The 72,089-nt window shown below is 45.1% G+C and overlaps 2 non-coding genes across 2 annotated transcripts; both read right to left on the bottom strand.

Annotated features, from left to right (window-relative positions):
- Positions 1-6,559: 6,559 nt before the first annotated feature.
- On the bottom strand, positions 6,560-6,641 carry trnas-gcu (transfer RNA serine (anticodon GCU)). Its single transcript has one exon. It is a non-coding gene; the product is annotated as a tRNA-Ser (tRNA).
- A 24,599-nt stretch (positions 6,642-31,240) lies between these two features.
- Positions 31,241-31,313, bottom strand: trnaf-gaa (transfer RNA phenylalanine (anticodon GAA)). The gene has a single exon. It is a non-coding gene; the product is annotated as a tRNA-Phe (tRNA).
- Positions 31,314-72,089: the final 40,776 nt, after the last annotated feature.

Here is a 72,089-nt window from a genome sequence, read left to right as displayed (position 1 = left end):
AACAATCTAAGTGCCTGAATCTCATCTTCAGGAGACCAATGGCCTCTTTGATGGTCGCTCGGGTTGACCCGCAGCAGGTGTTGTACCTCTCCTCTGAATCGTTGTGTGGGTTCCTCACAGACGTCAGTACTCATGTTCTCACTGGGTTGCCCTTGTCTCCAAGGATCCATCTCAGAAAGCGCATGGGGCCACGGAAAGTTTCTGGCACCTGGGAGTGCCTTGGTATGCAGGCGTTGTGGCTGCTTCCCGGGATTTGTGCACACACCTGTAGGATCCATTTGTGATGGTCACGGACCAGTTACACACTGAGCAAGTGGAAGCCCTTCCTGTTGAAGGCTGCTGGCTGGTCTGCAGGAGCCTTGATGGTCACATGGGTGCAGTCGATGACACCCTACATCTGGGGGAATCCAGCGATGGCCCCGAATCCTATAGCCCTCTCAGCGTGACTGTTTGGATCGATGTGCACATAGTCACCGGCCCTCCTGAACAGGACATTGGTGACCTCCTTGATGCACTGATTCACCACAGACTGTGAGATTCCACACATATCTCCAGTGGATCCCCGCAATGATCTGCTGGTGGAGAAGTTCAGTGGCACGGTGACCTTCAGTGACACTGGCATCAGGTGCCCACCAAGTCCCATGGGGCACAGCTGCATCATGGCAGAGAGATCAGTGACAACCTCCGTGGAGAGGCGCAGTCTGCGGAGACACTGTCACTCGGACATCTGCAGGTAGTTGAACCTCGGCTGACGTGTTCCTCTGCCTCCTTCTCCAGCCTCCTGTTCGAGGCTGGCCCTCCTGTGGGCCCCCAAGCTGCTGTGGTGTCCCTGCTGGTGCCTGCGTCTCCCTCCCTCCCTCTCTACTCCTCCTCCTCTTCAATGGGAGCCTCGAATCCAGGGTGAATGAGGCCCATGACAGGTTGCCCCTCCCTGAGTTCAAGGCCTTCACAGTAAACAACACCCAACCACATTTACCTCATTTGTCACCCTCAATGAGGTGGCACTGCCCCAATAACACCCTGGTGTGGCTCACCCTGCAGAGCTGGCACATTGGCCCCCACTCCTGACAGTGTTTCCCGATGCCCTTTCCCCCTCCACCCTTGCTGCCAAGTTACGCTGCCTCACCCGACAGCTTCCCAGTGAAGCCAACACTCAGCTCCCACCTCCCAGTCACCTCCTTTAACCAGGCGAGGCTCTGAAGCCCCAGGGCTCCCGTGTGCTATTAATTCAATTGGATCCAGTGAATAAAATTGCTGACAATTGGACTCATAAATACTTTAAATGCCTTCTTGAGTGTGGATGTGCGAAGTCTGCCCTCCATGTCAGCCGCCGACAGAAATATCCGGTCCGACGCCTTCCATCCCTATTTTATACACCCCCCTCCCCCTCCCCAGCCTCCATTCCCGCCTCCAACGGTCCCTTAAAATTCTGGCCCATGTCTCTAAGACTAATGGGAGTGAAACTACAGCTGCTCCTTGGACTGAACAGGGAGAGCTGCTCTCTCTGTGTTGAAAGTGAATGAATCTGCTCTTTACCTTGTCTTACTGGAACGTTCACTGTCTGGAAATGTCTGTTTGAAAATGTTTTCCTGTTATATTAATGGAGCAGAGGAGCAGATGTGAGGTGCTGTTCAACAGCGAGGTTTGGAAGTGGGTGAAGGGGTGGAGTGACGGTGGGAGTGAGAGGCGCAGTGAGTTGGCCATTCTCAATAGAGTGTCAGGAATGAAGGTCAGCGGAACAGACCAGGCAGGAAACACAGAAAGAGCGAGGAGAAGCTGGTGTGAAAAACAGAGATTAAACAACAGGCTTGTTCAGTTGGTTTGGGTCTGGTGTTTAGAATACCCGGAATCTGGGTTCACTTCACTTCCAACTCAGCAATTGTACCAACATTATGTTCATAAAACCATCGAATGATACCCAAAGAAGGAGTCAATTTGGTCCATTGTGTCAATGCTGTCTCTTTGGTTATGCTATCCAATTAGTTCTGATGCTCAGCTTTTTCCTGTAATCTGTACATTTTCCTTCCAGTATTTATCCCTATTGCTTTTCAAAGTTACTAATGAATCTGCTTTCAAGTCCTGATCAGACAGTGCATTCCAAATCACAACACATCACCGTATAAATCCCGACCTCATTTCGCCTCTGGTTCTTTTCTCAATCACCTGATAAATACATCCTCTGGTTACTGACCCTTTTGCCACTGGAAACAATTTCTCCTTATTTAACTTCTTGAAAACCTTCTTGATCATGTCACATACTAGACTGCCAGTAAAACTGAAGCCCATGTAATAAAAGGGACAATGACAGCATGGATATGAAATTAGCAGACTGATAGGAACATAGGAGCAGGAGGAGGCCATTCAGCCCGTCGAGCCAACCCCGCCATTCAATATGATGATGACTGATCATCCACTTCAATGTCTTTTTCCCCACACTATGTCCATATCTCTTATGTCATTTGCATTTAGAAATCTGTCAATCTCTGCTTTAAACATACTCAATGACTGAGCTTCCACAGCCCTCTGGGGTAGAGAATTCCAAAGATTCACAACCCTCTAAGTAAAGAAATTTCTCCTCGTCTCTGTCCTAAGTGGCTTTCCCCTTATGTTGAAATTGTGTCCCCTGGTTCTAGATTCCTCAACCGGAGGAAATAGCTTCATCTACCTGTCTGTCCCTTTAAATATATGGTAAGTTTCAATGAGATCACCTCTCATTCTTCGAAACTCTAGAGAATACAGTCCCAGTTTCCCCAAAATCTCTTCATCGGACAGTCCCGCCACCCCGGGAACAAGTCTGGTGAACCTTCGTTGTACTCCCTCTATGGCAATGATATCCTTCCTAAGGTAAGGGGACCAAAACTGCACACAGTATTCCAAAGTGCAGTCCAACCAAGGTTATATACAATTGAAGCAAGACTTCACTACTCCTGTACTCAAATCCTCTTGTGATAGAGTCTAACATGTCATTCGCCTTCCCAATTGCTTGCTGCACCTGCATGTTAGATTTCAGTCACTTACTGACAAGGACACCCAGGCCCCTTTGTCCATCTACACTTTCTAATCTCTTACCATTTAAGAAATGATCTGCACATCTGTTTCTCCTACCAAAGTGGACAACCTCACATCTTTGCACATTATATTCCATGTGCCACTTTCTTGTCCACTCACTATGTCTGTCCAAATCCCCCTGAAGCCGCTTTGCATCTTCCTCACAACACACATTCCCACCTAGTTTTGTGTCATCTGCGGACTTGGAAATAGTACATTTGGTCCCCACATCCGAATCATTGATATATATTGTGAACAGCTGGGTCACAGTGTGGTGGTGAACAGTTGTATTTCTGTCTGGAGGAAGGTTTACAGTGGGTTCCTCATGGTTCCTCATAACTTCAGTTATGTGCAGAGACTGGAAAAGCTGGGGTTGTTCTCCTTGGAGCAGAGCAAGTTCAGAACAACTTTGACAGAGTTAGAATCAAGGAATCAAATGGTTACAGGACAGAAGGAGACCATTCAGTCCATCATGTCCATGACAGCTCTTTGCAAGAGCAAATCAGCTAATTCCACTCCTCTGCCCTTTCATTGTAACCCTGCACATTTTCTCTATTCAGGTGTTTATCCAATTCCCTTTTGAAAGCCACGATTGAATCTGCCTCCAGCACACTCTCAGGCAGTGTATTCCAGATCCAAACCACTCGTTCTGTCCCACACCCCTGGTACCATTGCAGAAAATCTCTTCTGTTCATTTCATCCCTCATAAATAATTGAAATGAAATGTTTATTAGGAAATGCACAACATAAAAAGGAGAGAGAGATAAATGTTGAGCAAAATAGAAGTCAATGTTTGGAAGGTAAAAAGAGCAAAAGATGTAACTTTTATTCTGTATGAGTGAGAGGAATATATCACACTTTGGGGATTTTGTAAGAGGATTTATTGATAAACCTGGGATTTGAGAGGAAGCTGGTTCATGGTTTACCGAACAAATTCAGCCCCTGGGATGGAGCCAACAGCTGCACTGTCCAATAACAGACAGGACGGGGACACTGTCTCAGGCCTAGTGAGCTCAGTCGATGAAAGCATGAAACTCTGAATCTCAAGTTTTTGAGTTTGAGCCCCACGGTGGGTGTTTCTTATTTCCTTTTTAGGCTGATTTTACAGGCATTCTCCAGCTCTGAATTCCTCGGCAGAGAGTTCAAGGAGTGTTTGAAATGAGATTCAACAGCAGTATGAGAAAGTCTCTCCTTGATTCAGGACTCTTACCTCTCTGCAGCAACTCGCTGCTGAAGATTGAACTTTATCTCATTTCATTCTCAGCTCAGTTTCAGTGTGGATCACTGGGACTTCTGGCTGTCTCCCACTTCACAATCCATCAGTGCTGAGAAATCAATGGGGAATATTACTCACATGTTACAATGTTTTATAAATACTTGAATGTATTTCACACTGTGTCTAACAGTGTGAATCTCCCCTGGTATATCAGCTCACCAATACTTCAACAGAACATTCACATAATGTGAGCTCTGACATCTGTTCAGATCCCATTCCCAAGACCTGGAAAGTGGGATTGGGCTGGATCGCTCTTTTTCAGCTGGCACAGACACGATTGCTAAATGGTCTCATTCTGTGCCATAAATTTTCTCCATTTTCTATGTTCTATGAAGTGAGGTGCGATTGGGATGGGCAATTCCACCAGGGTTGTATTTTCTCCCAAAACAATGACACAAGGGCTACTTCACTTTTTTATTCATTCATTCATGCGATGTGGGCGTTGCTGGCCAGGCCAGCATTTACTGCCCATCCTTAATTGCCCTTGAGAAGGTGGTGGGGTGGGCTGCCTTCTTGAACCACCCTTGAGTGAGTGTGGCATCAAGGATCCCTAGCAAAATTGAAGTCACTGGGAATCAGGGGGAAAACTCTCCACTTGCTGGAGTCATACGTCGCACAAAACAAGATGGTTGTGGTTCGTGGAGGCCAATCATCTCAGCCCAGGACATTGCCTCAGGAGTTTCTCAGGGTAGTGTCCTAGACCCAAACATCCCAGCTGTTTCATTGACGACTTTCTCTTCAACATAAGTCAGAAGTGGGAATGTTAGATGATGACTCACAACTCTTCAGATACTGAAGCAGTCTGTGCCTGCAAGCAGCAAGACCTGAACAACATTCAGGCTTGAGCAGATAAGTGGCAAGAAACCTTCTGGCCACACAAGTGCCAAGCAGTGAACATCTCCAATGAGAGAGAAAAAAATCTACCTTTTGATATTCAGAAGCATTATCATCGTTAAATCCCCCATCATCAATATCTTGACCAGAAACGTAACTTGACCAGTCACATCTATGCTGTGGCTAGAAGCGCAGGTCAGAGATTACGAATTCTGCAGCAAGTATCTCACCTCCTGACACCCCAAATCCTGTCCACCATCTACAAGGCACAAGTCAGGAGTGTGATGGAATACATCCCACTCAACAACACTCAAGAAGCTCAACACCATCCAGGACAAAGCAGCGCACTTGATCGGCACCTAACCCGCCACCTTAAACAATCAATCCCTCCAGAACCAGTACACAGTGGCTGCAGTGTGTACCATCTCCATATGCACTGCAGCAACTCGCCAAGTATCCTTCAACAGCACCTTCCAAACTCGTGACCACTACCACCTCGAAGGACAAGGGCAGCAGATGCATGGGAACTCACTACCTGCAGGTTCCCCTCCAAGTCACTCACCATCCTGACTTGGAATGATATCGCCATTTATTCACTGTTGTTGGGTCACAATCCTGGAACTCCCTCCCCAACGGCAGTGTGGGTGTTCCTGCACCATATGGACTGCATCAGTTCAAGAAGGCAGCTCTCCACCACCTTCTCAACAGCAATAGGAATGGGTAATAAATGCTCGCCTTATCAGCGATACTCACACCCAAGAATGAATAAAAACCAAATCACTCTCCACAGATTCCCCACAATCTGGGCTTGGACATTTACTTCAGGAGCACAGAGCTTTATATCACTGCAACATGAGTTCCAATCTTCATATTCTGTTCACTTTTCACATTATTTTCTACCAGTCCACGAGCTTTTATTAATTCAGTATTCGGGTCTCTGCTCCTCCGCCGTTTCTAACATCTCACCTTTTACAAAAAAAACACTCTGATCTATCTTCGGTAGTCGATGACCCCTCATTTTAAACTCCATCTGCCAAAGCATTGCTCACTCACTTAATCTATCAAGAAGATTTGAAAATAAATTTCTTGCCAAAGGATAATTTTCTGCATCTGCTCCCTCGCCATTTGCTTTTCCCATTTGTCTTTCACTTGGTGCAAATCCAGAGAAAGTAATGATGGAAGGAAGGAGGGGAGGAAAAATCCTGCTCCGTTTCGTGATCCCTATTTGATCTTCATTCCAGTGCAGTTTGGGTGAAGAATTCCAATTGTCTGTCTCAATTTTAATAAAGTATAAACAATTCTGGAATCACTGTCTGGACATTGACAAGAACAGGTTTCGAGGCTGACTTTGCAAATCAGCTCACCCAACATAAATAATACACGAAACAGCTCATAAACTAGCGACAAGGATGGGATCCGAACCCACGTGTGCAAAGCACAATGGATCAGCAATCCATCGCCTTAACCTCTCGGCCACCTTGTCAGTTGCAGATGCATAATTGTCACCTTCAGCACAGCTTCTGGCTGTGCAGCCAGCTGTGGAATGATGGAAATATATCTTCTGTAAGTAAATGAAGTTGGGAATGGAGCGTTGTGAAACATTTCCAGACCATGTCCAACACGTTTCTACTCAGTGTGAAAACCCACCACGGAAAGATTGGAACATACAATCATTTCATCACATCATGATTAACATCACTCAGACACCTGAACCATTCGGTCACTGATGAAGTCATGATGACCAAATTTCTCATGAAATGAAAAATGAACTAACTGACTGGAAGAATTGCTTTAACCCCACATGATCAGCGAGGCACAGCATCAGGCCGACTTGTCGGGTGGTGTAAACAGATATCACTGCTTCTGATCTTCACCAGAACAGAGAGTGAGATGTAAAATTGATCATCAAACAGACTGTGAGAGAATACAACAGAATAAAACACATGGAGAGACACTGTGGAATAACAAATAGATTTGATTGGAATGTTGAAATTTTGATTGGAATGGATAAAACACCAGAAACAGCAGATTAAATTGGGATTCTCATCATGATATTGATCTGGGACAGAAAAGAGAAACTGATGGAAAGAAGAGAAGGAAGAAAAGAAAGGATGGAACTGTTCAATCTTTTCAGTTTTTTCACTCGCCCATCAAAGCTGATAAAAAAAGTTGCAAATAACAGAGAATTTCACCAAAAAGGGAGATTAAATGTTGCTGAAACCTTGGATCGAAGGATGCCCCAAAAGATCACCTGTTTAACTGTCTCCTCACTGGGGGATTTCAATCAGTGAGCAATATTATTCTCTACTTTTTTTGTTAATTGGTCCCAGAACTGTCACTTGGAATTAATATCTGTGTTCCGACTCCTGAATAATAACATTGTGAGTTTGTCGATATTTTCTGGACACAGTTCCTGCTGAAAGAACTAAGAACTCTTTTCTAATTTGCACAATACTCTATGCACACTCATCAAGCCTGCTAAGCTAGCATCCTTGGTGCTGCTCTCTCTTCTCCCAAACTTCATCTCACGTGACTGTTCCATCATCACTCTGACAGTGGGAGGGGTTGATCCCACTATCTTCAGCATTAACCCTTTACATCCTTATACCACACTGTCTGTCCAAAAAAAATGGGTGGAGGGAACTTCCTTCATTTATCAAAACGCCAACAGCAGCACAGTGGCGCAATGGTTAGCACCGCAGCCTCACAGCTCCAGCGACCAGGATTCAGTTCTGGGTACTGCCTGTGTGGAGTTTGCAAGTTCTCCCAATGTCTGTGTGGGTTTCCGCCAGGTGCTCTGGTTTCCTCCCACCTCCAAAAGACTTGCAGGTTGATAGGTAAATTGGCCATTGTAAATTGTCCCTAGTGTAGGTACGTGGTTGGAGAATGGTGGGGATGCAGTAGAGAATATGGGATTAATGTAGGATTAGTATAAATGGGTGGTTGCTGGTTGGCATAGACTCGGTGGGCCGAAGGGGCTATATCTCTAAATAAGAAAAGTAAAATCAAAGCTCCCAGTCGTAAATCAACTCAAACCCATTAGAGAGATAGAGGGAGACTGTCAGAGAACTTCCTGCATCCAGTCCTGACCCTGTCACACTCAGCAGCTTCTCACCCAGACCCCACTCTCATCAACACTGAACATTGTTACCGAGACCCTTCAAATACTGTTTATAAAAGGGAGAAAAATTCAAACTTTATCACAGCTAGATTGAATAGAACAAAGTTTAATATCTTCTCGTCGTCACTCGGTAACCACATGAGACAGTCCTTAAATCAGTAGCATAAATTATCAGCTGTAAGAATGTTTGACATTGGGTTGAATCATTTCTGTGTGAGGAATGTTCCAGCATCATAAACCAGGGGAACGTGTTGACTGAGCTGTGTCTTCATCTCTTCTGGACAGTTCACCCTTCATTCTGCTCTGATTCACTTTCCCAAAGCGGATCTACAGATTCTCAAATCTGGAGACTGGGTTTTCTTATTTTGTTCCTTTTGATTTTTCTTGCTCCTGAATGATAATATATTCCAACCTCGGATCAAACTTGCCCTGTCTCCCAGTCTTGGTTAAAAGCGACAAATAACGGCAACAACATTCTGAAACATACAACACGGTCACATTCTGCTTCAGTGAGATTAATGCTGAGGCAGTTTCCGTGTCGAATGCGATTGTGAACAAATTTCTCTCAAGGAAATTGTGAGTGATCAAGTATTTGCACTGAATTTCTGTGCAAGAAGGGACAGTTTCAAACAGCCATTCCCAAATCACTTACTTCACAAAGACAAAGACTGTGCTGTCTTAACATGTGAATCAACTTCACAAACAAATTTGAACTCGAAGTTCAGGAGAAGACAGAGATGTGAATGATTGACAGTGTAATCTTTAAATCATAATTTTCCGTTTCTTCGTTGAAGTGAGGCTCAACCCTAAGCCACGAGAGATCGCGGAAAGCTACAAACTTGGATCCAGAAAACAGAAAAGTAGTGAAACAGTTGGTGAGTACATTGTGACACTGAAGAATTTATCACCACATTGCAACATTGGCACATTCTTAGACCGTACATTATGAGACAGATTTGTGCTTATATTGGTGGATGAGGAAAGATACTAAACACACAAAATCCCAATTTGAGCTAGTGTGTAAGATTGCTCTTTCCACGGAGATAGCATCAAAGAATGCTCGTGAATTTCATCCTATGCCAGTGACAGTAACACACTTCAGAGGAACTTAAACACACTGGTCAAATGGGCTTTCACACAACAGATAAAATTTTACACAGAGACTTGTGAAGTGATACAGTTTGGGAGGAAGAATGAGACAATGTACACCAATCTTTTTTGATCAAGGTTTGAAAAGGTTTCTAAGAGCAAACAGGACACTTGGCTTTATTAATAGAGGCATAGAGTAAAAGCAAATAAGTTATGCTAAACCTTTATAAAACACTGGGGCTGAATGGCCTACTCCTGTACCTCCACGGAAAGCTTCCACTCCAGGCTCGGACACCCTCTTCAGGATCACTCTCCATACATCCCGCCACTCCACACACGGATATCTCCCTCAGGATCAGATCACAGCTCCACAGTCCTGCCACATCCAGTCGTGAATGGTGGTGGATAATTTAATAACTAACAAGATGAGGAGGCTCCAAAAACATTCACATCCTCAATGATGGTGGTGCTGAGCACGTCAGTGCAAAAGATGAAGCTGAAGCATTTGCAACCATCTTCAGTCAGAAATATTAAGTGGATTTGATCTGTGCTAATTTCAGCTCGTCATGCTCGCTGGTGCCTTGGTCCTCTGGTGCTAATTTCAGAGTAAATCATGCAGCTTGACAATTGGAGCCAAAGAAAAAGACACAGGAGAGGTTGAAAGTTCCAAAACCTGGGATTGATCCAAGAACTGTTTAACTGTTAGTACAGCACGAACTCAACAAAGCTATTTCAACAACACGCTAAAGCCACCATTCTGTCACTGCTTTGGAAGACAATATATACATTAAAGTGTTTGTAAAAAGTTACAGAACACAACATGTGAGTAATATTCCCCATTGTTTTCTCAATACTGAGGGATTGTGAAGTGGGACACAGCCAGAAGTCCCACTGTGCCACACTGACCCTGAGCTATGAGTGAAATGAGATCAAGTTCAATCTTTAGCAGAGAGATTCTGGAGAGAGGTAAGAGTCCTGAATCAAGGAAAGACTTCCTGACACAATAAAAGCAAAATACTGCAGATGCTGGAAATCTGAAATAAAAACAAAAAGTGCTGGAAATACTCAATAGCTCTGGCAGCATCTGTGGTGAGAGAAACAGAGTTAACGTTTCTGGTCTGTGACCTTTCATCAGAACTGACACAGGTTAGAAAATAATTAGGTTTTAAACAAGTGAAGGGGAGGGGCATGTGGGAGAGAACAAAGGGGAAGGTGTTTGATAGTGCAGAGGGAAGGAGAGATTAAATAACAAAGCTGTCCTGGGACAAAGGCAAAGAGTGTGTTAATGCTTGTGGTTGCCTGACACCAGTCATGCTCTGATGTTATTGAACACAATGTTCAATTCACAAGGCTGTAGAGTGCCGAATCAAAAGGTCAGGTGCTGCTCCTCGAGCTTGGGTTGATTTTCACTGGAACACTGGAACAGGCCAAAGACAGAAATGTTGACATGAGAGCAGGGGAGAGTGTTGAAATGGCAAGCAACCCGAAGCTCAGGATCATGCTTTCGGCCTGAGCAGAGGTGTTCCATCTAATCTGCGTTTGGTCTCCCCAGTTTAGAGGAGACCGCATTGTGAGCAGTGAATACAGTATACATAATTGAAAGAAGTACAAGTAAATCGCTGCTTCACCTGAATGGAGTGTTTGGGGCTTTAGATAAAGAGCAGAGAGGAGGGAAAAGGGCAAGTATTATATCTCCTGCGATTGCATGGGAAGGTGCCTTGGGAAGGGGACGAGGTAGTGGGGGTAATGGAGGAGTGGACCAGGGTGTCGCGGAGGGAACAATCCCTTCGGAATGCTGACAGGGGAGGGGAGGATGCGTTTGGTGGTGGCATCACGCTGGAGGTGGCGGAAATGGTGGAGGATGATCCTTTAGATGTGGAGGAAGGTGGGGTGGAAAGTGAGGACAAGGGGAACCCTGTCGCAGATCTGGGAGGGAGGGGAAGGGGGAAGGCAGAGGTTGAGAGTCCTGTCAACTACACTGGGAGGGGGCGGGGTGGGAGTAGTTGAAATCTGGTGATGTTGTTGAATTTAATTTCAAACACTCCTTGAACTCTCTGCTGATGAAGACTGAAAAAGGGAAGAACAACCACACAACAAGGGTCTCAAATCCAAGGCCCTGAGATTAAAAGTCCCATGCTCTACCAACTGAGCTAACAAGACCTGATACAGTACTTCTACTCTGTCTGTTATTGTACGGATGCAGCTGTTGGCTCCACCCCAAGGGCGGGAATTTGTTCCACCAACTATGAAGCAGTTTCCTATCAATTCCCCAGATTATCAGTAAATCCACTTCCAGAAGCCCCAAAGTGTGATATATTCCTCTCACTCATCAATAATAAAACTGAAATCTTTTTACCTTCCAAATTCTGCCATCTATTTTGTCAGTATTTATTTCTCTCTCCTTTTTATTTAGTTCATGCATTTCTTCAGAATTTTTTTTTCAATTATATCTGAGGGAAGAAATGAACAGATCTGGCAGCTCAAAACTGGGCATCCATGAAGCACTGTGGGCCATCAGCAGCAGCAGAATTGTATTTAAACACAATATGTTACCTCATGGCCTGGCATATCCCTCACTCTACCATTACCATCAAGCCAAGGGAGCAATAGTGGTTCAATGAAGTGTGCAGGAAGGCATGTCAGGAGCAGCACCAAGCAGAGCTAAAAATGAGGTGTCAACCTGGTGAAGCTACAACACAGGATTACTTGCATGTCAAATAGCGGAAGCAGCATGCAATAGACAGAGCTGAGTGATCTCACAACCAACAGATCAGATCAAAGCTCTGCAGTCCTGCAACATCCAGTCCTGAATGGTGGTGGATAATTAAACAATTAACAGGAGGACGAGGCTCCACAAATATCCCCATCCTTAATGATAAGGGAGACCAGTATATCAGTGCAAAATACAAGGTTGAATCATTTGCAACCATCTTCAGCCAGAAGTGCCAAGTAGATGATCAATCTCGGCCTCCTCCTGAGGTCCCCAGCATCACAGGTGCCAATCTTCAGCTAAATCCACTTCACTCCACATGATATCAAGAAATGGCTGAAGGCTCTGGATACTGACAACATCCTGGCTGCAGTGCTGAAGACTTGTGCTCCAGAACTAGCCACGCCGCCCGCCAAGCTACAACACTGGCATCTACCCAGCAATGTGGAAAATTGCCCAGGTATGTTCTGTATACAAAAGGCAGGACAAATCCAACCCGGTCAATTCCTGCCCGATCAGCCTCCTCTTGATCATCAGTAAAGTGATGGAAGGTGTCGTTGACAGTGCTATCAAGCAGCACTTACACAGCCATAACCTACTCACCAATGCTCATTTTGGGTTCCGTCAGGGCCACTTAGTTCCTGACCTCATTATGGCCTTGGCCCAAATATGGACAGAAGAGCTGAATTCAGGAGGTGAGGTGAGGTGACAGTGACTGCTCTTGCCAAGGGCATCAAGGAGCCCTTGCAAAATTCAAGTCAATGGCAATCAAGGATAAAAATCTCCACTGGTTGGAGTCATACCTTGCGCAAAGGAATATGGTGCTGGATGTTGGTGGCCAATCATCTCAGTACCAGACATCGCTCAGGAGTTCCTCAGGGTAGTGTCCTCGGCCCCAACCGTCTTCAGTTGCTTCATCAAAGAACAAACAAAGAACAAAGAAAATTACAGCACAGGAACAGGCCCTTCGGCCCTCCAAGCCTGCGCCGATCCAGATCCTCTATCTAAACATGTCGCCTATTTTCTAAGGGTCTGTATCTCTTTTCTTCCTGCCCATTCATGTATCTGTCTAGAATCAATAAACTTCCTTCCATCATAAGGTCAGAAGTGGAAATGTTCACTGATGATTGCAAAATGTTCAGTTGCATTAGTAACTCCTCAGATACTGAAGCAGTCCGTGTCCACAAGTAGAGAGACCTGGGCAAGATTGGGCTTGGACGGATAAGTGGCAAGTAACATGCACGCCACAAAAATGCCAGGCAATGACCATTTCCAACAAGAGTGAATCTAACCATCTCCCCTTGGCAGTCAATGACATTACCATTGCTGAATCCTTCACAATCAACATCCGGGGGGTTACCAATGAGCAGAAACTGAATTGGATCAGTCATAAAAATACCGTAGCTACAAGAGCAGGTCAGAAGCTGGGAATTCTGCGGCAAGTAACTCACCACCTGTCCACCATCTACAAGGCACAAGTCAGGAGTGTGATGTAATACTCCCCACTTGCCTGGATGAGTGGAGCTCCAACAACACCAAAGAAACTCAACACCATCCAGGACAAAGCAGATCACTTGATCAGCACTCCATCCACTACTTTAAATATTCACTTCCTGCACCACCAGTGAACAGTGGCAGCAGTGTGTACCATCTACAAGATGCACTGCAGCAACTCACCAAGCCTCCTTCGACAGCACCTTCCAAACCCCCAATCTCGACCACCTAGAAGGACATTGGATGAATGGGAACACCACCATCTGCAAGCTCCCCTCCAAGTTACACACTGTCCTGACTGGGAACTATATCACCATTCCTTCACTGTCACTGGATCAAAATCGTGGAACTCCCTTCCCAACAGCACTGTGGGTTTACGTACAACACATGGACTGCAGCAGCTCCAAAAAGGCAGCTCACCACCACCTTCTCAAGGGCAATTAAGGATGGACAATAAAGGCTGCGTTTGCTGACAACGCAACCACTAGGTGGCACAACTCGCTTTCTCCCCCTGCTTTGCACCGGCCGCTTCCACCCTCCATAGTCGCTCGCTCCAGACCTCGCTGCTCCCCACCCTACTTCCCTGGCCGATTGTCTCCCGATCATGTCACCCCATTCTCCAGTCGTTCGCTCACTCCCCACCCCCCCTCCCCTCCAGCCACTAGCTCTAGGCTGCGCTGCTTCCCTTCTCTCGGCCACTTGCTCCCACGTTTGTCCAGTCTCCACGCGCCGCCCGAAGAAGCAAGGTGGGCTGCAAAGTGTGACGTAGGAGTGAGTAGTGAGTGGCCGAGAGGAGGGAAGTGGCATGGCCTAGAGCTAGCGGCTGGAGCGGGGGTTGGGGGGCAGAGAGCAAGCAGCCATAGAGCTGGATGACGCGAGTGGGGAACAATTGTCCAGGGGAGCATCGAGGTGGACAGCGAGCGGCTGAGGGGAGGAAGCGTCGAGGCCTGGAGCGAGTTGCCGAGGGGGGAGAGCTCCAGCCTCAAAGTCTCCTATTCAGCCGCTTCCTCCAGCTGAGTGAGTGGCTGGATACCTGATGACGCTTTAGCGCACATGTGCGAAGATGGACCAAGCGCGGATATGAGATGATGTTGGCGCTGCGCAATGACATCATCCGCCACATGTGCCACTTAATCCTGGCAAGATGTACCTGTGCCTATGCACAGCTTGGCACAGTCCGATGATGTCAGCGGGCCGCTCCATTGACAGGAATCACATTGTGCCAGCAGTGCCCACAACCCAGGAAAGAATAAAAAAGAGATTTACCACAATGGTAGCAGGGTGAGGGATTTCAGTTATGTGGAGAGATTGGAGAAGCTGGGGTTGTTCTCCTTGCAGCAGAGAAAATTCAGAAGAGATTTGACACATTTGTTCAAAATCATGAAGGTTTTCAATATTTTAAATAAGGAGAAACTGTTTCCAGTGGTAAAAGGGTCAGTAAGCAGAGGACACAGATATCAGGTGATTGGCAGAAGAACCAGAGGTGACATGAAGAACCATTGTTTACACAGCAATGTGTTGTGATAAAGAAAGAAAAGACTTGCATTTATATAGCACCTTTCAAGACCACTGGACATATCAAAGCACTTTGTAGACAATTAAATACTTTTGAAGTGTAATCACTGTTGTAATGTCAGAAATGCAGCAGCTAATACCCACAAACAGCAATGTGATAATGACCAACTGATCTGATTGAGGGGCAAATATTGATCACAACACCAGGGAGAATTGCTCTTCACTTGTTTGAAATTGCAGCATGGGATCTTTTACATTCACCCAAACATGCAGACCAGGTCTTGGTTTAACATCACACCTGAAAAGCAGCACCTTCAACACCCTCAGTGCTGCACTGGAGTGTCAGCTGTGAAATCTGAACCCAGAAGCTTGTGATTTCGAGGTGAGTGTGACCAACTGAGCCACAGCTTTTACCTGAGTCTCAGTCCTTCTACCAACAATTTCTATCGGGTCTGTCACGACCCCTCATGATTGTGAACACCTCTATCAAATCTCCTCTCTAAAGAGAACAACCCCAGCTTCTCCAATCTATCCACATAACTGAAATCCTAACCACATGTTGCAGAAATCGATTTTTCCTCAAGTTCCTTCTGGTTTTGTGAGTCACCTTAAATCTGTAACCTTCGGTTATTGACCTTTCAGCAGTTAGAAACAGTTCCTCAGTATTTACTCTACCTCAAACCTTCAAGGAAGCTCTGCAAAGTAACTGAAAATCAAGTTGTCAGAAGTGGGATTTAAACACATGCCTCCAGTGAAAGCTGCAACCTGAACAGAGAAGCTGAAACCGCTCAGTCACCTCAACTGTTGAGACCTTTTTGACCTCGTCCTCACTTCTGTATTTTGAAAGGTTCACTCATTTCAGGAACTTATTCAATGTTACTGGAATGCTCAGTGATTGGGATATTAACTCCCCCGGGTTTTCCTGAGCTTGTTCTCGGTGTATGGGGATGTTTATCCTGGGCTGTGGAATCTTGCATCCCTGTAATGGACATTAACCCACTGATTGAATCTGTATTCACTGCTTTCCACTGGTGCTGGGTAATTGCAGAGTGTGGGGCCGGAATGTTGCTGCTTGTCCCGGCCTCACTCACTCTGGGAAAGAGTGAATAATTGATGCGTCTGTTTCTGCATCTGAAATGTGACTTCGATCTGCTGTTATTAACCGAGGCAGCGCTGCAGAAGGATACGTTAATAATCTCTCACTAATCAACTGCAAACAGTCAGAATGTGTAACTTTGAGCAGCGCTTTCTGCACCGTCAGGGCTGGAAAGTTGAGGGAGGGAGAGACACTGTCAGTATCTGAGTGTATACAGCACTGTACAGAGAAAGAGCCAATATACCGGGGCTGAGACACAGTGCATCTTTTCACATTTAATCACAATAATATCCACAGTCAGGAGCTGAAAATGATGAAAAAACGAATAGCAAGAGCAAAATTAAGAAATGTAAGTAATTATAGATTAGCTGATCAGCTTTCACTGTGTTACCTGGTCGTCTACTGTTTTATATTCAATGCTGTCTCCACTGTGGCCAGGGAATGATTTCTTCTCAAAGGCTGAACATTAACAAAACTGCTTGTAATTTAAAATCTTTTAAAAGTAATTCCATGGAGCGAATGGGGCAAAGTCAAATAACTGCGTCAATTATAGGAGAGCTGGTTGGTGATGACGTGGATGTGTCTGCAGTGTGCAGGACCAGACTGTTTCTATAGATTCACGATGAATGTTCCATCTTTATTTATAACAGTAAAACTGATAGTGGACAATGGCTATTCTGGTTGCAGCAACCTGAAGATTTATCTCATTAACACCCTACTTTAGGGTAATTTAGAAAGAACAACATGCAGCTCTGTCAGTTAGTGTGTTTGTTTGTTAACCCACAATTTGATGGTTCAAGCACATAAATGGATGAGGCTTTATTAACTTAAACTCTTCTACATCTGCTATATTACTCTTGCTGTTGATTTTTCAAAGATAAGGTTAATCAAGTCTTTCTTTGTGAAATCCATGCTGACTGTGTTTTATTATTTTTCATTTCCATCTGTATTTTCTACTTTGGAGGATTACAGGATATTATCATTTTTTTTATTCATTCATGGGAGGTGGGTGTCGCTGGCTCGGCCAGCATTTATTATCCATCCCTAATTGCCTTGAGAAGGTGGTGCTGAGCTGCCTTCTTGAACCACTGCAGTCCATGTGCTGCTGTTATGAAGAGAGTTCCAGGATTTTGACCCAGCAACAGTGAAGGAACGGTGATACAGTTACAATTCAGGATGGTGTGTGGCTTGGAGGGGAACTTGCAGGTTGTGGTGTTCCCATGCATCTGTTGCCCTTGTCCTTCTAGGTGATAAAGGTCGCGGGTTTGGAAGGTGCTGTCTCAGGAGCCTTGGCACATTGCTGCAGTGCATCTTGTGGATGGTACACACTGCTGCCACTGTGTGCCAGTGATGGAGGGCATGAATGTTGTAAATGGGGTGCCAATCAAGCGGGCTGCTTTGTCCTGTTGAGTTTCTTGAGTATTGTTGGAGCTGCACCCAGCCAGACAAGTGGAGAGTATTCCATCATACCCCTGACTAATGTACAGGCTTTGGGGAGTCAGGAGGTGAGTTACTTGCCGCAGGATTCCTAGTCTCTGACCTGCTCTTGTAGCCATAATATTTATATGGCTACTGCAGTTCAGTTTCTGCTCAATGGTAACCCCCAGGTTGTTGAGAGTGGGGGATTCAGCGATGGTAATGCCATTGAATGTCAAAGGGAGATGGTTAGATTCTCTCTTGTTTGGGATGGTCATTGTCTGTCAGTTGTGTGGTGAGAATCATAGACATCTTTATTGTAGGGTACTCTATTGTACTGTTGAGTGACTACACTTTAAAAGTCCTTCCTTCATTGGCTGTAAAAGGGTTTGCAATGTCCTGTGGTCGTGAAATGCAAGTCTTGCTTTTTCCATTGTTATCAGTGTCATTGTGATCAAAAGATAGGATTCATGAGCACAAAGTTTAAATCAATTTTGATTAAAATAATGTACAAGCATCGATATTCTTGCACTATACTTAATAATCTCCATCTTCCTATCCGTACAGAGTACAATGTCTTTGACCCTGAAATTGATTCCACAATCGCAGTCCCTCAGACAATTTCAGCTCAGTTCTGATGAAAGGTCACAGATCTGAAACGTTAACTCTGTCTCTCTCTCCACAGATGCTGCCAGACCTGCTGAGTATTTCCAGCATTTTCTGTTTTTATTTCAGATTTCCAGTATCAGCAGTATTTTGCTTCTGTGTTACTTTGAAAGTTAAAACTGACCCACCTGTCTACAATTCACACTGGGGTCTCCCATGAAATGATTCTGTATAATGTTAATGTAATGAATACAGACTCCGAGCACAGAGCTTCCTGTGGGGAATTGGGGATATGAAAACCAGCAGACTCTGCAGGAATTTCCACTGGGAGCACAAATTCACAAAATCTACCTTTCATATATCGATTCATTTTGATTGTCCTTCTGGAAAATTATTTTGAAGCAATTTAAACATCAACCCACAGCTCCATGACTGGGTCAATTATGAGGTCATCCTCTGACAGGTCATGTGACAGCTGGAGCCACAAGACATCAGAACCAGATTTGTGACTGGATTAAAACCCGGAATCCTGTCCCAATGGCTGTTCAAATAAAGCTGTTGCTGTTTGAAAACACAGCAGTTAAACTTTCTGCCTGACCATGAGGGGAGCTAGGGAGAAATTTACAAAACTGAATCCTTTTACAAAATAGTTCAAAAACCATTCACTGAAAAATCATGTGAGGATTCATATGCAGTAGAGAAACAAGCAGAATACAGAAAGTACAGAGGAGAGCTGAAAAAGGAAATGAGATCAGCAAGAGAATGTATGAGAAAAGATTAGCAGGTCACATAACTGGGAACACTGAAGTCTTTTACCAACATATGGACAGTCAATGAAAGGGTGGGTCAATTAGGAGATCCTGTGGAGGCAGAGGGTGTGGCTGAGGTACTAATTAAGTACATTTCATCTGTCATCACAAAGCAAACGGGTGTTGCAAATGTCACAGTAAAGGAGGAGGAAGTGGAGAATTTGGAGGGGATGAAAATAGATAAAGAGGAGACAATTACAAGGTTAGCAGTGCTCACACCTGTCTACAGGTCACCCGGTCTGGATGGGCTGCATCCTGGGTTGCTGAGGGAAGTCAGGGTGGAAATAGCAGAGACTCGAACCACAATCTTTCAATCCTCCTTGAATATGGGAATGATGCCAGAGGACTGGAGGATGGAGGTAAGCTTGGGTAGTTCGATCTCAGTTTAACTTGACCATTTCTATCATGTATCCATTGTCATAACTAACAACGTTAAGAAAGCCATTTTATAATGAACACATGACCAAAGGAACCATTTTGTGTTCAGTACTAACGTTTATATCCTGTATAATTAATGAGTAGCTACCCATCCTGAAACAGATGATTGTAAAAGTAATGAACCTTGATTGAGTTATAATTAATGAATCAATAAACATTTTAGAGAGAATGGGTTTTCATTTAAAGTTAGTTCAATCAAATTACTGTGAGTTTCTGTGTCTGTGTGGGAAAGGACAGTTTCAGCTAAATGTATTCAAACAATGGACCTTTCTCGGACCCCTGATAAAACCCATGGTATGGTACATCGTGACCTTCAAGAGTCTAGATTTAATGAACAGGAAACTTGTTTCAGATCAGATTGGGAGACAGTGTGAAACCACTCCATTGTACTCATTTCTGAGATTCTGAGGACAGGTGACTGTTAGTGGAAGACATTATTAAGAACTAATTAAATGTACCTAGCAACAGCTAGGACCAATTATTATTTTACATGGTGGTGTGATGGCCATCCAGGAGTTAAAAGTAGGGATCTTGTAAGGTTTCAGTGTGCAGGAACACTAGAAGATCTCAGGGGTAAAGACTCAGATCATCAACCAAGTTCTCCATCTGACGAGGGATCTAGACTGGACAAAGAGGACCGTGACACTCTGAGACCAAGCTCGACCAGTCCCCAGAGCTGTAAAGTTATATTCCCCAAGTTTGTTAAGTATAATTTTACTTTCAATTATTAAGTACTATTTTACTCTCAATAAAAGTTCTGGACTTATTAATCAAGTATCCTGTTGCTTTAATTGGTTAAAGTCATGCCCAAAGTGATTGTCTGCAACAGACTTTCCAGAATTAAAAGATAAGTCTGCAAGGGTTGTGAATATTACAGCCCTGTTTAAAAAGAGAGATAAACCCAGGAACTACAGACCAATTAGTCTAATGTCGGTGGTGGGGAAACTTTTAGAGACAATTATCCAGGAGGAAATTAACTGTCACTTGGTAGAACATGGGCTAATAAATGACAGCCAGTACAGATTGGTTAACAGAAGATTGTGTCTGAAATAATTAATGAATTAATTTCTTTGATGAAGTTTCAGAGAGAGTTGACGAGGGTGTTGAGGTTAATGGTAAGTGTCTGGACGTCAAAATTGTGTTTGAAAAGGTACAATAAACTAGACTTGGGGCAGCACAATGGCACAGTGGTTGGCACTGCAACCTCACAGCTCTCGCAACCCAGGTTCAGTTCTGGGTACTGCCTGTGCAGAGTTTGCAAGTTCTCCCTGTGACTGTGTGTGTTTCTGCTGGGTGCTCCGGTTTCCTCCCACAAGCAAAGACTGCAGGTTGATAGGTAAATTGGCTGTTGTAAATTGCTCCTAGTGTAGGTAAGAGAATGGTGGGGATGTGGTAGTGAATATGGGATTATGGCGTAGGATTACTATAAATGGGTGGTGGTTGGTCAACACAGACTCAGTGGGCCGTAGGGCCTGTTTCAGTTTTGCATGTCTCGATGACTTGCTAACAAAATTCAAGCAGATGGGATTCAAGGGGCAGTGGCAGTGTGGATCCAAAATTGGCTGCAGGGTAAAAAGTAGGGTGAATGCTTGTTTTTCAGAATGGAGGGAGTAATACAGTAATGTCCTTGTTGTTGCAATATGTTCAATGTCAGACCCCGAGCTGTCCGAGGGATGGGGCAATTTGTGATGTTTCTGTGGTTGCAATATTTGCAGTGTCTGACCTTGATCTGTCACAGGGACGTGGCATTTATGAGGTCCCTGTGGGGTGCTGTTTGTTTGGTGTATCACACTGACCTGTCCCAGAGAGCGGGAAGGTTGTGATGTCCTTGTGGGTTGCAATCTGTTCAGTGTCTGACTCTGATCTGTACCAGAGATGGGGCAGTGTGTGATATCCTTGTGCATGTCATACAGGCCCACTGGTGTGTGGTTCCATCCTGATGCCAAGAAACAGAGCCCCATCTCTGGGCAAAAAGTCTCACTTCTCAAGGGGTGTCTCGAGAAGGCACAGTGGTGCAGTGGTTAGCACCGCAGCCTCACACCTCTAGTGACCCGCGTTCGATTCTGGGTACTGCCTGTGCAGAGTTTACAAGTTCTCCCTGTGACTGCGTGGGTTTCTGCCGGGTGCTCTGGTTTCCTCCCACAGCCAAAGACTTGCAGGTTGATAGGTAAATTGGCCATTGTAAATTGCCTCTAGTGTAGGTAGGTGAGAGGGGAATTGAGGGGATGTGGTAGGAATATGGGATTAATGTAGGATGAGTATAAATGGGTGGTTGATGGTTGGTACAGACTCGGTGGGCTGGAAGGACCTGTTTCAGTACTGTATCTCTAAATAAATAAATAAGAAGGCTGAGGCAGTAAACCTGGACAGTAAATCCGGAGTGGAGTCCTGGAGGCGGTTACCTGTGACTTATCAGGCAGTTTTCCAGCAACTCCTACAACAGAACTGGTAACAAACAGTACTGGTTTTTCCTTTCGTTTGGACAATACGAGCAATGCTGAGAGGGGGTCCTGATGCTCAGGGTCTCCATACTGTTTGCCCAGGCCTGTGCCCTAGAGAGGACACTCCAGCTTCGTGGTTAAACATGAGCACAACCCGGGAATAAACAGTTACTGATTATAAGCTCGCATTCAATTGGTGCAGAGTATGAGCGCCAGGGGTTACTTCGGACAGTGGGAGAGCTCTTAGTGTCTCATTGGATAGCTACCATTCACTCCAAGCTGGGCAGCCCCCAGTCAGTTAGGTGCTGTGAAGCCACGACCTGCTTGCTTCAATGGGTGCTTGGAGCTTAGAGAGTCATCTCTCAACAGGTGGATTGATAATCTATGCACCAAGAAAAACAAACTCAACAAAGAAGACACCAGTCCTTCGCATCACAAGCTGGAATGTAAGGACCATGTGTCCTGGCCTTACCGACAACCTTCTGCAGGTTGATGACACACACAAGACAGCTGTGATCGACAAGGAACTCACAATGCTCAATGTGGACATTGCTGTGCTGCAAGAAACTAGACTCGTTCAAAGTGGATCCCTCAAAGAGAAACACTGCACCTTCTTCTGGCAGGGGAAAGCCCAAGAGGCAACTCGTGAGCATGGAGTGGATTTCACAGTAAAATACACGCCACTTGAGATGAGTGAACCAGCCACAGTAGGCTCAGAGAGACTTCTTACTCTTCACTTGTCAACAAGTGTGGGCCCAGTTAATCTCATGTGCATCTATGTCCCGACACTCACCTCCACCCCAGATGTCAAGGATCAATTCTATGTGACACTTGACACTGCCATCAGTAGAATTCCCAGCACTGAGGGACTGTACCTTCTAGGAGACTTCAACACAAGCTTGGGTACTGACTACACAGCTTTGCCAATGTGCATAGGGCACCAGGGGATTGGCAAGATGAACGAAAATGGACAGAGGTTGCTGGAGCTATGCTGTCACCATGGATTCTGTGTGATGAACAGCTACTTCCAGGTCAAGCTGTGCTACAAGGTGTCCTGGAGACATCCGAGATCATGCCATTGGCACCAGCTAGACCTTATCTTCACCAGACATAACACACTCAGCAGTGTCCTCATCACTCGCAGCTATCACAGCGCTGACTGTGACACTGATCACTCCCTAGTGTGTAACAAGGTCAGGCTTCAGCCAAGGAAGCTTCATCCATCCATGATAAAAGCTCGTCTTCTGATCAACACTTGCCGAACCACTGATCCAGAAAGGACCCAGGAGTTCCTCAACATCCTCGATCAGGCTCTTTCAGACAACAATGCTCAAGGCCTCAGTGCAGTGTCAAAGTGGAATCATCTGCACACCACCATCTATAACTCTGCACTCACTGTGTATAGGAAAAGAGATGGGAGGAATGCTGACTGGTTTGAGGCTTATTGGACTGAAATGGAGTCAGTTACTGTAACTAAGAGGAGAGCCCTCATGAACTACAAACAAGTCCCCAGCAAACAACATCTAAATGCTCTCAGAGCTGCCAGAAACAAGTCTCTGCAGACTGCTCGGCACTGCACCAATCAATACTGGTTAAAACTCTGCTGATGAATCCGGGGATGCTAGAGGGATGTATGAAGGAATTAAGAAAGCAATGGGCCCAGTAGTAACGAAATCAGCACCTTTTGAAGACAAAGAGAGGGGTGATCATCACTGAACCTAACAAGCAGATGGAAAGGTGAGTGGAGCATTACCTTGAACTCTACATAACGGAGAACATTGTCATTGAAGTAGCTCTCAGTGCCATTCCAGACTTCCCTGTCATGGAGGAACTGGACAGTGAGCCCTCCATAGTCGAGCTCAACAAGGGCTCAAAACATGCGTGATGCAAACATTGTCACCTTGTACAAAATTAAGGGGGATCGCAGTGGCTGCAGCAATTATCGGAGCCAGCTACTCAGTTCCACTCACCTGCTCGATCCCTTTCCTCCTGCAAGTTCCTTTGCTTCAAGTATCCATCCAATTTCTTTTTCAAATCATTGATTGTCTCTACTTCCACCACACTCGTGGGTCAGGACATTACCACTCACAGCATAAAAAAATTCCACCTCACCCAAGGATGGGAAATATTTATATCTTCTATATTTAGCTTATTCTCTATCTCTACGAGAATAGAATGGCAGTCAACATGAAAGGGAACCCAAAAATCTTCGAGCAGTATATAAATAATAAGCAGGTAGTCAGCGGTGAAGTGGGCCCCATTAGGGACAAAGACGGTACGATATACTTAGAGCTACAGGGCAATGTTAATCTAGTTAATAAGTACCTTGTATCAATGATCACTAAGGAAGTGGAATTTGACAAAATATCAGTAGAAGTGGAGAGTGTAGAGGCAACGGAGAGGGTACAAATTGAGAGAGGGAGGTACTGAAAAGGCTGGTTATGCTTCAGGAAGATAAATTACCTGGTCCGGATGGCTTTCATCCCAGATTGCGAAAGGAAATGTGGATGCAGATAACAGAAAGGCTTGCTATAATCTTCCAATCTTCCCTGGATACGGGGGAAGGTGTCAGAGGATTAAACAGTTGCAAATGTGACACCCTTATTCAAGAAAGGGTGTAAGGACAGTCCGGCTAACTACAGGCGAGTTAGATTAACAGCAGTGGTGGGTAATATTTCAGAAAGAACAATCAGGGAAAAAATCAACAGTCACTTGCAGAGGTTTGAGTTAATTAAGGAGAGTGAGCATGGATTTATACATGGGAGTTCATGCTTGACGAATCTAACTGCACTTTTTGATGAACTAACAGAGAAGGTTTATGAAGGGCATGCAGTGGATGTTGTTTATATGGATTTTAAGAAACGACACATAAAAGGGTGATTAACAACATTGAGGTTCATGGAATAGGAGGGTCAGTGTCCAATTGGATAGAAAATTGGCTTAAGGACAGAAAGCAGCAAGTCGTAATAAATGATTCATTCTCAGACTGGAAGGTTGTCGACAGTGCTGTTCCCCAAGGGTCACTGCTGGAACCACTGCTTTTTACTTGCGACAGATAAATGACTTGGATCTTGGAATATAGAGTAGAATCTCAAAATATGCCGATAACACCAAACTTGGAGAAGTGGCAAACAGTGAGCATGAAATGAACCACCTGCAACAAGACAGTGATAGGCTAGCAGAATGGGCAGACAGGTGCAGATGGATTTTAATAGTGACTAGTGTGAGGTGATGCATTTTAGCAGAAGGAATAGGGAGAGGCAATATATACTTAATGGCACAGTTCTAAAGAGTGTGCAGGAATAGAGGGACCTGTTCACTGAACAATGAACAACGTGAACAATTACTTCTTGTTGTGTGCTCTCAGATTTGTCACCTTCACTGTACTGGAATGAGGTGACATCTACTGGCAGGAAGCAAGAACTGCAATCAAGCAGCAGAAATTCCATCGTCTGTCAGGGTGAAAGAAACATTGCAATGTGAGGAAATAGTGAATGGGTTTGATTGGGTTGGTGGAGACATGATTCCACTTGTGGTGGAGTCCAAAGCAAAGGCCAGAAATATAAAATTGTCATTATTAAAAGATATGAGGAATTCATGATAAATGTATTTAGGTCGTGAGTGGGTGGAATCGAGATAAAATAGAAAGTGAGATTGGGTGGACAGAAGCAGTGTGAAAGGATGGCTCAAACAAAAGGTAAACGCCCTGAAAGGTGAACTCTGTTTCTCTCTCCACAGATGCTGCCAGAGTTTCCGAACATTTCCAACACTTTCTGTTTTTATTTCAGAATTTGCAAGATGTTGCTTTGCTCTGAAAAAAAATGGATGGTCGGCTTTGGCTGCCAGTGAAATTCCACAGGAGCTAAAAGGAAGCTCTGATATCAGTGGCATGTTGATCTAGGGGTATGATCCTTGCTTAGGGTGAGTGATTAATTAATGTGTGAGAGATCCTCGGTTCAAATCCTGGACAAGTCCTTCTTCTTTGGCATTTTTAGTTTAAGGTCATTGATTGGTTTCAGCCTTGCAGAAGGCGGAATTGATTTCCATATGGAGCCTGCTTGAGGACCAGAGAGCTGGATTCAAAGAGCTTGATTAACTAAATGTCCAGATAGCCAAGTGGGAATATAAAGTTGTTTCAGTAATTGTGACCTGACTGCAAAAACAACAGGACTGGGTTCTGGACTGGAATGGAATGGAATTCTTCAGTGTTTCTGTTGTTTGGCTTGCATTGACTCATCGATTTTCTTGTTTTTCACTTTGTCGATGCCTTTGAATAATTGTGGATCCTTCTTCAGATTGTCTTCTTTCACCAGGTAGTTCTGACCTCTGATGATGATGATCGTAATGAGCTTCAACTCACTGATAGTTTTGGAACTGAACAGATTTCCTTTGCTTGAGTCTACAACATGGAACTCAGTCTGACATGTGGACCCATGGGAGGATTTGAATGCCACCCCTGCGTTGGAGAATACAGTTGCATCCATCCAAGAAGAGACCGAGTAGAAGTGACAGTTCAGTCAGTCAAACTTTAAACTTTTAATTTCAGGGTGGTGAGTTTGAGTGCCATTTTGTTTTTCCCTTTTTTAAGGCTTCATTAGCAGAGAGTACAAGGAGTGTTTGAAATGAAATTCAGCAAAAGTATGAGAAAGTCTCACTTTGATTCGGGACTCATCTCTCTGCAGCATCTCGCTGTGAAAGATTGAACTTCATCTCATTTCATTCCCAGCTCGGGGTCAGTGCGGCTCAGTGGGGCTTCTGGCTGTCTCCTGCTTCACAATCCATCAGTGCTGAGAAAGCAATGGGGAATATTATTCACGGCTCTGTAACCTGAGGACACCGATTTAAGGTGAATGGCAAAAGAACCAAAGGCAACATGAGGAAAAACTTCTTTTGCACAGCGAGTGGTTAAGATCTGATATGCACTGCTTGAGAGTGTGATGGAGGCTGATTCAACCATGGCTTTCAAAATGGTATAAGATAATTATCTGAAGTGGAAAAATTGCATGTTTTCATGGAATACATGAGTCTGTGGCATGAGCTGAGTTGCTCGTGCATAGAAGCAGCACAAGCACAATGAGCTGAATGGCTTCCTTTTGCTCTGTAACTATTCTATGATCTATGATTCTTTTCAGAGTGAAATCAACTCTCACATACAAGAAACTGACAGGTACACTGTAAACTTCGCATTACCAGACAAGAAATTGACAGATACAGTGTGAAACCCACAGTCACGTAGCAGCAGTTGGCAGATAACGTGTAAAAATATTTCTTTCATATCCCAACTGCAAGGTACAAAGGAAATTAGGTACAAACCCAGGCTCACACTTCAAAGACTGAGAGATACAAAGCAAAACACATATTCACCTACAAGTACAGAGACGAAGACACACTCAGAGGAGGTGCAGATTAAAGACACATGCATGTAACAGAAACTGATAGGGATAGAATCAAACCCTTTCTCACTTCTCAGAAACTGATAGATATAGACAAAAGCTGATGCTCACATCCAAGTTGTTGAAAGATATGTGGTGAAACTCACAGAGCAATAGCAGAAACAAACAAGTACTGAATAATACCCACAGTCACAGACCAAAAACTGAAATATACTGAGTTAAAGACCACTTTCTCACACCAGAAACTCATGGCTACAAAGTGAAGCTGACTCTCTCCTCCCAGGCACTGACAGGTGCAAAAGAAAACAGTCACGACGATTCCAGGTCATGAAATGTACGTAATAAAACCTTTCAGCTGAAAGAAGAGCATTAATGACAGATGTGATACCCATAATGCTCTTCGGCCTAGAATCCGCCCTATCTGTGACAGGAGCGGGGCGCGCAGGCGCGGTAGAGAGCTTTGTCAGCAGCAAGAGCTGCGGGTTCGGAGTTGGAGCGGGATATTCACAAAGTGCGAGAAGACTTTGCGGGCTCACACAGCTGGAGCAGGGCCTCAGGGCCACAATAAGATGGAACAATCCCATCTGTATCCCTGCGGATGGCAGTGGTGAAGCTTTTCCCGGTGAGGCTTCCCGAAACGGCGTCTATAAATGGATAAGAATTGGGGACTGGGCAGGGAGCGTCTCTAAATGAATAAAATTTGGGTACTGGTCAGGCAGCGTCTGTAAATGGATAAGAATTGGGGACTGAGCAGGGAGCGTCTGCAAATGGATAAGAATTGGGGGACTGGGCAGGGAGCGTCTCTAAATGAATAAGATTTGGGTACTGGTCAGGAAGCGTCTGTAAATGGATAAGAATTGGGGACTGGGCAGGGAGTGGCTATAATTGAATAAGAGTTGGAGACTGGGCAGGGAGCGTTTCTAAATGAATAAGATTTGGGGACTGGGCAGGGAGCGTCGATAAATGCTTAAGAATTGGGGACTGGTTCGGGAGCGTTTTTTTATTCGTTCGTGGGATGTGGGCGTCGCTGGCTCGATCTCAGCTCGAGTAATGTGTCCAGTTCTGGGCACCAGGCTTTAGAAAGGACATCAAAGCTTCTGAGACAGTTCAGAGGAGATTTACTAGAATGATACCAGAGATGAGGGGTGTTAGTTCTCTGGACAGGCTGGTGAAGCTGGGATTGTTCTCCTCAGAGTAGAGAAGGTTAAGGGAAGATTTAATAGAGGTGTTCAGAATCATGAAGTATTTTCATAGGGTAGAGAGGGAGAAACTGTTTCCACTGTCCTGGGGGTCAGTAACCAGAGGACACAGATTTAAAATAATTGGCGAAAAAAGTCAAGGGGAGGTGAGGAGAGATCTTTTTACCCAGTAACTGATTCGGATTTGGAATGAATTGTCTGACAGGGTGGTGGAAACAGATTCAATTATAACTTTCATAAAGGAATTGGACAAATATTTCAAAGTGAAATTCTCCAGGATTATGGGGAAATAGGCAGGGGGTTGGACTAATTGCATCTTTTTGTCAGAGAGTCAGCAGAGGCACAATGGGGCCGAATGGCCTCCTTCTGTGCTGTATGATCCTATGAACATAAGAACGAGGAGCCGGAGTCGGCAAGTCAGCCACTCGAGCCTGCTCTGCCGTTCAATACAATCATGGCTGATCTCATCACGGCAGTTCTTGTTTCTTGCCAGTAGATGTCAATTCACTCCAATACAGTGAAGTTTACAAATCTGAGAGAGACACAACAGGAAAGAATTGTTCACATTATAGTGAATGTGTGGGATTTAGAAATACTAGGAGTGGAGACGAGTTATTACTTGTCTGCTCGATCCCCATAGCCCTGTAAAATTATTTCCTTCAAGTGCCCATTCAAATTCCTTTTGTATTCCTCGATTGTCTCCATTTCCACCGCCCTCGTGGGCAGCGAGTTACAGATCATCACCAATCCGTGTAAAAATGTTCTTGCGCACATTCCCCCTGTATCACCTGTCCAAAACCTTCAATCTGTGTCCCCTAGTCCTTGTACCAATAGTTAACGGGAACAATGTTTCCTTGCCAATTTATTTTAAACTGTCATAGCCGAAAACACATCTATCAATTCTCCCCTCACTCTCCTTTGATGCAGGTAGAACAACCCTAGCTTTTCCAACCTAACCTTGTAACTAAAATCCTCCATCCCTGGATCCATTCTGGTGAATTTCCTCTGCATCCTCTCAAGGACGCTCACATTCTTTCTTAAGTGTGGTAAGCAAAACTGGAAGCAACACGCCAACTGGGGCCTAACCAGAGCTTTATAATGGTTCAGCATAACTTCCCTGCTTTGTACTCAATGCCTCTTTTTTTCAAGCCCAAGATCCCATATGCTTTGCTAACCACTCTCGCAATATGTCTTGCCACCTTCAAAGATTGATGCACATGAACCCCAAGTCCCTCTATTCCAGAACACTCTTTAGAACTGTGCCATTAAGTATATATTGCCTCTCCCTTTTCCTTATGCCAAAATACATCACCTCACACTTGTCACTATTAAATTCCATCTGCCACCTGTCTGCCCATTCTGCTAGCCTATCACTGTCCTGTTGCAGGCAGTTCATACCATCTTCACTGTTTGCCGCTCCTCCAGGTTTGGTGTCATCGGCATATTTTGAGATTCTACTCTGTATTCCAAGATCCAAGTCACTTACCTTGAGCAAAAAAAGCAGTGGTTCTAGCACTGACCCTTGGGGAACACCACTGTCGACTATCCTCCAGTCTGACAAAGAACCATTTAATAAGACTCGCTGTTTTCTGTCCTTAAACCAATTTTCTATCCAATTGGACACTGACCCTCCTATACCACGAACCTCAATTTTGTTAACCGCCCTTTTATGTGGTACCTTGTCAAACGCTTCCTTAAAATCCATATAAACAACATCCACTGCATTCCCTTCATCAACCTGCTCTGTTAGTTCATCAAAACATGCAGTTAGATTAGTCAAGCATGAACTCCCATTTATAAATCCATGCTCACTCTCCTTAATTAACTCGAACCTCTCCAAGTGACTGTTGATTTTTTACCCTGATTATTCTTTCTAAAACCTTACCCACCACTGCTGTTAATCTAACTAGCCTGTAGTTACCCGGACTGTCCTTACACCCTTTCTTGAATAAGGGTGTCGCATTTGCCACTGTTTAATCCTCTGGCACCTCCCCCGTATCCAGGGAAGATTGGAAGATTATAGCAAGCCCTTCCGTTATCTGCATCCGCATTTCCTTTCGCAACCTGGGATGTGAGCCATCCGGACCAGGTGATTTATCTTCCCTAAGCACAGCCAGCCTTTTTAGTACCTCCCTCTCCTAATTTGTACTCTCTCCATTGCCTCTACTTTCTTCACTTCAACTGATATTTTGTCAAATTCCACTTCCTTAGTGATCACTGATGCAAAGTACTCATTAAGTAGATTAACATTGCCCTGCACCTTTTTGTCCCTAATAGGCCCGACTCAACCTCTTACTACCCACTTATCATTTACATGCTGCTCGAAGATTTTTGGGTTTCCTTTCCTGTTGACTGCCAGTCTATTCTCATAGAAATGGAGAATAAGCAAATATAGAAGATATAAGTATTTCCCATCCTTGATGAGGTGGAATTTTTTATGCTGTGGGTAGTAATGTCTTGGCCCACGAGTGTGGTGGAAGCAGAGACAATCAATGATTTGAAAAGGAAATTGGATGGATACTTGAAGGAAAGAAACTTGCAGGAGGAAAGGGATCGAGCTGGTGAGTGGAACTGACTAGATTGCTCCGGGGAGAGCCAGCATGGACGTGATAGGCCAAACGACCACCTTCTGTGCTGTAAATGACTCTGTGTTGTTTCTCAAATTCAATCCACTGGTGCTTGGTAAATAATTTCACAGTAAATTGTGCAACCGGAAAATCAGAACCAAGGCAAGGGACGCATAAGGAAGCAAAATTGCTGAAACCCGGGATTGAACCAAGGACCTTTAGATCTTCAGTCTAACGCTCTCCCAACTGAGCTATTTCAGCCCTACCTGAACAGAAACTTGGTGTCCTTGTTTTGGAAGAAAATACATACATTCAAGTTTTCCAAAACATTAAAGAACACAACATGTGAGTAATATTCCCCATTGCTTTCTCAGTACTGATGGATTGTGAAGCGGGAGACAGCCAGAAGTGCCACTGAGCCGCACAGACCCCGAGCTGAGAATGAAATGAGATCAAATTCAATCTTTCATAGTGAGATGCTGCTGAGACGTAAGAGTCCTGAATCAAAGCGAGGCTTGCTCATTTCAAACACTCCCTGTACTCTCTGCTCATGAAGCCTTAAAAAAGGGAAAAACAGAATGGCACTCAAACTCACAACCCTGCCATTAAAAGTCTCATGTTCGACTGACAGAACTGTCACTTCTACTCGGTCTCTTATTGGATGGATGCAACTCCAACGCAGGGGTGGCATTCAAATCCTCCCATGGGTCCACATGTCAGACTGAGTTCCATGTTGTAGACTCAAGCAAAGGAAATCTGCTCACTTCCAAAACTATCAGCGAATTGAAGCTGATTACAATCAACATCATCAGAGGTCAGAACTACCTGGTGAAAGAAGACACCCTGAAGAAGCATCCACAATTATTCAAAGGCATCGACAAAGTGAAAAACAAGAAAATCGATGAGTCAATGCAAGCCAAACATCAGAAACACTGAAGAATTCCATTCCATTCCAGTCCTGTTGTTTTTGGAGTCAAGTCACAATTACAGCAACAACTTTATTTTCCCACTTGGCTATCTGTTCATTTAGTTAATTACAATTTAGTCAACAAGCTCTTTGAATCCAGTTGTCTTGTCCTCAAGCCAGCTCCGTATGGAAGTCAATTCCGCCTTCTGCAAGGCTGAAACCAATAGATAACCTTAATCTAAAAATGCCAGCAGACCAGGGCTCGTCCAGGACTTGAACCCGGGATCTCTCGCATGTTAATCAACCACATTCTCGAAGCGAGAATCATACCCCTAGACCAACAAGCCACTGACCAGTCAGGTTTCTTTTGCTGCTGTGGAATTTCACTGGAACCCCCCAGCCAATCATCCATTTTGTTTCAGATCAAAGCAACATCCTGCAAATGCTGAAATAAAAACAGAAAGTGCTGGAAATGTTCAGCAGCTCTGGCAGCATCTGTGCTGAGAGAAACACAGTTAACGTTTCAGGGCACTCACCTTTTGTTTCAGCCATCCTTTCAGACTGCTTCTGTCCATCCAATCTCACTTTCTATTCTATTCACATTCTAACCATTCACTACGTTACTACATTTTTCATGAATTCTTCATTTCTTTTATTAATGACAATTTTGTATTTCTGGCCTTTGCTTCAGACACCACCACAAGCAGGATTTTAAAGGATAAGATGTAGTTTTTAAAAGTCACTTCAATCTTACTCGAGTCTTTACAAAGAAGCCAAGTAAATCTTGATAAAAAGTCATATACATTTAGAGATCTTTTAAAAGCACTTCAATCTTGATAATAAAAAGTCAGATGTAAATTTAAGAACTCTGATCAGGCCATGCTAAAAACTTACATACAATTAAGAAATAAAATACAACATTTAAAATGTCTGAACTCCTTTCTGAAAGTTGACCCCTGCTGCTGCCGGTGTGTTCCTGGAATAGTGGAGCTGTTGTGTCAACAGAAAAGTCCTTCCCGAGCGGCCCTGAGCCTCTTGGTACCGGCTTTAATCCAACCCAGGTAAAAATCAGGGTACATTGTGGGCAATGAGCCCAAATTGCTGAACTGCAGGTCCCTGTCACTTTAAAGAGTGGGCTGGTGCGATTATGATCAGAGGCTCCTTCTAAGCACATTTCTCACCACCACAACTTCCAGATGCTGGTGTTAGTGTGTGCATGTACCAGCAGTTGCAGTGCTGTTCAGACCCTCAATAGCAGTGAAAGTCTCAGAGTTCACTGCGATTGGGGCTGTAAAATCCAGGCCAATATCTCACAGTCCTGTTAGATCTGCTCTCCCTCTGTACAAAATCAAACTCCACACATTGTCTTTCACTCACTCCTGTTTCCAGCCCTGATGGTGCAGAAATCCCCTCTCAAAGGTACACAATCCAGTTGATTTCTGATCAAATACCTCCTTCCTCATTCAATAGAGGAAACAGAGACATGAACAGGAGTCAGGTGCAAGAAAGTTTCACCAACAGAGCAAAGAAAGGCACCAACAAAAGTCACACCTACTTTCCAAATCATTTCACTGTAATATTCTTTCACTTGTTTTGTCGGATGACTGCAATAAATCTGAAAATGAGTACCATGAGGTTTGTGTTCACTAGTCATTTGTTCTCCTGTGTTTGTCTGTCAGGTTTGCAATTCAATTTGTATTGGATTTTGAAGAGAATCTCTTTTCAGATGATTGCACATCGTACTGTGTTTAAAGTAACCAAATTGTAAAATGGAAGATAATGAATGTTTCAATACCTGTGTGACCAGATTCTTCCAATGCTTTTCAACAGCTAGATTGATGATGCTTGCAATCTGTATCCTGTGGAGAATGGGAGTGGAGAATAAGAACATGGTGCATGAACAGGACAGACTGTGTAAAATGGGAGCACAGAAATACTGCCACCTCATTGAAGGTTAATGAGATTTATTCTAAGTCAGACACCTGTCCACAATGAACAAGTGAATACATTAATTGTCCACTTTCAATCTAAATGGGACTGAGGTTCCAACAGAGAAGTTTTCTGGAAAATACCTGCTGCAGTTTTAAAATTGATGAACTGGAACATCTTATACTAACTTTCAAATAACTGTAGTGATTGTATAGTTCTCATAGTGGAGAGGAGTTGTTTATAAATATAAGCAGAAAAACACATTTGTGGATTGGTGAATGAGATTTATCTTTCTGAAATGTATTTGTCCATTGGTTGCAGGTCACTGGAAATTCTTTTTTACATTTCAATTGTAGCAGCAGCAGTTAGCAGCAAAATGTCTGATTAATCAGAATAGTGGGCCTGGGAAACACTTAAACAGCCGAGACCCTGTAAAACAGAACTCCAAGTAATAGTTTAAATAAGGCACTGAACTGACAGAGCGGTAAAGGCCGGCTCAGGTCAGGACAAAATACCCACCCGAACCCGACAGAACCACATTGGACCCAAGCCCGACCCGGCCCGAGTATCTCCATTTATTCCCGCGCCCGAACCGACCCGCGCCTTACCCGACCACCGGAATGTTCACTTTATCTACCTCCCAATTACGAATCTGCAGGAAGCTGCAGCATGAGCGCAATGACATCATAGAGATGCTCACTTGCTCACTGAGCAGACTCAGAGTTTCCCTCCTTGATGACCCGGACTCCCGGCTTTGGTTGGCTTTTCAACTTTTGACACTTATTAAACTCAACTTCCCAGCAGAGTTAAATGTAATACTTACTGTGTGTGTCACACCCGGACTCAGTCCAACCTGGACCCAGCCTGACCTGAACCTGGCCTGACCCTACCCAAGTCCAAAAGCCAGACCCGGAAGAGCGACCCGACATGACCCGAACCCGACACAGGTCGTCGGGTCCCGTCGGGTTCAGGTCGGGTGGCAGGCCTTTGGAGAGTGGAGGTCAGATGAGGATTGAATTAATTTCAATCACTGAATCTAAACAAGAAGTAAATCTGCCAGGAATGGAACCCTTTGCTTTATTTGTGAGCTTGTGGCACAACGGTAGCGCGTCTGACTCTAGATCAGAAAATTGCGTGTTCAAATCACATCAGGCTCAGTTCCGTTTTACAGCAGCTCAAGTTCCTGGATTTTATATCAGAAAAGAGTTCAATCTGTTGGAATGTTCAGTGAATGGTTGAATTTCAAGATCAACTTTAATAGATTAAAGTCCTGATTTCTGGTTCCGTTCCATTTCCATGCTCAGTTCTTATTTCACACTGTTTTATATCAGAACAATGTTTCAGGGATGTGATGTGTCCATTGTTTGTACAATTGCTCTGTCACCCAGTGTGAGAAATAAAACACAAACCGCACAGCGTGCGGCTCAAACCCATACCTGGCTCTGTCTCTAGGCCACTTAGTTCTGTTGGTTAGGACGCAGTGTTGATAACAACAAGGCTGTGGATTTGATCCCCATGTGCGCTGTCACATGGTCAGTCAATAATTTGACACATTTTTGTTAGACTTAAAATCCAACTTTTAGACACAAACAAGTTTACATAAAATGTCAGAGGAAACTTATTTTGAATAACATCCATTGTATCTTTGTCACTGGTCTGGAGTAACACAGAATTATTTCCAATTATCTTCCGTTTGCTGATAAACGTTGAACTCGTGGCCTGTTCTCGTTAATGGTCACGAGCAGCAAAAACAGACAGAGTGAGTCTGACCACCCAGAGATGTGGAAAAGGCTTCAGTTTGCAACATATGCAGCAAATCAAATTTTCACCCTGCCCCGAGAGAGTCAAAAACTGGGGAAAAGGACACAGGGAGATAGAGAATAAGCTACAGCAGACAATGTAAATATTTCCCATCCTTGATATCTCTCTATTCCAATCCAACCTTCAGAGTTGGGTAAATAATTTCAGTGTAAATTGTGCAGCTCAAGAGTCAAAACCAAATGGCGATGCAGAATAAAGGAGAACTGCCAAAACCCCAGATTGAACCAGGGATCTTCAGTCTAACACTCTCCCAACTGAGCTATTTCAGTCACACAGACTTGGGATGATAAGTGGCAAGTAACATTCGCACCACACAAGTGCCAGGCAATGAATATCTCCAACAAGAGAGAATCTAACTATCTCCCCTTGACATTCAATAGCATTACAATCACTGAATCCAGCACTATCAACATTATAGGGGTTACCATGGGGAGCCATACAAATAACGTAGCTACAAGAGCAGGTCAGAGGCTTGGAATCCTGAGGTGAGTAATTACAGTGCAGCTGTTGGCTCCACCCCAGGGGCTGAATTTGTTCTGTAAACCATGAAGCAGCTTCCTCTCAAATCCCAGGTTTATCAATAAATCCTCTTACAAAAGCCCCAAAGTGTGATATATTCCTCTCACTCATCCATGACTCTTGACTCCCCAAAGCCTGTCCACCATCCACAAGGCACAAGTCAAGAGTGTGATGGAATACTTTCCACTTGCCTGGATGGTTGCAACTCCAACTCAAGAATCTCAACATCGCCAGGCCAAAGCAGCCCGCATGATTGGCACCCCATCTGCAAACATTCACTCCCTCCACCATCGACGCACAGTTGCAGAGTGTGCACCGTCTACAAGATGCACTGCAGCAATGCACCACGACTCCTTAGACAGCACCTTCCAAACCAGTGACCTTTACCACCTAGAAGGGTAAGGGCAGCAAATGCAGGGGATACCACCACATGCAAGTTCCCCTCCAAGCCACACACCATCCTGACTTGGAACTATATCGCCGTTCCTTCACTGTCGCTGGGTCAAAATCCTGGAACTCCCTTTCTCACAGCACTGTGGGTGTACCTACTCCACATGGACTGTAATGGTTCAAGAAGGCAGCTCACCACCACTTTCTCATGGGCAATAAATGCTGGCCTAGCCAGCGATGCCCACATCGCATGAATGAATGAATGAAAACGTGAAGTATCCCTTGTGTCATTGTTTTGGTAGAAAATATAACCCTGGTGGAATTGTCCCTCCCAATCACACCTCACTTCATAGAACATAGAAAATGGAGAAAATTTATGGCACAGAATGAGACCATTTAGCAATCGTGTCTGAGCCAGCTGAAAAAGAGCGATCCAGCCCAATCCCACTTTCCAGGTCTTGGGAATGGGATCTGAACAGATCTCAGAGCTCACATTATGTGAATGTTCTGTTGAAGTATTGGTGAGCTGATATACCAGGGGAGATTCACACTGTTAGACACAGTGTGAAATACATTCAAGTATTTATGAAACATTGCAACATGTGAGTAATATTCCCCATTGATTTCTCAGCACTGATGGATTGTGAAGTGGGAGACAGCCAGAAGTCTCACTGATTCACACTGACCATGAGCTGAAAATGAAATGAGATAAAGTTCAATCTTCAGCAGCGAGTTGCTGCAGAGAGGTAAGAGTCCTGAATCAAGGAGAGACTTTCTCACACTGCTGTTGAATTTCATTTCAAACACTCCTTGAACTCTCTGCCGAGGAATTCAGAGCTGGAGAATGCCTGTAAAATCAGCCTAAAAAGGAAATAAAAAACACCCATCGTGGGGCTCAAACTCAAAAACTTGAGATTCAGAGTTTCATGCTTTCATCGACTGAGCTCACCAGGCCTGAGACAGTGTCCCCGTCCTGTCTGTTATTGGACGGTGCAGCTGTTGCCTCCACCCCAGGGACTGAATTTGTTCTGTAAACCATGAACCAGCTTCCTCTCAAATCGCAGGTTTATCAGTAAATCCTCTTAAAAAGCCCCAAAGTGTGATATATTCCTCTCACTCAACCAGAATAAAAGTTACATCTTTTGCTCTTTTTACCTTCCAAACATTGACTTCTATTTTTCTCAGCATTTATTTCTCTCTCTTTTTTATATTGTGCATTTCCTAATAAACATTTCATTTCAATTATTTATGAGGGATGAAATGAACAGAAGAGATTTTCTGCAATGGTACCAGGGGTGTGGGACAGAGTGAGTGGTTCGGATCTGGATTACACTGCCTGAGAGTGCTGGAGGCAGATTCAATCGTGGTTTTCAAAAGGGAATTGGATAAACACCTGAATAGAGAAAATTTGCAGGGTTACAATGAAAGGGCAGAGGAGTGGAATTAGCTGATTTGCTCTTGCAAAGAGCTGTCATGGACATGATGGACTGAATGGTCTCCTTCTGTCCTGTAACCATTTGATTCCTTGATTCTAACTCTGTCAAAGTTGTTCTGAACTTGCTCTGCTCCAAGGAGAACAACCCCAGCTTTTCCAGTCTGAAGTTATGAGGAACCATGGGAAACCCACTGTAAACCTTCCTCCAGACAGAAATACAACTGTTCACCACTACACTGTGACCCAGCTGTTCACAATATACATCAATGATTCGGATGTGGGGACCAAATGTAGTATTTCCAAGTTCGCAGATGACACAAAACTAGGTGGGAATGTGTGTTGTGAGGAAGATGCAAAGCGGCTTCAAGCGGATTTGGACAGACTTTGTGAGTGGACAAGAAAGTGGCACATGGAATATAATGTGTAAAAATGTAAGGTTATCCACTTTGGTAGGAGGAACAGATGTGCAGATTATTTCTTAAATGGTAAGAGATTAGAAAGTGTAGATGTACAAAGGGGCTTGGGTGTCCTTGTCAATAAGTGACTGAAAGCTAACATGCAGGTGCAGCAAGCAATTAGGAAGGCTAATGATATGTTAGCCTCTATCACAAGAGGATTTGAGTACAGGAGTAGTGAAGTCTTGCTTCAATTGTATATAACCTTGGTTGGTCTGCAGTGTGGAATACTGTGTGCAATTTTGGTCCCCTTACCTTAGGAAGGATATCATTGCCATAGAGGGAGTGCAATGAAGGTTCACCAGACTTGTTCCCGGGATGGCAGGACTGTCCTATGAAGAGAGACTGGGGAAACTGGGCCTGTATTCTCTAGAATTTCAAAGAATGAGAGGTGATCTCATTGAAACTTACAAAATATTTAAAGGGATAGACAGGGTAGATGAAGTTTTTCCTCCGGTTGAGGAGTCTAGAACCAGGTGACACAATTTCAACAGAAGGGGAAAGCCACTTAGGACAGAGACCAGGAGAAATTTCTTTACTCAGAGGGTTGTGAATCTTTGGAATTCTCTACCCCAGAGAGCTGTGGAAGCTCAGTCATTGAGTATGTTTAAAGCAGAGATTGACAGATTTCTAAATACAAATGACATAGGGGATATGGAGATAGTGTGGGAAAAAGGCATTGAAGTGGATGATCAATCATCATCATATTGAATGGCGGGGTGGTCTCAATAGGCTGAATGGCCTACTCCTGCTTCTATGTTCCCATCAGTCTGCTAATTTCATATGCATGCTGTCATTGTCCCTTTTATTCCATGGGCTTCAGTTTTACTGGCAGTCTAGTATGTGACATCATCAATAATTTTTTCAATAAGTTAAATAAGGAGAAATTCTTTCCAGTGGCAAAAGGGCCAGTAACCAGAGGATGTATTTATCAGGTGATTGAGAAAAGAACCAGAGGCGAAATGAGGAATGATTTTTTATACAGTGATGTGTTGTGATCTGGAATGCACTGTCTGATCAGGACTTGAAAGCAGATTCAGTAGTAACTTTGAAAAGCAATTGGGATAAATACTGGAAGGAAAAATGTACGGATTACAGGAAAAAGCTAAGCAGCAGGACTAATTGGATAGCACAACCAAAGAGACAGCACTGACACAATGGACCAAATGGTCTCCTTCTTTGGATATCAGTCTATGGTTTTATGAACATAATGTTGATACAATTCGCTGAGTTGGAAGGGAAGTGAACCCAGATTCCGGGTATTCTAAACACCAGACCCAAACCAACTGAACAAGCCTGTTGTTTAATCTCTGTTTTTCACACCAGCTTCTCCTCGCTCTTTCTGTGTTTCCAGCCTGGTCTGTTCCTCTGACCTTCATTCCTGACACTTTATTGAGAACGGCCAATTGGAATGGAATACATTGGAATGGATTTTTCTGTCGGCGGCTGACATGGAGGGCAGACTTCGCACATCCACACGGCAAGAAGGCATTTCAAGTATTTATGAGTCCAATTGTCAGCAATTTTATTCACTGGATCCAATTGAACTAATAGCACACGGGAACCACGGGGCTTCAGAGCCTCGCCTGGTTAAAGGAGGTGACTGGGAGGTAGGAGCTGAGTGTTGGCTTCACTGGGAAGCTGTCATGTGAGGTAGCATAACTTGGCAGCAAGGGTGGAGGGGGAAAGGGCATCCGGAATCACTGTCAGGAGTGGGGGCCAATGTGCCAGCTCTGCAGGGGGAGCTACACCAGGGTACCATTGGGGCAGTGCCACCTCATTGAGGGTGACAAGTGAGGTAAATGTGGCTGGGTGTTGTTTACTGTGAAGGCCTTGCACTCAGGGAGGGGCAACCTGTCATGGGCCTCATTCAAGGCTCACATTGAGGAGGAGGAGGAGTAGAGAGGACGGGAGGGAGGCGCAGGCACCAGCAGGGGCACCACAGCAGCTTGGGGGCCCACAGGAAGGCCAGCCTCGAACAGGAGGCTGGAGAAGGAGGCAGAGGAACACGTCAGCCAAGGTTCAACTACCTACAGATCTCCGAGTGACAGTGTCTCCACAGACTGCACCTCTCCACGGAGGTTGTCACTGATCTCTCTGCCATGATGCAGCTGTGCCCCATGGGACTTGGTGGGCACCTGATGCCGGTGTCACTGAAGGTCACTGTGCCACTGAACTTCTGGATGACCAGATCATTGCGGGGATCCACTGGAGATATGTGTGGAATCTCACAGTCTGTGGTGAATCAGTGCATCAAGGAGGTCACCAATGTCCTGTTCAGGAGGGCCGGTGACTTTGTGCACATCGATCCAAACAGTCACGCTAAGAGGGCTATAGGATTCAGGGCCATCGCTGGATTTCCCCAGGTGTAGGGTGTCATTGACTGCACCCATGTGACCATCAAGGCTCCTGCAGACCAGCCAGCACCCTTCAACAGGAAGGGCTTCCATTTGCTCAGTGTGTAACTGGTCTGTGACCATCACAAATGGATCCTATAGGTGTGTGCACAAATCCCGGGAAGCAGCCACAACGCCTGCATACCAAGGCAGTCGCAGGTGTCAGAACTTTTCCGTGGCCCCATGCGCTTTCTGAGATGGATCCTTGGAGACAAGGGCAACCCAGTGAGAACATGAGTACTGACGTCTGTGAGGAACCCACACAACGATTCAGAGGAGAGGTACAAAACCTGCTGCGGGTCAACCCGAGTGACCATCAAGGAGGCCATTGGTCTCCTGAAGATGAGATTGAAGCGCCTGGATTGTTCCACTGGAGTCCTTCAGTTTGTCCCGGCGAGGGTCTCGTAAATTGCGGTGGTTTGCTGTGCACAGCACAATCTGGCATTACAGAGGGGTGAGGTGTTGACTCGTGAGGAGATCATGGAGTGTGATGTCTCCTCTGATGATGAGGATGTGGAGGAGGACGCTGCTCAGGCAGTGCCAGATGAAGGACCTCAGGCAGAGCAGGAAAGCCACCATGAGATACACACAAGGGAGACATGAGACACCCTTATACATTCACGGTTCCTTTGAGCCTTGCCACCTTCTGGAACCAAGTCAATAAAGTCTTAGCTTTGATCATCCCTGTTGTCACCTCCTTCCTTCTGCACTACAGCGCCCAGGTACACATCGCACAGTGGCAAGGCCGAAGCTTTGTGAACGCAGGGCTTGGTCCCTCACTTCCAGCCCCTTGGGAGGAAGGGTTTAAATGAAGTCCCAAAGGGCATCAACAATTAGAAGGAGACAGAGTGAGAGAACATCATTTCTTTATTCTGTGTGACACCAAACACAACCCTATCCATCTGGAATGTACATTCACCCGTGAACCCCTCAGTGAATCTAGGTGCTCTTCTTAAATCTTTTCCGGGTGCTCCTACGTGGTGCTCCCCCTGCTCTGGCAGCTGAGGTGGAGACAGGCTGCTGACCTTGCTGCCCCATGGCTTGGGATGACATTGGTGGCCGTCCTCTGGCTGCCTGAGGCCTGGAGGGCCCCGGCACACTAAGGGCCTCCTGCACAGGTACAGGGACCCCCCTCTGTCATCGAGGATGATGGAGGCACTGGCATCACTGGTGTGACTGGCAGAGGGACTTTCGAGCTACTGTCCACACCAGGAGCACCCTGAGAGGAGACCCCAGATGTAGCAGCCAGCTGCTCCTCCCCCTTATAAGACACACTTGTACCTCCCTGCTGACCTGAGAGGGACGTGGACCAAGTGGAGAGTTCAGGTGCCTCGTCCCCCCTCTCACCTTGTCACCGCTGGATGGAGCTCATGGACAAAGTGATGGAGTGCAGGTCTGCGAACATCTCTGGCAGCCACTGATTGATCGGCTAGATCTGGCTCTCCATGAGAGTCACCAATCTCTCAATGGAGGAAGCCAGACACACCCCCATCAGAGACAGTGCAGCACCCAAGGCCTGGATGGACTCCTCCACCATCCTTGTTTGGGTACACATAGCCTCTGGCAACTCTGCCAGATGTTACCTGACCTCTCGCTGCAGCTGCGGTATTTCCCGTGTTGCTGGTGACACCAGAAGCATGTCATTAGCCTGAGGCTCAGTGTGGGCCTGGCCTCCCACAGACCCCCAACTGTCAGTGGCCTCGGCTGTCACAGCCTCCGTCAGCTGCCCGGGCCTGTCTGTGATGTGCTCATCAGTTTGCGTGAGCGTTTCTGTTCTGGTGGAGGGTGCAGGGGAATTATGTGATGGTGCACCATCTGAGGCTCCCTCCTCCTCCTCAGACGTGTCCGGCTGTCTCCCAGTCTCTCCAGCGCACTGCTTTTGTCGTTCATCCGGGCCTTCATGAGAAAACAGGGACATTGAAGGGTTACGGTCTGCCCATCGTGACATTCCAACCACCCCTACTGTGCAGCTCCATTGATGCAGTGGTGAACAGATGAGCAGTGTGGCTCCTTTGCAGCGGATGCTCCCTTGTGCCCCAGGAGATGTTCACTCACTCTCTTGGGTAGATGCCCCTGTCTCTCCATCAGCTATGGAGCTGCTGCTTTGCTGCCCTGCCTGTTCCATGGCCTCCTCCTCCATCGGGATGAGGACACGGAGATAAGGCACTCCACCGCCAGTCTTGACACGCTCTTTCCAATTGTGGGATGTCTTCTCCTGCAGACACAATGATGAACAAAGTTAGTCTCCCAGCGGGGACAAGCCCAACATCTCTGATGGTGATAGTCCAGCAGTCCATGATGTGGACACACATATGCCTCCTGCATGCGGCCCCTCTCGAGGGACTGTGTGAGGTTATATAATGACTGACGTGTGCCTCTCCTGCTGCCCTTCCCCAATACACATGACTGGGTGGTCACTCCCTTTCCACTAAACATTCCCTCTCACTCTGCCACATGCAATGTCCAAAGGGTCCAAAGTGTTTTGAGTTGTCGCATGAGCAACCTGGATCAGGTCATTGACCCACTTCCTGCACTGGATCCATGTCCTGGGGGTGAACCCATGGCTGCTGACCTCACCTACTATCTCCAGCCAGCTTTGCTTGGTCAGGTGGACAGGTCTCTACCTCCCATCCCTGGGGAAGAGGATCTTGCACCTTTCTCTTGCCACCTGGAGGAGAACCTGCAGGGAGGCATCGCTAAACCGTGGCACCATGGTCACTGCAGGCTCGCATTCAGCTCCTGACCCATCAGGCAACAGAGGCAGCAGAACGGGTCCTGGGGCATCAGAGGCAGCAGAACTGGTCCTGGGACAGCAGAGGGCTCTCAGGAAGACACTCCTTTAAACCAGGCAGCAGTGAATGCAGGGCTGGCAGCCCTTTAAATATGGTGCCAGCACCTGCCGTTGTGTCAGATGTCAGTGCCATCGGCACCTCGTTCCCTGCCTCTGGTCCTTGTTTACATAGGCCCCACGCCTCCCCTTCATTAATTTGTCGGCTGCTCCGTGATCGGAGTCGGTCGGCCACATTTTACTCGTGTGGTGATGACACCCGCTTCCGGTGCCTCTGCCGAGAGCCGCACCGTTAGTTTAAAATTCAGCCCATGGGGTCAAGAGTGGAAAATCTCCCCTCTGATTCTCTCTACTTAAACTGATGGAGACACCAAATTAAAACTGATGAAACCAGGGATTGTATCCTGGTTCTTCAATCTAGTGTTCTCCCAACTGAGCTATTCCATCCTCACTGTGAGCTCATATTCATTGGAGACAAATATAACTCCAGGCGGAATTTCCCCACCCGTTCATTCCTCACTTCAGGGGAATGGGACCCGACCAGATCGCGGAACTCAGATTATGTTAATGTTCTGCTCTTGATATCTTCATATTATTTTGCGTTTGAGCCACTTTTAATCAGGTTCACGGACAAATTCTTCCATCATCCCTTCTCCCACATTCTCTCTCTCTCATTCATTCTTTATTACTCACAATCCAGAAAGGGTTAGGAATCAGAGCTCACCCCAAACCCTCTGCACACAGACCTCTGTCTGTCACCCTCTTTGCTCCAAGATCCAAGAGACCAGTCAATAAATTACACTCTTTATAAACACAGTGTTGATCACAGAGTTAAATACACTGAAGTCTTTTGAAAAAAGTTAATCTTCCAGGCTGTGTTACTGAGCCCACAGAGCAGGACAGGCCCAGGCTCCAGCCCCAGCCCCACCTGGGCTGTGTTAGCTGATGTCACCTGGTGTGATACTGAGCCACATGGAGCAAGAAAGGGCCTGATTGTATTCATGGCCTGTGTTGAGTTAACTGAACCCACCCAATGTTGTAGGAGCCACACAGAACAGAATGGGCCCAGGCTCCTTCCTCAGCCTGAGGGATGATAGTTCATCTCACACGGTGTTGTACAGAGCCCCACACAGAACAGGAAAACCCCAGGCTCCATCCCCGGCCTGTGGTATTTTACTTCATCACACCTGGTATGGTACGGAGCCCCCAGAGCAGGAAAGATCCAGCTTCCATCTCCAGCCTGTGCTGAATTAGCTGATCTGACCTGGTTGGCACTGAACCATAATCAGGGGAGGATGGGCCGAGGCTCCCTGGCCTGTGGTGTGTTAGTTATTCTCATTTGGTGAGGTACTGAGCACTATATAGAGCAGGAAGGGCCTGTGCTCAGTGAGCTGATCTCACCTTGTGTCTTCCTGAGACCCACACACAGAGCAGGACAGGCTTCGGCCTCATCCCCGGCCTGTGCTCAATTAGCGGATCTCAGCCAAAAGATTTTGATAAGGTTCCACACAAGAGGCTTCTCTATAAGATTAAAGTCCCTGGTATCAGTGGTAATATATTGATCTGGATTGGGAACTGACTGGAACGACGTAGGCAGAAAGTAGTTACAGATGGATCTGGATCTGTTTGGAGACCAGTTACCAGTGGTGTCCCACAGGGATCGGTGTTGGGTCTGTTGCTCTTTATTATTTTTATTAATGATCTGGATGTAGGTGTAGGGGGCACCATCTGTAAATTTACAGATGATTTGAAGATCTGTGCGAGTGTTCAGACTGTAGACGATGCTCGACTGTTTCAGGCTGATCTTAATGTGTTGGGAGATTGGGTTCATGACTGGTAAATGATGTTTAATTTGGGTAAGTGCAGTGTTATTCATGTGGACAGGGCGAATGCTCAACATTCATACACCCTTCAGGGAAAAACATTAAAGCAGGTGGAGAAAGAAAATAATTTTGAGCAGAGATCTGGATGTTCTAGTGCACAGATCTCTAAAGTTACAGCAGCAATGCTGTGAAGTGATAGTTGGAGCAAATAGAGGGTTGGGCTGCATTCAGAGGATAATTGCATATAAGATGGGGCATATTCTTTCATGGGATGTGAGCGACACTGGCAAGGCCAGAATTTGTTACCCATCCCTAATTGTCCTTGACAAGGTGGCGGTGAGCTGCCTTCTTGAATTGCTGCACTCCATGTGGTGTAGGTACACCCACAGTGCTGTTAGGAAGGGAGATCCAGGATTTTGACCCAACATCAGTGAATGAACAGCGATATTGTTGCAGATCAGATGGTGTGTGACTTGAAGGGGAACTTGCAGATGGTGGTGTTTCCATGCATCTGCAGCCCTTGTCCTTCAAGGTGGTGGAGGTCTTCGGTTTGGAAGGTGTTTTTGAAGGAGCCTTGGTGAGTTGCAGCAGTGCATCTGGTAGATGGTACACACTACTGCCACTGTGCGTCAGTGGTGAAGGGAGTGAATGTTTAAGGTGGTGAATGGGGTGACAATCAAGGCAGCTGCTTTGTCCTGAACAGTGTCGAGTTTCTAGAGTATTGTTGGAGCTGCACTCATCCTGGCTTGTGCCTTGTAGATGGTGGACAAGTTTTGGAGAGTCAAAAATCACAAAATTATTACAGTGCAGAAGGAGGCTATTCGGCCCATTGTGTCTGCATAGAATCATTGAACATAGAAAGTTTACAGCACAGGCAGGTCAAAAATGGGGCAACCCAGCGGAATTCCATTGTCCAGCATTTGGACCGTAGCCCTGCAGGTTCAGGTACTTGAGGTGCACATCCAGACTCCTCTTAAATGAGTTGAGGGTTTCTGCCTCAACTACCCTTATAGGCAGTGAGTTTCAGACCCCTCGCACCCTCTGGGTGAAAAAACGGTTCCTCATCTCCCCTCTAATCGTTCAACGAATGACTTTGAATCTATGCCCCTTAGTCATTGACCTCCCTGCTAAGGTAAATAGACCCTTCCCATCCACTCTATCCAGACCCCTCACAATTTTATACATTTCAATCAAATCTCCCCTCAAAAAATTGGATTAAGGGCAGAAACAAGCAAGTTGTAGTAAATGGTTTCTTTTCAGACTAGGGGATGGTCGACAGTGGTGTTCCCCGAGGGTCAGTGCTGGGATCACTGCTTTTCTTGCTATGTATAAAATATGTGGATCTTGGAATACGGAACAGAATCTCAAAATTTGCTGACGATACCAACCTTGGAGGTGAGGCAAACAGTGAGGATGATATGAACCGCCTGCAATAGGACATAGATAGGCTAGCAGAATGAGCAGAGAGGTGACGGATGGAATTTAATACTGTTAAGTGTGAGGTGATGCATTTTGACAGAAGGAATAGGGAGAGGCAATGTATCCTTAATGGCACAGTTCTAAAGAGTGTCTAGGGACAGAGGGACCTGGGGATGCATGTGCATTGATCTTTGCAGGTAGCAGGGCATATTGAGAGAGTAGTAGTAAAATATATGGCATCTTGGGCTTTATACAAACATACAAGCATATGAACATATGAATTAGGAGCAGGAGTAGGCCACTCGGCCCTTCCAGCCTGCTCCGCCATTCAATAATTTCATAGCTGAACTGATGACCCACATTTCCAGCTACCCCTGACCACCCCCTTGCTTATCAAGAATCTATCTACATCTGCCTTAAAAATATTCAAAGACTCTGCTTCCACTGCGTTTTGAGGAACAGAACTGCAAAGACTCACAACCCTCTAAGAGAAAAAAATTCTCCTCATCTCTGTCTTAAATGGGCGACCCCATATTTTTAAACAGTGACCCCTAATTTTAGATTCTCCCACAAGAGGAAACATCCTTTGTACATCCACCCTGTCAAGACCCTCAGGATCTTATGTGTTTCAATCAACTTGCCTCTTACTCTTCTAAACTCTTGCGGATACAAGCCAAGCCTGTCCAATTTTTCCTTGTAAGACAGCCCACCATTCCAGGTATTTGTCCAGTAAACCTTCTCTGAACTGCCTCCAATGCATTCACATCCTTCCTTAAATAAGGAGACCAGTTCTGTAGACAGTACTCCAGATGTGGTCTTACCAATGCCCTGTATAGCTGAAGCATAACCTCCCTACTTTTGTATTCAATTCCCCTCGCGATAAACACGAGCATTCTATTAGCTTACCTAATTACGTGCTGTACCTGCATACTAACCTTGTGCGATTCATACACGAGGACACCCAGATCCCTCTGCATCTCAGGGCTCTGCAATCTCTCACCATTTAGATAATATGCTTCTTTTTTATTCTTCCCGCCAAAGTGGACAATTTCACACTTTCCCACATTTTACTCCATTTGCCAGGTTGTTGCCCACTCACTTAACCGATCTACATCTCTTTGTAGCCCCCTTATAAGAACATAAGAAATAGGAGCAGGAGATGGCCATTCAGTCCCCAAAGCCTGCCCCCACCATTTAATAAGATCAGGGATGATTTGCCCCAGACCTCAACTCCTCTTTCGTGCCAGCTCCTCATAGCCCTCAACTCCCCAACATTTCAAAAATCTATCTACCTCCTCTTTAAATGCTTTCAGTGATTTAGCCTCCACAACTCTCTGGGTAGAGAATTCCAGACATTCACTACCCTCTGAGAGAAGAAATTCCTTTGCATCTCAGTTTTAAATGACTGTCCCCTTATTCTGTAACTATGTCACCTAGTTTGAGATTCCCCCACTAGTGGAAACATCTACCCTGTCAAGCCCCCTCAGAATCTTATACATTTCAATAAGATCACCCTTATTCTTCTAAACTTTAATGTATAAAGGCCTAACTTGTTAGCCATTCTTGATAAGTCAACCCCTTTCTCCCAGGAATCAGCCGAGTGAATCTCTTTCGACTGTATCCAATGCCAATATATCCTTTCTTAAATACGGGGACCAAAACTGTACACAGCACTCCAGGTGTGGCCTCACCAACACCCTGTACAGCTTTAACAAGACTTCCCTATTTTTAAACTCCAGCCCCCTACCAATAAAGGCCAAAATTCCATTTGCCCTCTTAATTACTTGCTGCACCTGCATGCTAACTTTTTGTGTTTCAATCACAAGAACACCCAGATCCCTCTTTTTTGGAGTCACTGTCTATTTTTATAACAGTCTGCATTTTGATTCTTCCTACCAAAGTGTATGACCTCACACTTTCCTACATTAAACTCCATCTGCCAAGTTTTTGCCCACTCACTCAACCTATCTATAGCCCCTTGGAGATTCCTTATGTCTTCATGACAACATGCCCTACCTATTTTTGTATCATCAGCAAATTTGGATATATTACACTCTGCCCCCTCCTCCATGTCATTAATATAGATAGTAAATAATTGAACCCCAAGCACTGATCCTTGTGGCACTCCACCAGTCACATCCTGCCAATGAGAAAATGGCCCATTTATGCCTACTCTTTGTTTCAAGGAATTGGTAACTCGTGTGTGCATCATCACTTCAGGAAGTGATGTCATACAGTATGTGACAGAGTAGGAGATGGGATGATCCCCGGTAAGATGTGCCTGTAATACTCTCCTGTAAATTGTATATAGTATTGTCAGTCTTCAATAAAAAAATCAAATTATTTGTTGGCGTTGATCAGTGTGTGATTGGTAAGTCTGTGTGAAGAACAAGGGTTGGCAACATGTCTGTACATGGACACCAGTGTCCACGTTAAAACAGTCCGGTCCGTGACTGATAATTTCAGGGATGAGAAATTTCCCATTGGCTTCTTCTTCCAGACCAGTCTGACTTTCAATCAGATCGCAGCCGTCAGTTTCACAGCTGACAGGTCCTGAGAGCAGAGACAACGTTTCAGAACCTCGGACAAGTTCGGAGCTTTCCGGCAGTTCTGATTTCATTTAAAAGCCCTCCAGAAAAACCCGAGCTTGTCCGAGTTTCGGAAGTGCTGTCTCCGCTCAAAGCACCTGTCAGCTGTGAAACTGACGGCTGCGATTTTTAAAAAAAGACTAACCATAAAGCTGAGAGTTCTCGCTCTCTGCAACTGTCAGAGCGAGGGAGAGAGAGAGAGAGGAGAGTAAGTGGGAGAGAGGAGACCGGGGGTGGGTGTCGGCAGAGAGAGAGGGGCAGAGAGAGAAAGGACAACCTGAAAGGTTTACCCCGTATCCTTAGATTATGACCCCTGGTTCTGGACTCACACCCAAATCCCATGAACGAATAAAAAAAGTCACAACTGTGATTGGCTCTTGTAGCGGACTCTGGTTAATAGACAATATTCGGAGCGCCGGCCCCAGACTGTTTAACACTGACTAAGCTGAGAAAATACAACTCACCCCCGAGAATCCGCAGCACAGACTGAGCGGAGGGGAAAACCTATCCTGGGAACTCTACATTCAGGGAACAGTTTGTCCTGTGAATATGCAGAATTGAATATTGTGGAAGAGAGATTGTATTAAAGGGGAGGGCGGGTTAGTCTGAAGCCACTGTGTTTGTGGGTCCGCTCTCATCGCCGGATTTCAGAGTCATTCTTGTGTAAAATCAAATGATTTTCCAGTCAAAGAACCGCCCTGCTCCCTGCTCAGCCCCAAAGTGGGAATTCGGGATCATTTTTTTTTATTTCAAGATTTCAGTTGAAAAGTAGAGAACATGTCAGCGAGGGGTGAGAGAGGGCGGTCAGTGCAGCAATAAAACCAGGTGAAATGGAAAATGGAGTCCTCAATCCTAGTGAAAGCTTTTCAACAGCAAACATACTGGAGTGAGAGACAGGAAAGATCTAGTCTGGAAGTCTGGAGTGTCTGAATTTCAATGGAATTGGAGAGTTTGTGAGGAGAGAGAAAAACACAGAGAGACAGCAGGAGCCGGGAGCTGACAGCAGCTTGTCTCCGCCCCGTCCTCTCTCTGCCTTTAAGTTGCTCTGTGCCGCCATCACCGGCTTCATTTCTGACCCAGTTCACATTGACAGAGAGAATTTGTGCAGAGTCCCGGACATGACCGATCGTGCAGCCGCCCAAACGGCTCCTCCAGCCGCCGCCCAAGTCAAGACCCCCAAGAAGAAGGCGGCGGCTCCCCGGAAAAAGCCAGCCGGTCTCCCGTTGGGCGAACAGATCCTCAAGATTGTGCCAGCTTTCAGCGATCGCAAGGGGATGTCCCTGGCCGCCATAAAGAAGGCTCTGGGTAGCAGCGGTGTCGATGTGGATAAGCTCAGGACCCAGATCAAGCAAAGTATCAAGAGGAATGTGAACAAAGGCTCCCTGGTGCAGAGCAAGGGACAGGGAGCCTCCAGCTCCTTCAAAATCAGCAAGAAGGAAAATCCAGGGAAAAGTGGGAAAGAAGGTGAAGAAACCAGCAGACAAGAAATCTTTAGTGAAGAAACCAGCAGACAAGAAATCTTTAGCGAAGAAACCAGCCGACAAGAAATCTTTAGTGAAGAAACCAGCAGACAAGAAATCTTTAGTGAAGAAACCAGCAACCAAGAAATCTTTATCGAAGAAACCAACAGACAAGAAATCTTTAGTGAAGAAACCAGCAGCTGAGAAATCTTTCGTGAAGACACCAGTAGACAAGAAATCTTTAGTGAAGAAACCAGCAGACAAGAAATCCTTCGTTAGAAACCAGCAGACAAGAAATCATTGGTGAAGAAACTAGCAGCCAAGAAAGTGACAACAAAGAAAGTAACAGCCAAGAAAACGAGCAGCAAGGCGGCGGCAACGCCAAATAAGGCGGTGAAGAAAGCAGCGCTTCAGAAAAAGTCTCCTGCGAAGAAGGTCAAAAAAGGCAAGAGTGCGGCGGGCGGAAAGCTGCTGAAGAAAGTGCAGACATGGAAGAGCAAGGTCAAGCCGAAAGCAGCGAAGGCTCAGAAAGCAGGGTCTGGAAAGAAGTGAAAGAGCGCGGGAAACTTGTAAACATCTGAACACAAAGGCTCTTCTCAGAGCCACCCAAATCTCTCAGGAAATAGCTGATCCCCTGATCAAATGATCCCTTTCCCCACTCTCTGTAATAAAACAGAAGGATGTCCGGCCCTCACTCTAACTGGAGATGTGTTCGGTGTAGTCTCAGTTCACAAATTCAGGGGGAGAGTCCTGTAAGGTAGCTCGGTCACTCTGACTGAAACCGCCAGTTCCCCGGGGCTGCAGCCACTGACACTGCGGGGAGAGAATCCCCGACTCTATCCCGTCGCCGGGGGAACAAACAACTTTGTGTCCGGAGAAGAGGGAGGGCCGGGGAGAAGGTACATATTAAAGCGCTGCAGGAGACTCAGCTCCTGTGTGTGCACAACTCTCACTGATTCCGTCCTCTGGGAACAGTGCGGTCGAAACAGATCAGGTTAGGAGAGAAACACACAGTCCGAGAATGGCCTCTTTCTTCCTGCATTTACTCTGTTCTAGGAGCAGATTCTCATTGAGAAGCGGCGCTCAGATCACCAGAGAGAAAAAAAAACACAATTCAAACTGTCCAAATGAAAAACAGAGAATTAACCCGGACAATTCCATTATTAAATTAATTCATCAGCTCCGAACCAGTTCCCGTTAATGTACCGGGATAATCTCGGGATTTATAAAATCGAAGGCAGCGGGATTTATTAAATTGTTGATTCTACACCCTGTAGTTCACTTCTTCACTTAACTGGAGGGGGAGATGTGTGAGCAGAGAAACAGAGCGAAATACAGAGAGGGAACTGAAAAGACACCTGGACAGATGTGAAACAGGTCAATCCACTGTTCCAATAACTCCATCTCTGATTCCCTCCTGACAGTAACCAGTCCTTTCACAGAGACTGTGGGTGGCTCTGAAAAGAGCCTTTGGTTTATTTGATGACATTTTGGCCGCTTTACTTTTTCTGGGAGCTCTGAGCGCTGGTTTTCTTGGGCAGCAGCACGGCCTGGATATGAGGCAGCACCCCGCCCTGAGCGATCGTCACCCCTCCCAGCAGCTTGTTGAGCTCCTCGTCGTTGCGGACGGGCAGTTGCAGGTGTCTGGGAATGATGCGGGTCTTCTTGTTGTCCCGGGCCGCGTTGCCGGCCAGCTCGAGGATTTCAGCGGTCAGATACTCGAGCACAGCAGCCAGATAGACCGGGGCTCCGGCACCCACACGCTCAGCATAGTTACCCTTTCTCAGGAGCCTGTGAACACGGCCCACCGGGAACTGCAGTCCAGCCCGGGAGGAGCGAGACTTGGCCTTGGCCCGAGCTTTCCCGCTGGTCTTTCCTCTTCCAGACATTTCCTCAATCTCACAAATACTTTCACAAAGAATGGTTAATTTCCTCAGCATTAATAATAGCCAATAGGCGGTCAGGATGGCCGAGCGGTCTCAGACGATGCGTTTAGTTCGCAGTCTCCATGGGAGGCGTGGGTTCAAATCCCACTTCTGACATCTTGTGTTTTGACTGCACTGGAGGCGTTTGGGAGCAGCGGTGAAGAGCAAAGAGAAAGCAGGAAAGAACATGGACAAGCAAAATAACAATGGACCCAAAGATGTTGCATCAAAACATTAGAGTGAGAGGCAACCAAGCAACCAGCAGGGCACAGAAAAGATCAAAAATGTAACCTTTGTATCGGGGTGGAAGATGTTGCCAATATCCTTAATGAATAGTTTACTGTCTTCTCAAATGAGAGGGTGATGCAGATATTGTTATGAAGGAGGAGGAGTGTGAAGTATTGGACGTGATAACTTAAGGAGAGAGGAAGTCTTAATTGGATGAACATCCTTGAATGTGGATAAATCATCAGGACCAGATGAAATGTACCCCAGGCTGTTGAATGAAGCCAGGGAATAAATAGTGGAAGGTCTGACCATCGTTTTCCAGAGGATTGGAGGTCTTGTAACATTGCAATAAAAGCAAAATACGATGCTGATCAAGCATGGCTGAGCCTTGAGAGTAGAGAAACAGGGCTGAATTCCCTGAACCAGTGCTACAGCTTTCAGAATAGAAGGAGCCTATACAAACCTTATGGGTTCCACTTAAACAAAAGAGCTGGAGGTGTTGACAGTCAGAACAGATAAAATGTGCAGGAGTGTTTGAAGCAGATTCTGTGTGGTTACTGTAGTTGTACTATGGAGTTATTTCAAGGAGGTGATTCTGAATGTCATGGATCAACGTGGACCCACCCAAGGCAAAGGTCACTGAAAGTGGCAACGCAGGTGGATAAGGTACTCAAGAAGGCATACGGCATGCTTGCCTTCATCGGTCGGGGCATAGAGTATAAAAATTGGCAAGTCATGTTGCAGCTGCACAGAACCATAGTTAGGCCACACTTAGAATATTGCGTGCAATTCTGGTCGCCACACTACCAGAAGGATGTGGAGGCTTTGGAGAGGGTACAGAGGAGGTTTACCAGGATGTTGCCTGGTCTGGAGGGCATTAGCTATGAGGAGAGGTTGGAAAAACTCGGATTGTTTTCACTGGAACGACGGAGGTGAAGGGGCGACATGATAGAAGTTTACAAAGTTATGAGCGGCATGGACAGAGTGGATAGTCAGAAGCTTTTTCCCAGGGTGGAAGAGTCAGTTATTAGAGGACATAGGTTTAAGGTGCGATGGGCAAAGTTTAGAGGGGATGTGCGAGGCATGTTTTTTACACAGAGGATGGTGAGTGCCTGGAACTTGCTGCCAGGGGAGGTGGTGGAAGCAGATACGATAGCGACGTTTAAGAGACATCTTGACAAATACATGAATTGGAAGGGAATAGAGGGATATGGGCCACGGAAGTGCAGAAGATGTTAGTTTAGGCAGGCATCAAGATCGGCGCAGGCTTGGAGGGCCGAATGGCCTGTTCCTGTGCTGTACTGTTCTTTGTTCTTTGTTATAAGCTTCCCTGTGGTCCAGCCTGGTTGAATGGAACTGAAGCAAACAAATCATCCAGAAGAGGAAAAGATATATAAGGCCATGAAAGCACAGAATTCAGATGGATGCAATACCAGATGGTATGGCAAGAGTGTAAAACAGCAACAGACTGGTGAATAAAACTTTCCCATTGAATAAGACAAGAAAAGAGAAGGGTAATAATAGTGTCAGAGGTGAGTTGTGACACTATTCACATTCCACCTTGATCTGAATAGGACTGTTGAAGGGAGTGAGTGAGAAGAATAGAGGAGAAATGAAAAGAAAGGAGAAATAAACAAAAGGTCTTTTGATTTTAGAATGCTTGTTTTTGGAAATGACAGACTGTAAAGTGTGTGTGTCAGAAGATATAGAGCGAAGTTGGGTGTGACAAGATCACAGGAAAGTTGTGCCCTGAGACAAGGTGTGTGTTGACAGGAAAGCTGCTTTCTTTTGCACAAAATGTAATTTATTCATATAATTTGTGCAATTACATTGCAAAGCAGTTCAATTTTAATATTACATAAGGTACAATACAGATCAGTTTCCTTCAATAATGTACATGATGTATCTCACTATCCCTGCCTGCACAGGTTATATTTACAGTATTTACATTACACATCAAACATTCTCTGGTGCACACAGCCCGAGGGGTTTTACACAGGTTCCAGCCCCTCGCTGTACTAGGGCCTTAGACTGTCACCTTTCTATTGAGACTCCATGGTGGCTTCCCAAGCTTTAATGCCATCCCACAGCACATAGTCTTGAATGATGGAATGTGCCAGTCTGCAACACTTGGTCATGGACAGCTCTTTGCACTGGAATACCTGTCCCACGGCCGGGCTCGTTCTTAACAGAGATCATTTCAAATGAACATTTCCTAAATCCGTGATTTCTCTCTCACAATAAAGAGAACAGGATGTCTGGCAGATTCAGTGTGAGACAATAACACTGCCGGGTAAAGGCCGCTTTCCAACTCCAATCTTAACACAGGAGATTCCCCAAACAGCTGCAGTAAGGCGCTGCAAACTGCTGGAAGCGGATGTGTGTGGAAATGGTGATGCGACTGACGAGGTTTCTTAGTATAGAATGGACTATGTTTAGGTGGGTATATTACTGAGTGTTAATTGTAGTGGGACCATATTTAAAAACTCTGGCTTTCTGGAAAGCCTTGACTATGAAGGTTGAGTCTGGAAGGGTTTGCGTGGAGAGCTGGGTTTCGGTTCAACTGTTAATAAAGGGTTTGAAATTGGCAACTAGGAGGAAACTGGAGGTGGAGCTGAAAGATGAGGGGCCGTTCTCTCTCTGTCTGTCACTCTGGGTGTCTCCTTCCCTCTCGCTCTCTGTTTAATTTTCACTCTTGTCTCTTCCCCTCCCTGCTCTCACTCTGCCTTTCTCAGCCAGGTCCGGGCGGCCTGGAAAAAAAAGGAAGCTGACGGAATCAGTCTGTTTTGTTGTGCACTGATTTGAGGCAAGAATTATCATGATGGCTGTTGTGGGGAAGAGACGGTCGCCCACCTCCTCCTGGAATGTGTCTTTGCAAAGCAGGTGTGGAAAGGGATGCAGTGGTTTTTGTCGAGGTTCATCCCAAGCAGCTCTGTAACACAGGAGTCTGTGCTCTACGGGCTGTTCCCAGGGACACACACCAAGACAAACATCAACTGCTGCTGGAGGACTATCAATTTGGTGAAAGATTCCCTTTGGTCTGCCCGAAACTTGCTGGTCTTCCAGCGCAAAGAGTTGTCCACCAGCGAATGTTGCAGACTGGCACATTCCAAGGTCCAGGACTACGTGCTGAGGGACGCACTAAAGCTTGGGGCAGCCGCAGCAAAGGCTCAATGGGGAAAGACCACAGTGTAAGGTCCCCCCACCAAGCTGAGCGGAAGGGCTGGATCCATGGGAAACCCCTCGAACTGTATCGGGAAAATTTTGTGTGCTGTAAATGTAGAAATGTATATGGCATGACAATGAAATGGACGAGTTGTGAGGCAACTCGTGATTGTATAGAAGGAAACTTATCACCTTTGCACTGTTTGTATTTTTTGACTTGATGCTGTTTTAAACTGTTTGGGAATGTAATTTTTACAGATTTCTATGAATAAAGTATATTTTGGAAATTTAAAAAAAAAGTCTGGCAGTATACCAGAGTATGGTCGTGGCTGGCAGCATATTAGAATCCATGAGGAAATGCATCATCACCCTCATCTACAAGCGGAAGGGGGAGGGGGCAGAAATCAGAAATTGGCGGCCCATCTCACTGCTTAACATCGACTACAAGATTCTGTCAAAAGTCATCGCCAGTCGAGTCAAGTCTGCTCTGGAGTTGGTGATTCACCCTGATCAGACCTGTACTATACCAGGCAGGAAGATCTCTGACAGTCTCGCGCTACTCAGGGATACGATCACCTATGTACGGGACAAGAGGGTGGACACCTGCCTCATCAGCCTGGACCAGGAGAAGGCTTTTGACAGGATATCACACACCTACATGATGGACGTACTTTCCAAAATGGGGTTTGGGGAGGGAATCTGCAATTGGATCAAACTGCTCTGCACAAACATCAGTAGCGCAGTCTCAATCAATGGGTGGGAATCAGAAAGTTTCTCAATCCAATCTGGAGTCAGACAGGGCTGTCCTCTCTCCCCTGTCTTGTTTGTTTGCTGTATTGAACCCTTTTCTGAGTCCATTAGGAAGAATGCGAGTATCAGAAGGGTAACAATCCCAGGCAGTGGAGGCACTCAGGTTAAAACCTCCCTGTACATGAATGACGTCGCCGTTTTCTGCTCGAACCCGCTGCTTGTGCGCAGACTGATGAGCATCAGTGACCAGCTCAAACTTTCCTCGGGAGCCAATGTTAAACACGGCAATAGCGAGGCCATGTTCTTTGGGAACTCAGCTGACCGATCCTTTGTCCCCTTCACCATTCGGTCAGACGACCTGAAGGTGCTGGGGTATGGTTCGGAAGGGCCGGGGCATGCAGCAAAACCTGGAAAGAGCGAGTAGCCAGGGTACAACAAAAGCTGAACATGTGGGAGCAGCGATCTCTCTCCATTGTGTCAGGTTACTGTACGTGGTGCAGGTCTGGCCCATACTGCACTCCTGCACTGTGGTGATCACCTGAGCCATTTTCCGCTTCATCTGGGGATCCAAAATGGACCAGGTCCCGAGGGACACGATGTTCAAACCTCTGGGGAAAGGCAGGAAAAATGTCCCCAACATCGCCCTCATCCTGATGGCTACCTTTGTGTGCGGCTGTATCAAGCTGTGTGTAGACCTCCAGTACACAAACTCCAAGTGTCACTCCGTGCTGAGGTTCTATCTGTCCCCGGTGTTGCGAAGGATGGGCCTGGTCATATTGCCGTGGAACGCTCCATCCAGTTGGACTGTGCCGTACGTAACACCTATCCTTCATGGAAAAGTTTCTGTGGAAAAACACCTTTGACCACCAATCCATCAGGCAGTGGTCTGCACGGAATGTTCTCAAGGCCCTATGGGAAAAGAAGATGGTGGATCCTGTTGGATGGTTCCCTGAGCAGACTTCCAAAGTCATTTGGCGGAATGCCCCATCACCAGAACTTTCAAACAAGCACCAAGATGTAGCTTGGCTGGTGGTGAGAAGAGCCCTCCCCATCAGATCCTTCCTGCATGCCCGAAGTCTCACCCCCTCCACACAATGCCCTCGAGGTGGCTGTGGTGGGGAAGAGATGGTTGCCCACCTCCTCCTGGAATGTGTCTTTGCAAAACAGGTGTGGAAAGAGATGCAATGGTTTTTGTCGAGGTTCATCCCAAGCAGCTCTGTAGCACAGGGGTCTGTGCTCTACGGGCTGTTCCCAGGGACGCACACTGAGATAAACATCAACTGCTGCTGGAAGACTATCAATTTGGTGAAAGACGCCCTTTGGTCTGCACAAAACTTGCTGGTCTTCCAGCGCAAAGAGTTGTCCACCACCGAATGTTGCAGACTGGCACATTCCAAGATCCAGGACTACGTGCTGAGGGACGCACTAAAGCTTGGGGCAGCTGCAGCAAAGGCTCAATGGGGAAAGACCACAGTGTAAGGTCCCCCCACCATAGTGAACTGAGGGGCTGGATCCATGGGAAACCCCTCGAACTGTAGCCAGAAATTTTTGTTTGCTGTAAAATGTACATGGCATGAGAAATGAAATGGAAGGGTTGTGAGGCAACTCACTCCTGTATTGAAGGAAACTGATCTCCTTTCTACTCTCTGTATTGTTGGACTTGGTGCTTTTTGGAACTGTTTTGTAATGTATTTTTTTTACAGATTTTTATGAATAAAGTATATTTTGGAAATTAATAAAAGAAAGTCTGGCAGAGGTAAAGGAGAGAAAGGACTGGGCAAAGGCGGAGCAAAGCGGCACTGCAAAGTGTTTCGTGATAATATCCAGGGCATCACCAAACCAGCAATCCGCCGCCTGGCTCGCCGTGGCGGGGTCAAGCGAATCTCGGGTTTAATCTATGAGGAGACTCGCGGGGTGTTGAAGGTTTTCCTGGAGAATGTGATCAGGGATGCGGTCACGTGCACTGAACACGCCAAGCGCAAGACGTTCACTGCCATGGATGTGGTGTATGCTCTGAAACGGCAGGGCCGCACAACTCGACCCTTTCCAGCAAACACACAACAAAGGCTCTTCGAAGAGCCACCCACCGTCTCACAGAGAGAGCAGTGAGCTGGAAACGGGAGATGGGATCGGCTGTTCAGAAGTGTCTGGAATAAATCTGTGCTGTGTTCGGGTGGAAAACTAGAATCCCCAAATTTGACATTTCATTTGTAGCAAGGATATGCAGTGGATTTGATTTTCTGAACGGGCTGTGTAAACAGTGCCCGAGACTCTCCAGTTAGTTATTTCCCCAGTCGACACATGCCCTCAGTGAAAAGCCACATCACTCCTCCAGAATCACTCATTGTTTTCATAGAATTTCAAAATGATTTCGCTGCAATGAGGGAATCCGGGAGTTTTGCAGCAGCCGTTGAATCGGTCACTGGGTCCAGACCCACTTGTGATGTTATTTCCCCCGAGACGGTGTTTCCTGCACTGAAACTGACAGGGTTTGTGAAACTGATCAGTTTCAGCTCAATCATTCAGGGACCTGGAATTCCCGCAGTTTGAGCCCGCGCTCACTTCTGATTGGTCACCCTCTTCCCAGTCGCATTTCTTAACCAATCGCAGAGCCTCGAATTAGGGAAAATGCAGCAAATCATTGGCTTAAATTGTCGAAATTGGCAGAACGTTTGAATTCGAAAAAGGCGCCAATTTCAGTGTTGGCAAAAAGCGAATTACTGGAAAATCTATTTAAAGTTGTTCGTAAAATATTTTCCACCAACCTTTAAAAACCTTTCTTTATTCCGCTACTATTGCCACAAATTCCTGGCGCTATTTTACGCACAGCTTTAACCTGTCATTTTTCCCCCACTTCTTATCTGTAACCGGTGGTAAAAGACTCCATTCAGCAATCCTTCAGGGACCAATAACTCAAACTCGGTGTGGAAAGGAATAAATTAGACTATTGGTAATTCCCTTTCACACAGGGACCAGGGGGACAGTGAGAAGCCACTGAAATAGTTGCTCACAAACATTTTAAATAGTTCCAATTCTGTTCTGTTACTGACATGCTGGAATCAGACAGTAATCAGCCCTTTCACAGAGACTGTGGGTGGCTCTGAAAAGAGTCTTTGGTTTATTAGATGACATTTTGTCTGCTTTGCTTTTTCTGGGAGCTCTGAGCGCTGGTTTTCTTGGGTAGCACCCCGCCCTGAGCGATGGTCACCCGTCCCAGCAGCTTGTTGAGCTCCTCGTCGTTGCGGACGGCCAGTTGCAGGTGTCTGGGGATGATGCGGGTCTTCTTGTTGTCCCGGGCCGCGTTGCCGGCCAGCTCGAGGATTTCAGAGGTCAGATACTCGAGCACAGCAGCCAGATCGACCGGGGCTCCAGCACCCACATGCTCAGCATAGTTGCCCTTTCTCAGGAGCCTGTGAACACGGCCCACCGGGAACTGCAGCCCAGCCCGGGAGGTGCGAGACTTGGCCTTGGCCCGAGCTTTCCCGCCGGTCTTTCCTCCAGACATTTCCACAATCTCACAAATACTTTCACAAATGGATAATTCCGCAGCATTTACTTTACTTAAAGACTGAGAACTCTCCTCAATGGTCGGTACTTAATTCCATTTGCCTATATTCTTCACCAGTCAGGTCACTGACCAACAGAAGAGGGCGGGATTTACCCGCCACGACATCAGAAGCTGAGAATTTGTCAATTTCAAAAAGCCCGCCAATTTCATTGCCGGAAAGGAGCGGATTAAAATAAATGTCATCCTTAGTCAAAGATTTAAAGTCCCATCTCTTGATTTTGTATTATTCAACTTGTAAAATGTTATTTAAATTGTGACTCATTCTACAATCGCTTTCAAACTGTCCCGGGTGGGGACTGCATTGGCCTGAAGTGAAATACTCAGTTTAGATTTCAATCAGAGCCCAGTGTCCTTCTCTGAAAAGAGGAAGCCGGATCAAGTCCTCAAACGGCCCTTAACTTGCTCTGTAATAATCCCATCCCAGGCTGTTACACTGCGGAGAGTTGCTGTTAATAAAATGATTAATCAGTGAAGGGATTAAGGTCTAATCCTTACCGCTGAAATCAGCTGTTAATGCGGTCATTCAGGGGCTGTGAAAAACCAGAATAAGAGCAGCTTTAAGCAAAAAAAGTGAAGGCGGGTGATCAGATTATGGGTTCGTGTTCGGTTAATAACAGGAGATACAAACACAGCAGTGGGATCGTTATTATATTATACATTGTCTTAAAGTGATTTCATAGAGATGTCGGATGCAGCTTTTTCAGAGATTGTTGGTGGCTCTCAAAAGAGCCGTTGTGTTTGGGATGTTTTTCAGTCCATTGTGCAGTTTTACTTGGAGCTGGTGTACTTGGTCACCGCCTTTGTCCCTTCCGACACGGCGTGCTTGGCCAGCTCCCCGGGCAGCAGCAGGCGCATGGTGGTCTGGATCTCCCAGGAGCTGATGGTTCTGCGCTTGTTGTAATGGGCCAGGCGGGAAGCCTCACCCGCGATGCGCTCGAATATATCGTTCACAAACGAGTTCATGATGCTCATGGCCTTGGAGGAGATGCCGGTGTCGGGATGAACCTGCTTCATCACTTTGTAGATGTACATGGAGTAACTCTCCTTCCTCCGCTTCTCGCCGCCCTTTGTTGACGGTTTATTTAAGGTTTTCTTGGCGCCTTTCTTAGGAGCTGCTTTCTTCTCTTTCTTTTTATTTCCAAAACAGACTTTATTCATAAAAATCTGTAAAAATTACATTGCCAAACAGTTTCAAACAGCACCAAAAAATACAAACATTGCAAGGGAGATCAGTTTCCTTCAGCACAATCATGAGTTGCTTCACAACCCTTCCATTTCACATTTGTCATGCCAATTACATTTTTACATTTGCAGCAAATGAAAATTTTCCCGATACAGTTCAAGGGATTTCCCAGGGGTCCAGCCCCTCAGTTCAGCTTGGTGGGGGGACCTTACCATTTTCAGTTTCAGATACAGAAATAAACCAAATCCCTTCCAAGTGCGGATTAAATAGACAATCCCACAGCTCTATGCTAATGAGGGATGGGAGAAAGTAAAGATTGTGATTGGGTGATTGGCAGTGATGTCACAATAGTTTTATTTCTATTACATTTCCCAAAGACTCTCTCCAGCCCCAGTTTCCACTGAAAAATCCACCGGGAAATGACGCCTGGCTGCGAGGGTCTCTTATTCTCAGCAGCTTCTCATATTCCGGCCTCTAAATTGAGCGGAAATATTTATTCAGGCAGTTTCAACAGCTCAGAGCCGACACTGGGCTAGAAACCAGAAATAGGAATACGGGTCACAAACAAGGAGTTTATGCTGAACCTTTATGAATCTCACTGGTTATCGGCCTCAGCTGGAGCATTGTGTCTAATTCTAGGTTCCACATTTTAGCAGGGGTATCAAGGCCTGAGAGAGAGTGCAGAGGAGATTGACTAGAATGGCACTGGAGATGCGTGAAAGGATAGCAAAGCTAGGATCGTTCTTCTTGGTGCAGAGATGTTAATGTAATATTTAATAGTTGTGTTCTACATTCTAATGGGTTGAAGAGGAACTGTTCCCACTGGCAGAAGGGTCAGTAACCAATGGACACAGAATTGTTAAAAGAATCAGGGGAAGATCAGGTGATATTTTAACACGCGTTCTGATGATCAGAAATGTACTGCTTGAAAAGGGAGGTGAAAACAGATTCAATAATAACTTTCCTGAGGGAATTGGATCATTACTTGATGGGGAAATTACAGGGCAATGTGAAAATGACAGGGAGGTGGGACTGATTGGATAGATCTTTCAACGAGCAGCACAATTGTTCAAATGAACTCTTTCTGTGTTGCAAAATTGTGATTATTGCTGTTCAAAAACATCCTGACACATCCTGAAACATCATGTCGCCTTTCAGTTCACCAGTTTTAAACACCTGGAACTGAGCTGAGTATTTTATTGGCTGTGATTATAGCATCAGAGACCAAAAGACAGCGGCACAGTCCCAAAATCCACAGAAAGACTCAATGTATTGCTCCATGTGAGCGATGCTGTTAGAGCAGTGAGCATAGCTGCCTTCCAAACAGCTGGAATAAAAACAGAAAATGCTGGAAATACTCAGCAGGTCAGGCAGCATCTGTGGAGAGAGAACAGAGTTAATGTTTCAGGTCAATGACCTTCCAAGCAGCTGTGCCCGGGTTTGATTCCCAGCCATTACAGTTTGGCGTTCCTTAAATTCCTCAGATGAGAAACTGAAAGATAGGAACTGAGTTGGGTGCTGTCTCAAATGAATTTTGTTTCCCAAAGCAAGAAGTGTATAATTTGAATAAACATATTTCCAACACTGATTTCCTTCAAATTAAAGTTCAATTGAACTCTGATTTTGCTCCTTTTTATTGATAATTATTATTTGACCTGAATCATACAGTGGACTCAAAATAGAATTACTCGGATTCATTTTCCCACAGCTATTCCCGTTCCTTATAAAAAACAATTCCTGGATTCTGGAAGCTGTGGATTGGAGGGTAACAAACATATCCACACTACTCGAGAAAGGAAGGAGAGAGAAAGCATGGAACTAAAGGCCAGTTAGCCTGACATCAGCAATGGGGAATATGCTACAATCTATTATTACAGACATGGTAAATGGTGATGTGGAATATCAGAATATGGTTGGGCAGAGTCAACATGGATTTATTAAAAGGAAATTGTCAATGATAAACTTATTAGAATTTGTTGATGTTGTAGCTGCCAGGGTAGATAAGGGGAACCAGTGGATGTAGTCTGTTTGGATTTTCAAAAAGCATTCAATAAGTTATCAAAACAAGAGGTTATTACACCAATGTAGGTCCCATGCGATTTGGGGATAATATATTAGTATAGATTGAGTAGTAGTTAACAGACAAAAAACAGAGAGCAGGAATAACCGAGTCATTTTCGGCAGGAAAGCTGTAAGTAGTTGGATACTGCAAGGATTGGTGCTCGGGACTCAGTTATTTACATTCTGTATCAATGACTTAGATGAGGTGACCGAATGTCATCTACCGATTAGGCACACTACAGCCTGCCGGACTGAACATTGAGTTCAATAATTTCAGAGCATGACAGCCCCCCACTTTACTTTCATTTTTAGTCATTTTAAGTTATTTTTTCTTCCTTTTTTTTTTGCATTCCTTTTTACATTTTTTGCAATCTATTTTTGCATTTATTTCATTTCATCTTAGTTTGTTCAGTTTGCTTACCCACTGTTTTTTTCAGGTTGTTTTTCTTCAGGTTTGCACTTGCTGATGTTCAATATTCAGTATATTCACACCTAATCTGTACTAATGCTTTGTCTTTCAACACACCATTAACATATTGTTTGCCTTTGCTCCGTGACCTTTTGGTCAGCTATGTGGCCTGGTCCAATCTGCACCTTCTCCTTTGTTATCTCTTGCCCAACCCCCACCTCACTTGTTTATAATCTGTGACTTTTCTAATATTTGTCAGTTCCGAAGAAGGGTCACTGACCCGAAATGTTAACTCTGCTTCTCTTTCCACAGATGCTGCCAGACCTGCTGAGTGAATCCAGCATTTCTTGTTTTTGTTTCAGATTTCCGGCATCCGCAGTATTTTGCTTTTATATTATTGTAATGTTATCCATGTTTGCCGATGATATAAAGTGAGGTGGCAAAGTAAACTGTGAGGAGGATGCAAAGGGGGAAAAAAGGGATTTAGACAGACTAAGTCTGTGGGCAAGAATGTGAGAGACGGAATATAATGGGGAGAAGTGTAAAGTTACACAGTTTGGCAGGAAAACAGCAATGCAGAACATTTTTGAAATTAGTGAGAGACTGGGAAATGTTTACATTCAGAGGGACCCGAGTGTCCTTGTCCAGGAATCACTGAAAGTTAACGTGCAGGTACTCAACCAATGATATGTTTATCTTTATTGCAAAGAGATTAGAGTATGAGTATTTATTGCAATTATACAGCGTGAGATCACGCTTGGAGTGCTGTGCAGTTTTGGTCCCCTGATCTAAGGAAGGATATACTTGCCTTAGAGGGAGTGCAGAGACGTGCCACTAGACTGTTTCCTAGGATGAGGGGATTGTCCTATGAGAAGAGATTGAATAGACTAGGCCTCTATTCCCCAGAATTTAGAAGAGTGAGAGGTAATCTCACTGGCAGATAAAATGCTCAGTGGCTTGACATGGTAAATGCTGGGAGGATGTTTCCTCTCGCTGGGCAATCTAGAATGAAGGGTTACAGTCTCAGTATAAAGGGCTTGGTCATATTTGACTGAGAAGAGGAGATTTTTTTTTTCAGTCAAAGGTTTATGAATCTTTTGAATTCTCTACCCCAGAGAGCTCTGGATGCTCAATCATTGTGTATATTCAAGAGAGATCGATAGGTTTTTGGATACTAAGGGAATCAAGGGGGCTGAGCCAGTGTGGTAAAATTGAGTTGAGGTAGGAGATCAGTTGTTATCTTATCGAATGGTGGAACTATTTCGATGGACAGAGTGGCCACTCCTGCTCTTATTTCTTAGATTAGAAATACAGCACTGAAACAGGCCCTTCAGCCCACCGAGTCTGTGCCGAACATCAACCACCCATTTATACTAATCCTACACTAATCCCACATTCCCACCAAACATCCCCACCTGTCCCTATATTTCCCGACCACCTACCTATACTAGTGACAATTTATAATGGCCAATTTACCTATCAACCTGCAAGTCTTTTGGCTTGTGAGAGGAAACCGTCGCACCCGGAGAAAACCCACGCAGACACAAGGAGAACTTGCAAACTCCACACAGGCAGTACCCGGAATCGAACCCGGGTCCCTGGAGCTGTGAGGCTGCGGTTCTAACCACTGCGCCACTGTGCCGCCCCATGTAAACTTTCTTTCCCTCCCAAGGATTGTTTTATTCTTCAAAAAGAGAAATACTGCAGCCGCTAGAAATCTGAATAACAGAAGATTCTGGAAACACTCAGCAGTATTTGTGGAGAGAGGAAGGGAGGAGCAATGTTTCAGGTCTATAGAAGGATCACAGAACTGGACCACTAACCCGAGCTTCTCTTCTCCACAGTTGTTTCTGGACTGGCTGAGTGTTTTCAGTATTTTAGCTTTTTTTCTTTCTATATGTTATCTCTTTCCCTTTTGACTGTTTGCTGTGAAACTTTCAGCATTGTGCTCAGTTCTTTGTGTAGTTATGTTTTCTTTATTTGAAGTAATGCAAATAGTATCCTGAAAAATCAGACAGAAATACTGCTCAATGTAGTGTAATATATAACAGGGCACATTTACAAATATCAGATCAACGTAGTAAACATTTTTATTAATAATTGATTACTTTTATTTTCAGCATAAAAACGTGAAGCAATATGAGTTTATTACAAAGTTTATTACCTCACATTACCTGTTTATTAACCCTGACAGACTGTGCCAATTTCTGCTTCTATTTTGCAGTTCTCACTTTCAGCTAGCAAATGTCAGCAATCTGTGATCCAGTGCAGTTTACAGATCAGACAGTCAGTCACAACATGCAATAATTGTTCAGATTATGGAGGACAGGTGGGATTTAGGAATACTGGGAATGGAGACAAGTTGTTATTGCACTGAGTTTGCCCAAAGATTAGAGACACCATTGTGGCAAATCAGTCTGTTGTCCTGTACATGAGAATGAGAATCATTCTTTATTTGTGGCTATCTGTCAGTCTCTATTACTGAGTGGGAGTGTGGGATTCATGCAGCATTGGTCAGTCTCTGGTACAAAGTGTGATATTCACTCTGAATGTATAAGGCTCTGGAACTGTTTGTGTGTGTGGAATTCATTCTGCATCTGTCAATCTCTGGTACTATATGTGAATGTGGCATATATGTTATAGCTCTGTGTCACTGTATGTGTGTGTGGGTTTCATTTGATATCTGTCAGCCTCTGTTTCTGTACATGACTGTCAGATTCATACTGTGCCAAAATGTCCCTGTTGCTGTATGTGACTGTGTGATTCATTCTGTATCTGTCATTCCCTGGTATTATGTGTCAGTATAGACTCATTCTGTATCCCAGTCACATGCACTATATTTGAGAGTGCGATTAATTCTGTACCTTTAAGTCACTGGTATTATATGTAAGTGTTGGATTTCTGTTGGATCTCTCAGTTATTGTTTCTGTTGTGAATTTGGGATGAACATAACATCTGTCAGTCTCTGGTACTGCCTGTGAGTGTGTGTTTTGTTCAATATCTTTCAGTCTCAGGTACTGTCCGCGTGTGTACTTTTTGTTCAATATTTTCAGTTTCTGGTACTGCCTGTGAGTGTAGGTTATGTTCAATGTCTGTCAGTCTCTGGCACTGCCTGTGAGTGTAGGTTATGTTCAGTATCTGTCAGTCTCTGGTACTGCCTGTGAGTGTGGGTTTTGTTCAGTATCTGTCAGTCTCTGGTACTGCCTGTGAGTGCGGGTTTTGTTCAGTATCTGTCAGTCTCTGGTACTGCCTGTGTGTGGGATGCATTCAGTAACCATTAATCGCTGGGTTAGTTTGTCATTCTGGATTCACTCTCCACAGAATTACATAGTATTTACAGCACAGAGACAGGCTTTTCTGCCCAAGTGCTGGTAGTTCCAATGAGGTTACTCCAACCCTATTTCATCAAATCCTATCAGCAAATCTCTCAAATTGTTTCTGCCTCATTTAATCATTTAGCTTGACGTTAAATGTAACAATGTTCAGCAGCTCAAGTGCTGTCAAAGCAGGGTAAAGAAGTTTCCCCTGAGTTATTTATTTAATTTATTACTGACTATTTCATATCGACAGCTTTGGACTCCACCACAAGTGGGAAACATCTCTACCTCTACCCGAACGAAACCCTTCATATTATGCAATGCTTCTATTAGGTGACCACTCAGAGAAAAGAGCCCAGGCTTGTTCAATAGTATGAAATCCTGTGGAACATATAGTTTGGTTTGCATTTATGGAATAAATACTGTATCTCAGTCTGAAACTGTATGTGATTTTAGATTGGCATATAATGTGTAGCTCAGGCTGCAATAAATAACTGAGACAATATCTGTCACTCTAACACTATAGTTTTGTGGAGTGCTATGTTATCTGTCATTCAGTCTGTTCTGATAGAATATATAATGTTACCTTTAAGTCTGAGGCAATGGGGGGTCAGGTACAGGGTCCGGGGGTGCCCAATGGGGGCGGTTGGAGCTTTGAGGGTGGCCCTCCATGGGGAACAGGGTGCCTAATCAGGAGGAGCCCCCCGCAGCCCGCAAGAAAGACGCCTGGTTTTATCAGGCAGGGTTCTTGGTGCCTTTGCCACACTGCTCCCCGCCCCCAATCCAACCAAGGATAAAATACATGCAGCAGAGAGAGGAGGCCCATAAGTGGCTGTTAATTGGCCAATTAAGGGCCTTGATTGGCCTGGGGCAGACAGGCTGTTTCTCCCCACCCCCGTTCCCTGTAATATTGCAGTGGGTGTGGGAGGGGGTCAGAAAATTTCCATCAGATTGGAAGTTGGCAAATGTTACACTGCCTTTCAGGAAAGGAGGGAGAGAGAAAACTGTGACCTACAGGCCAGTTAGCCTAATATCAGTCCTTGGGAAAATGCAGGAAGTCTGAACAATGCATTGAGAAAAGCATTCAAACAAGTCAACATGATTTTCCTGAAGGGAAATCTTGTTTGACAAATTTATGAGAGTTTTTTGAGGATGTAACTAGCAGGGTAAAGGGAAACTAGTCATATTCCTGGATTTCCAAAAGGCATTCAATAAGGTGCTACATAAAAGGTTAATAGAGAAGATAAGGGACTCATGGAATTGTGGGTAATATATTAGCATGGATAGAGGATTGGTTAATGGACAGGAAGCAAAGAGTGGGTATAAACAGATTGGCAGGCAGTGAATAATGGAGTGTCGCAAGGATAAGTGCTGGGGTCTCAGCTATTTACAATCTAAATTAATGACTCAGATGAAGAGACAGAGAGTAATGTATCTAAGTTTGCTGATGATACAAAGGTAGGTGGAAAGGGAAGCTGTGGGAGGACATAGAGAGGCTGCAAAGAGATATAGACAAGTTCAGTGAGTGGGCAAGAAGATGGTAGATGGAGTATAATGTAGGGAAGTGTGAAGTTCTTCACTTTGGTCATAAGAATAGAAAAGTAGAATATTTGATAAAAGTTGTGAAACTTGTAACTATTGGTGTTCAAAGAGACTTGAGTGTTCTTGCACAAGGAATACAGAAAGTTAGCATGCAGGTACAACAAGCAATTAGGAAGGCAAATGGCGTGTTGGACTTTATTGCGAGGGGATTAGAATACAGGAATAAAGAAGTTTGCTACAATTGTACAGGATTTCGGTGAGACCACATCTGGAATACAGTGTGAAGTTTTGGTCTGCACACTTAAGAAAGGATATATGTGCATTGGAGGCGGTGCAGCAAATGTTCACTAAATTAGTCCCTGGGATGAGGGGATTGTCCTATGATGGGAGGCTGAGTAAATTGGGCCTATACTCTGGAGTTTCGAAGAATGAGAGGTGAGCTCATTGAAACATACATAATTCCGAAGGGGCTGGATAGGGGAGACACTGAGAGATTGTTTCTGCTGGTCAGACAATCTAAAACATGGGGACACAGTCCCACGATAAGGGGCTGATCATTTAGGACTGAGATGAGGAGAAATTACTTCACTCAAAGGGTTGTGAATCTTTGGAATTTTCTACTCCAGAGGATTGTGGATGCTCCATCATTGAATACATGTAAAGCTCCGATAGACAGATTTTTGATCTCTCAGAGAATCAGGGGATAAGGCGAGCAGGCGGGAAAGTGGAATTGAAGCCGAAGATCATCCACGATGGTACTGAATGGCGGAGCAGGCTCCACGGGCCACATGATCTACTCCTGCTCCTATTTTGTGTGTTTTTGTGTTCTGACTACTTCTGCTGTCGGTGATTGTGGAACTGATGTCTCTGCTCTCTGTGAGTGATACTGTACTTACTGTGTGTGAGGAGCTGGCTGCACTTCCCCTTGTGTCGAGGAATCACTACATTTATTCAGCATCCTCAAGTATTGCCTGTGGAAAGAAAAAGTATTAATTATAATTCAGGAAGAGATGTGGTGGAAGTTACAAGAGAGACCAAAACAATTTTTCAGTGAATAATCATTGTGAACAAGCACAAAGGAAACCCAGCAACACAAACAGAATCAGTGTCTGATTCCACTGCAGTCCTGCAGCCCCCAGCTACTGCATACCAGGGGCTTTGGCCATTTTACAACAATTAAATAACATCCAGAAACAATCCACTGGGCCATGAATGGGACTGACCGACGGAACAGGGACTTTTACACAGGTCAGATTTCCTGTTCCCGCTCCCATGGTCTAACCGTTCAAATGAAACCAAACAGCCGCTGTTTAAAATGTGTCCTTCACACTTCTCACCTGGTGCCTATAACAGTGTAACTCTTTGTGTAACTCCCCACATCCTGACTGTCCGCTTCTGTTTCCACACTTCACTGTCCAATAACAACAAACTGTGGGAACAGGCCATATCCCTCTCATTCCGCTAGCGCGGACATGATGGGTAGAATGGACTCATTCTGTGCCGGAAGTTTTCCACGTTTCTGGCTGAAGTGCTGCAGAAATCTGGGCCTGCGCTCCCCTCCCCCAGCACTGCCTGTGAGCGGAAGAAGATGGTTTAAAACAGCCGCGAATGGAGAGATCCCGGTCCCGGGGGAAGGGAGCAAACAGCAGCCTCCTTCCAGCAGGACATCGCTTTGGGAGCATGTCCGCAGATAGACTCAGAGATCAGCATCGAGTCCGGGGCAAGTTCAGGGGCAGGCGGGGGCTGTTTGTAGGAGGCGGAGTGGATCTGAAACTGGTCTCGGAACATGGAGTGAGTGGAGAGGCCATTCTCCGGTTGTTTGTGGACAAGGGGATGGAGACAGAATTGGAAGAAACTTATTGTAGTGGAGTGAAACAGTGACAATATTTGTGTTGCGGTGGTTCTTTTGCGGGTATCCATAATGATTGTTATTTGAGAGATTAAATTCATTAAAACTCTATATCTTTGATCTCACCTGTATTTTAGTTACAAACATACTTTTGTTGAAACAGGGAAATGATTGAATGAACCAGAATAAATGGGCTATTTCCTCCACCCAAGTTACAAGGAAGAGTGCCACCAGCTCCTTCTCACACACAATATGTACATTATCACTCACAGAGCGCAGAGACACAGACAGGTCATCAGTTCCACAGTCTCAGACAGCAGAAATAGTTCCAGAGACACATTTTCAATCCATCAATCAAATAGAGCAGGAAAGACAGACGTTGTTTCTATGTCACCCCAACTCATTACCACTGACAGGTAGATACATACATCCCAGTCCAAATTCTCACCCACAATCAAATTATCAGTGTGTCAATCCCACAATAGAGCAACCTCAGCTACAAATTAAATACACAGAGAACTGACACGTGGTTCCTGTTTCAAAGTTACAGAATTAACCTCAATCATGTACTCTGAGATTTAAGTTAAATACTAGCCCAATATTTACACAGGTTATGAGTTTATTATCAGTATTAATTCCCATCATGTTTCCAGACACAGACATTAGACTCAAGTCGATAATCAGATTGAGAGATTCTGAAATATCGTATAACCTGAGATCCAAACTCAGATTCCAGTTTAAAACTCATCCGGATTGTGAAACTAAAAGATACATTATAAATTTGATCAGTATAGTCTGACCTATAAGTTACATACCAGTCCTGAAATCTCGTACAGTGGCAGATGGAAGATACTGTCCAATTCCAGACTGAGCTCATTTTACATGCAAATCCAAGATACTCCCTCAGACTGAATGGCACTGATCAAATTGATCAGTACAGCCTGAGTTACACTTGCACACCAATCCTGTATCAGATTGTAGGATACATTATCTTTCACTATTGTGTTCACAGTGACAGATATTTAATACTAAGCAAAACCTCAAATATATTGTCTGCTTAAAACCTACCACATCTGTGGCCTGTTGCTGTGCTGACATCTTATGGAGAAT

This window comes from Heterodontus francisci, unplaced genomic scaffold, assembly GCF_036365525.1.
Source record: "Heterodontus francisci isolate sHetFra1 unplaced genomic scaffold, sHetFra1.hap1 HAP1_SCAFFOLD_97, whole genome shotgun sequence".
Taxonomy (NCBI): domain Eukaryota; kingdom Metazoa; phylum Chordata; class Chondrichthyes; order Heterodontiformes; family Heterodontidae; genus Heterodontus; species Heterodontus francisci.
Note: the sequence above shows the minus strand (reverse complement) of the source record. Positions and strands in the feature narration are given on the sequence as shown.